Raw genomic sequence first — 72,089 nt, 5'->3', positions numbered from 1 at the left:
ACTGTGGGCCACCGCTGGACTCCCCCTCTGGGTTCCTCCTGATGGGTGGCCGGATCTTCAGGGGTGTGCGGCAGCCCTCTGCACAAGGGGTGTCGCCTCCAGCCTGCGTTGTCTCTGCTGCTGCCTTCTCCAGCGTCTGCCTGCCTCGGCTGCCACCAGCAACACCGGCAAACATTTTTTAATTTGGAAGGAATTGGAGAAGGACAGAGACCAACAATCCGTGAGGGCTTCCTCCCCGGTACCCTCAAATCCCACAAGCTCCACCCCGCCCTTACCATGACTCTCCCGGCTACTCTCAGTAGCAGCACGGTAGCATAGTGGTTAGCACAATTGCTTCACAGCTCCAGAGTTCCAGGTTCGATTCCCAGCTTGGGTCACTATCTGTGCGGAGTCTGCACGTTCTCCCCGTGTGTGTGTGGGTTTCCTCCGGGTGCTCCGGTTTCCTTCCACAGTCCAAAGATGTGCAGGTTAGGTGGATTGGCCACGCTAAATTGCCCTCAATGTCTAAAATTGCACTTAGTGTTGGGTGGGGTTACTGGGTTATGGGATAGGGTGGAGTTGTGGGCTTGGGTAGGGTGCTCTTTCCAAGAGCCGTTGCAGACTCGATGGGCCGAATGGCCTCCTTCTGCACTGAGAATTCTATGATTCTATGATTCTCTCAGAGTGCCATCCAGCGAGCCAGTTGTGCTGGCAAACGTTACTCTGTACACCCCCCCCCAGCCACATCAGGAGACCCTAGACCCCAAACCTCTGCCGGGAACATTAGGGAGCCCTCCAAACATCCACATACTTACTCTTTGGCCGCGAGAAGACCCACAGTGGTGAAGCCCAGCTCTTTAGTGTTTGATTGTTGCCAGCTGCTTCTATTGTGCTGACGCTCCTAGAGTTCAGGCAGGGTGCATGCATCATAGTTTGCCTGAGATGCGATGCACTAATCATCCTCTGAGATATGACACGTGCAGCAAGGAGGCGGCACTTGAGAATTGAGAATATTTTGTTTATTAAACGGTCAACAGTAACAAAGATTTGAAAATCAACTATGTAACAGTCCACATATTATACGAAATGTCACCGTTCCATATTAGTCCCAACACAAAGCTATAGCAGCTCATTTTAACAAAAAAAAAACACACGGTATGATCCCTCGCAGGTTCCTCAACAGGATAAGCCTGAGAATGTGTTATCATGTCCAGAACTTTGCCGTAGAAATGATCTGTCCATCAATGTGTTACTTGTTCCACATGTCAGTGCCGTTCTCCGTCCAGGAGCCGCAGCTGTGCAGGCCCCTCCCACACGGCCCAATCTCACCGGAACCAAAGCCTGGCATCCACATAGTCCACTGGCACTCAAGGTGCAGTTGAATATTTTTCAATTCCAGCATGTTTAACCTGTGGCGATGCGCCAGTTACAGGCAGCGTTAGATCTCGCGAGGCGTTACGACCATTGGGAATCTCCGAAGTCTCTTCCGGGATCAACCGGCCGCATCTCATGCCGATTCCGGTGGCATGTAAATCGCGTCTTAAGTCATTGTTTGGGGGTTTGTTAGCGTGAGACCCCCCAAACACCTAGATATGAGGATGAACCTGCCCCCCCACCCATCCATCCTTGCCGGCATCAGGGCATCACCCCCCCCAACCCCTCATATGTGGGCAGACCCCGCTATGGAGTTGCTGAGGACCTCCACCTTTAGGGCTCCCCCCTTTCAGGACCCGCCTTTGTACCCCTCATTTCCCCCCACCATTCATAACCGCTCCTTCACCCGCCCTTTCATGGGAATGAGCCACCTTAGGCCCCACCCCATTTGCAATACCCAGGCACTGCCAATCTGGCACCCGGGAACAGCCCCCAACATTCTGGCACTGCCAAGTTAGCACTGCCAGGGTGTCCACTGCCCAGCCCTGTCCCCGACCACCCAGTGGGGCTTCAAAGCCTCCAAGACTCCCGGAGTGACCATCACGCCTGGTCTCCGCTTGTGGAGACCGTAACTAATCGGCGCTGATTTAAATATCATTACCTGCCCAGTGAGGGCCTCATCCAGATCACACCAGGCATCGCGGGTTGGGTAACTTGCGTGTGGTTCCATGCCCGGTGCGAACCCCGTTTTGGGCCTCTCACGTAATGCTCCTGGCACAATAGGAGTGGCACCAGGTGCAATGGGATGGATAAATCGCACCCGATGTATTTTATGGTTAAATGCATCAACTCAACATCTAAACCAAACATGAAGAAAGAGTCACATTGGGTTACAATTACCAGTCAGTAAATAGAATAGGAGAATTGTTATTAAATTTAAATTTACTTCAGAAGTGTCCAGGTTTAACAGCATAAGCACTATGGGCAGCACGGTAGCACAAGTGGATAGCACTGTGGCTTCACAGCGCCAGGATCTCAGGTTCGATTCCCCGCTGGGTCACTGTCTGTGCGGAGCCTGCACGTTCTCCCCGTGTCTGCGTGGGTTTCCTCCGGATGCTCCGGTTTCCTGCCACAGTCCAAAGACGTGCAGGTTAGGTGGATTGTCCATGCTAAATTGCCCTCAGTGACCAAAAAAGGTTAGGAGGGGTTATTGGGTTACGGGGATAGGGTGGAAGTGAGGGCTTAGGTGGGTCGGTGCAGACTCGATGGGCTGAATGGTCTCCTTCTGCACTGTATGTTCTAGGTTCGAAATCAGGGCTGGGATTTTCCGATCCCACGACAAAGTTCTGACGCCGGCATCAAAAGTGGCGCGAGCCACTCCGGCGTCAACAGGCCGCCAGGCCCAGGTATTCACCCCTTCCTAGGGGGTTAGTACAGCGCCGGAGTGGTGTCCGCTGCTCCGGCACTCAAAAGACGGCTTGCCACGGCCAGCGTGGGTCCACACATGCGCCCCACGGCTGGCTCGAGTCTGTGCATGCGCGTGGGTCCCGGTCTCCACGTCGGCCCCTGGGCAATATAGCAGAGCCCTACCCCCCCGGCGCGGAGGAACATAGGCCCCCCCATGGAATTAGCCCGCCCGCCGATCGTGGACCACGCCACCGTGGAGGCCCCCCCCCCCCAGAATTGGATCCCCCGCACCCCCGCTGCACCAGGATGGCCCCTGCAGCCAGAACTCCGAGGTCCCACCACGTGGGACCATACGTAACCCACGCTGGCGTGACTCGCCGAACTCGGCGGGCACTCGGCCCGTTGAGGCGCAGAGGATCGCCGAGGGGGCCGCTTTCAACGACCCCCGACTGGCGCTACGGCGACCCCGCGGGCGCCAGAAAATTGCCGCCGGAGAATCGTCGGCCTGACGTCGGAGCTGCGTGGCGCGATTCTCGCACTCCCCCCGGCAATTCTCCGACCCGGCACGGGATCGGATAATCCCGGCCCAGGTCTTTATTTCAGCACACTGCTCCCAGGATCCATTGTGTACTCAGCACTACACCCTGGGTCAGGATTTGAGGCATACCTGAGCATATTGGTATCACCATTACTGTTGTCACTCATTAAAGTTCATTGTTCAGCTGAACACAACTCTCAATGTACATTCCAGCTGTGAGGTGTGATGGGGGTGTGGGGAGGCAATAACAGTTTATTGTTGGTTCAGGATGAATTGGTTTGCTGAGCATTGGATCATTTGCAAGTTGGAATCCGTGGTGTTTGTCCCTTTATTGGGCAATGTGCTGAGAGGGTCACGTGACCCAGATAAGGGTGGGGGAATCACCCTAGCAAGTGCGGGTTTCTGTATGTGTTTGATCCTGGAAGCTGACTTGCATCCACAAGGCTACAAATCTCTGCATTGTATTTAAATGTAAATGAATGATGCAGTTATTATTTACCTATCTGATGAACAAGAAATATTACACCAACCAAGGGGAAGAACTGTGCAACTAGCATTGTCTGTTCCCCAATAGTGTGAATACGTCTAAACACATTGGGCTCAATCAAAGGGCCTCGTCATTGGATTCGTCAAAGGGAGATCATGCCTGACAAATCTGTTAGAATTCTTTGAGGAAGTTCGACATGGAGAACCAGTGGATATGATCTATTTGGATTTCCAGAAGGCCTTTGTCACGGTGCCATACAGAAGGCAGCTAAATAAGATAAGAGCCCATGGTGTTAAGGGGAAGATACTGGCATGGATAGAATGGCTGACTGACAGAAGGCAGACGGAGATAATGGTGTATTTTTCAAGATGGCTGCCAGTGACCAGTGGTGTTCTGCAGGGGTCAGTATTGGGAGCACAATTATTCACAATATGCATTAATGATCTGGAAGAAGGAACACTGTTGCTAAGTTTTCAGATGATACAAAGATATGTAGAATGACAGGTTGTGATGAGGAAGCAGGGAGATTGCAGAAGGACATGGACAGGCTAGGAGAGTGGGCAAAGAAATGGCAGATGGAATACAATGTGGAAAAGTGTGAGGTTATGAATTTTGGTAGGAATAAAAGAGACATAGATCATTTTATAAATGGGAAAAGGCTTCGGAAATCAGAAGCACAAAGGCATTTATTCCTAGTTCAAGATTTTCTTAAGGTTAACATGCAGGTTCAACTGGCAGTTAGGAAGGCAAATGCAATGTTAGCAATCATGTCAAGAGACAAGAATACAATAGCAGGGATGTACTGCTGAGGCTGTATAAGGCTCTGGTCCAATCCCATTTGGAATATTGTGAGCAGCTTTGGGCCCTGTACCTAAGGAAGGATGTGTTGGTCCTTGATAGGGTCCAGAGGAGGTTCACAAGAATGATTCCTGGAATGAAGGACTTGTTATTTTAGGAGCGGTTAAGGACTCTGGGTCTGTACTTGATGGAGTTTAGAAGGATGAGGGGTGGAACTTATTGAAACTTACAGGATACTGAGAGGCCTAGATAGAGTGGACGTGGAGAGGATGTTTCCACCTGGAGGAGAAAGTAGAACCCGAGGTCTCAGCCGCAGACTGAAGGAGCAATCCTTTAAAACAGAGAACAAAGGACAAAGAAAATTACAGCACAGGAACAGGCCTTTCGGCCCTCCCAGCCTGCGCCGATCCAGATCCTTTATCCAAACCGTCTTCTATTTTCCAAGGATCTACTTCCCTCTGTTCCCCGCCGGTTCATATATCTGTCTATATGCATCTTAAATGATGCTATCGTGCCCGCCTCTACCACCTCCGCTGACAAAGCGTTCCAGGCACCCACCATCCTCTGCGTAAAACACTTTCCACGCACATCTCCCTTAAACTTTCCCCCTCTCACCTTGAAATCGTGACTCCTTGTAATTGACACCCCCACTCTTGGAAAAAGCTTGTTGCTATCCACCCTGTCCATACCTCTCATAATTTTGTAGACCTCAATCAGGTCCCCCCTCAACCTCCGTCTTTCCAACAAAAACAATTCTAATCTACTCAACCTTTCTTCATAGCTAGCACCCTCCACACCAGGCAACATCCTGGTGAACCTCCTCTGCACCCTCTCTAAAGCATCCACATCCTTCTGATAATGTGGCGACCAGAACTGCACGCAGTATTCCAAATGTGGCCTAACCAAAGTCCTATACAGCTGTAACATGACCTGCCGACTCTTGTACTCAAAACCACGTCCGATGAAGGCAAGTATGCTGTATGCCTTCTTGACCATTCTATCAACCTGCGTTGCCACCTTCAAGGTACAATGGACCTTGATCTCTCTGTACATCAATTTTCCCCAGGACTCTTCCATTGACCGTATAATCCGCTCTTGAATTAGATCTTCCAAAATGCATCACCTCACATTTGACTGGATTGAACTCCATCTGCCATTTCTCTGCCCAACTCTCCAATCTAACTATATTTTGCTGTATTTTCTGACTGTCATCCTCGCTATCTGCAACTCCACCAATCTTAGTATCATCTGCAACCTTGCTAATCAGACCACCTATACCTTCGTCCAGATCATTTATGTATATCACAAACAACAGTGGTCCGAGCACGGATCCGTGGAACACCATTTTGAGACACTCCCTTCCACCACTACTCTATGTCTCCTGTTGCCCAGCCAGTTCTTTATCCATCTAGCTAGTACACCCTGAACCCCATACGACTTCACTTTTTCCATCAACCTGCCATGGGAAACTTTATCAAACGCCTTACTGAAGTCCATGTATATGACATCTACAGCACGTCCCTCATCAATTAACTTTGTCACTTCCTCAAAGAATTCTATTAGTTTTGTAAGATATGACCTTCCCTGCACAAAACCATGCTGCCTATCACTGATAAGTCTATTTTCTTCCAAATGTGAATAGATCCTGTCCCTCAGTATCTTCTCCAAAAGTTTGCCTACCACTGAAATCAAGCTCACAGGTCTATAATTCCCTGGATTATCCCTGCTACCATTCTTAAACAAAGGGACAACATTAGCAATTCTCCAGTCCTCCAGGACCTCACCCGTGCTCAAGGATGCTGCAAAGATATCTGTTAAGGCCCCAGCTATTTCGTCCCTCGCTTCCCTCAGTAACCTGGGATAGATCCCATCCGGACCTGGGGACTTGTCCACCTTAATGCCTTTTAGAATACCCAAAACTTCCCCCTTCCTTATGCCAACCTGACCTAGAGTATTTAAACATCCATTTCTAGCCTCAACATCCGTCATGTCCCTCTCCTTGGTGAATACTGATGCGAAGTACTCATTAAGAATCTCATCCAGACTTCCGGTTGCGGCGATGACCAGCTAAGCCGCACGTTTCTACGGCTCCAGCTTTGACGGACCTTCGGGCTCTTTTAAGAGCCCCAACGGGAAATCTTTCACGACGAAACCTGGTGTGGGGTGAAGCAACAGGGAGTCCCCCCCAGTGTGAAGAAAAAGATCGGCGACGGTGGCCAGATCACGGAGGATCCTCGAGGGCAGCGGCAGAGGAAAGAAAGGAACAAGATGGCGTCGGAGGGAGCCCAGGCGACATGGGGACCGGAACAGGATGAATTTTTAAGACAGTGTGTGGAGCTGCTAAAAAAAGGGGTGCTGGCCCCGATGCTACAGGCAATCGAGGGGCTTAAAGAGACACAAAAGGCCCAGGAGATAGAGCTCCGTGTGGTGGAGTAGAAGGTAACTGACAACGAGGACGAGATCCTGGGCCTAGCGGTCAAAATGCAGAGGCACGAGGCGCTTCATAAGAAGTGCATCGAAAGAATTGAAGTCCTGGAAAATAGATCAAGGAGAAAGAATCTCCGGATCCTGGGTCTCCCCGAGGGAGTGGAAGGAGCTGACGGCGGGGCTTATGCGAGCACGATGCTACATTCGCTAATGGGAGCTGAGGCCCCCTTGGAAGTGGAAGGGGCCCACCGGGTCCCTGCGAGGAGACCAAAGGCTGGAGAACCACCTAGGGCGATGGTCGTGCGATTTCACCGCTTCAATGATAGAGAGGTGGTTTTGAGATGGGCCAAGAATGTACGAAGTAGCAGATGAGAGAATGCGGTGATACGAGTGTATCAGGATTGGAGTGCGGAGGTGGCGAGAAGGAGGGCAAGTTTCAATCGAGCCAAGGAGGTGCTGCATTAGAAGAAAGTAAAGTTCGGGATGTTGCAGCCGGTGCGATTATGGGTTACGCATCAGGATAGACATTACTACTTTGAAACGTCGGAAGAAGCATGGACCTTCATTCAAAAAGAGAAACTGGACCAGAACTGAGGGACTGATGTTGGAGAGGAAACGACAATGCTGATGTATAGAGGTGTAAATTGGGGAGGGGGGCACACTGAGAAATGTGGGCACCGGTGGGGGGGAAAAAGAGACACAGGCGGGGGATGGGGAATGGGAACGGGGCTGTAGGGGGAGCTGCGCCATGGGGGGGCGGGATGGTTCTAGAAAGCGCGGGGTTTCTTTTTCTTTTCCCGTGCCAGAGAGATGATGGCGGGAAGATAGGCGCAAGGAGGAAGGGAGTTCCTCACACAGGGGGGTCAAGGAGAGAGAGGGAGAAGCCGGGGTCAGTTGAAGTCAGCTGACTTTCGGAAGCAATATGGGGGGAGTAACCATGCTAGATGGGGATCTAGCGGGTGGGGGGGAGGGGGTGGGAGGGAGGGGGGGACAACTGGGTTGCTGCTGCTGAGATCGAAAGGGAGCTGGTAAGAGAAAAGGTGGTCGAGGCGGGAATGCGCCGCCTGGGGGACGGGTGGGTGCGCGGGACCGGGACGTGGGACTGGCCCAGAGAGGGTGATGGCTAGTTGACAGGGGAGGGGGGCGGGCAGCCCCCCAGTCCGGCTGATCACGTGGAACGTGAGGGGCCTAAATGGGCCGATTAAGAGGGCCCGAGTGTTCGCGCACTTAAAAGGACTGAAGGCAGACGTGGCCATGCTTCAAGAGACGCATCTGAAGGTGGCGGACCAGGTTAGGTTAAGGAAAGGATGGGTGAGACAGGTGTTCCACTCAGGTCTGGACGCAAAGAATAGAGGGGTGGCCATATTGGTGGGGAAACGGGTGTCGTTCGAGGCTAGGAACATTGTAGCGGACAGCGGGGGCAGGTATGTGATGGTGAGTGGCAGACTGCAGGGAATGGAGGTCGTGCTGGTCAACGTATATGCCCCGAACTGGGATGATGCGGGATTTATGAAGCGGATGCTGGGACTTATCCCGGACCTGGAGGTAGGAAACCTGGTAATGGGGGGGGGGACTTCAACATCGTGCTAGACCCAGGGTTAGATAGATCTAGATCCAGGACCGGAAGAAGGCCGGCAGCGGCCAAGGTGCTTAGGGGGTTTATGGACCAAATGGGGGGAGTGGATCCGTGGAGATTTGCCAGGCCGCTGGCCAGAGTTCTCCTTTTTCTCCCATGTCCATAAGGTATACTCCCGGCTAGATTTCTTCGTTCTGGGAAGGTCACTGATTTTGAGGGTGGAAGGAACAGAGTACTCGGCCATAGTTGTTTAAGACCATGCCCCACATTGGGTGGATCTGGAACTAGGAGAGGAGAGGGAACAGCGCCCACTATAGCGACTGGATGTGGGATTATTGGCGGATGAGGGAGTCTGCGGAAGGGTGCGGGGATGTATCAAAAGGTACCTGGAGGCCAATGATGATGGGGAGGTCCGAGTGGGGGTAGCATGGGAAGCGCTGAAGGCAGTGGTCAGGGGAGAGTTGATCTCCATCAGGGCTCACAAGGGGAAAACAGAGGCCAAAGAGAGGGAAAGATTACTGGGGGAGATCTTGAGTGTAGATAAAAGATCTGCGGAGGCCCCGGACGAAGGACTATATAGGGAGAGGCGAAGACTCCAGACGGAGTTTGACCTGCTGACCACAGGGAAGACAGAGGCACAGTGGAGGAAGGCACAGGGGATGAGATATGAATCGGAGGAAAAGGCGAGTCGCCTGTTGGCCCACCAGCTCTTTCTCTAAGACAGAGATAGATAGGTTCTTGATTAATAAGGGGATCAGAGGTTATAGAGAGAAGGCAGGAGGATGGGGATGAGTAACATATCAGCCATGATTGAATGGCAGAGCTCGATGGGCCACATGGCCTTATGGTCTTATGGTTGCGCCCGACCAGGTGAAGCGATGAGGCCGTTAAGAGTCGCGATCTAACGAGATCTCATGAGGTGTCGTGATCTGGATCTAACCCTCGCTGGGGGCAGTGCCAAGGACCGGGGCCTGATGGGCTCTGCCCATGAAAAGGAGGATAGGGGGGAGTATCAAGGGTGGAGGGGGGAGGGGGGGGGTCAAGGATGGGTATGAAGGGGGCCTCATAAAGGTTGTGGGGTGAAGGATGGGGGTGTCGGGGGTTTTATGCGGCGCGGCTGCTAGCCTCTCACCGGTTGCAGGTGAGGAGTCAGCGCCAAAAATGTTGTCACAAAACGCCACACATCCTCTGCACTTAGGCTCAAAATCGATGAATCCAGCCCATTCTGTTTTTCTAATCTTAATCCAAAGTGATTCATCTCACACTCCACCATCTCACACTCCAGCACATTATACTCCATTTCCCATCTTGTTGTCCACTCACTTTACCTGTTTGCATATTAAAAGCAAATTGTTGCTGGAAATCTGAAACCAGCAAATGTTGGAAAGTCTCAGCAGGTCTGGCAGTATCTGTGGAGAGAGAAACAGAATTACTGTTTCTGCCCATATGACTTATTCATTACAACTTTATTGTGCTCATTACGTTCATTACAGTACAGATGCAGCTCTCCACTGTACAACACTTTTTGTTTAAGGCTTCAATCCTTGCTCAAACAACAAGCGCATGAACCTGCAATAAGCTGTCAGCTTCCCCCTTTAGACTGAACAGACGTGAGTGTTTCTTATTGTAGGCCCTCGTGTCGTTAATATAAGTAAAACCCTTGACCAGCACGGCAGGTTTTAGAGCATTCACTCTAAATATGAGCAGCGCAATTTGCAGCACTGAGTCACACTAATCCCTGTTAAACTCTTCTTAAACAAGCCATGACAAGCCTCAAACTAATTCCCTTTGAATTTGTGCTCCTAAATTGACTTCAACCTGAAGACATGTTCTTACCTCTCCCCATCCAAAAAGGAAAGATGGACTTCACCCCTTTCTGATCTGTCACTCTCTGATGCCTTTAAAGTTGCATTTGAGTTAAGGCCAAACTTCTTTGTCTCATACTAACTAACTGTTGTAGTTTAAATGCAGAGTCAGGGTACGATTCTTGGTTTGGGAGTTATGTGAGGCTTTAACTCCACTCAGGTTTACTCTGTAATTTGAAGTCAGTATGAAGTAAGTGCATTTTGTACCAAGACGACTGCTGTATAAGTAGAGCCTAGGCTTTCAGCCAAATAGCAGACAAATGTGCCCATTGTTACTTTGGGCTGTTACTTCTGAATTCCAGGGCAGTGTATCTGGGACGCAGGACTGGCAGCTCAATGTCTCAGGGTACAGATGCTATAGGAAAGATAGAATAGGAGGGAGAATATCACGGCAGTCCTGAGAGGGGGTCTATATTCAAGGGTTCGCCCACTGAATCTATATGGGTAGAACTGAAAAATAAAAAGGGAGAGATCACTTTGATAGGATTGTGCTACAGGCCCCCAAATAGTCAGCGGGAAATTGAGGAGCAAATATGTAAGGAGATTACAGATAGCTGCAAGAAAAATAGGGTGCTAATAGTTGGGAACCAGAACTTTCCCAACATTGGCTGGGACAGCCATAGCATTAGGGTCTTGGATGGAGAGAAATTTGTTGAGTGTATTCAGGAGGAATTTCTCAATCATTATGTGGATGGCCCGACTATAGAGGGGGCAAAACATGACCTCCTCTTGGGAAATGAGGAAGGGCAGGTGGCAGAGATGTTAGTGAGGTATCACTTTGGGACCAGTGACCATAATTCCATTAGTTTTAAGATAGCTATGGAGAATGATAGGTCTGGCCCAAAAGTTAAAATTCTAAATTGGGGCAAGGCCAATATTGACGGTATTAGACAGGAACTTTCAAAAGTTCACTGCGGGGGTCTGTTGGCAGGCAAAGGTAAGTGGGAGAGTTTCAAAAGTGTGTAAACCAGAGTTCAGGGTAAGCACATTCCTTTTAGAGTGAAGGGCAAGGCTGGTAGAAGTAGGGAACCCTGGATATCACAACTAGGCTTACATTTATTGTCACAACTAGGGCAGCATGGTAGCACAAGTGGATAGCACTTTGGCATCACAGCACCAGGGTCTCAGGTTCGATTCCTTGCTGGGTCACTGTCTGTGCGGAGTCTGCACGTTCTCCCAGTGTCTGCGTGGGTTTCCTCCGGGTGCTCCGGTTTCCTCCCACAGCCCAAAGATGTGCAGGTTAGGTCGATTGGCCACGCTAAATTGCCCTTAGTGTCCAAAAAGGTTAGGAGGGGTTATTGGGTTACGGTGGAAGTGAGGGCTTAGGTGGGTCGGTGCAGACTCGATGGGCCGAATGGCCTCCTCCTACACTGTATGTTCTATGTTTACGTTTATGTTCTGCATTAACAATGCAATGAAGTTACTGTGAAAATCCACTAGTCGCCACATTCCGGCTCCTGTTCGGGTACACGGAGGGAGAATTCCGAATGTCCAATTCACCTAATGGCACGTCTTTCAGGACTTGAGGGGAAACTGGAGCATCCTGGGAAACCCACGCAGACACGGGGAGAACGTGCAGACTCCTCAGACAGTGACCCAGGCTGGGAATCGAACATGGGACCTGCCACTGTGAAGCAACAGTGCTAACCACTGTGCTACCGTTCCACCCTTATCATCAGTGCAGTGTTATGGAGAGAAGGTGAGGGTTGAATTGTTCCTTCAGAGATCCAGTACAGCTATGATTCTCCAAATTGTCTTCTGTGCTGTAAACATTGGGGGTCTGAAATCTTTCAGGATCTCTGCCTCTGCCTCTCCCCCTCCCCCCCCCCCCCCCCCCCCCCCACACCTTTAGCACATTCCATAAAACCTCTCTCTTTGGCCAAACTTTTGGTCATCTGTCCTTTCACCTCATGTGGCTTGGAGTCAAACTTTGCTTTATAAGCCTTCTGTGAAGATTTGGGAGATTTATGCTAAAGGTGCTACATGAATGCAAGTTGTTGAATATACTCACAAGTTGCACTCCTGTACGGATCCTTGTCTTTCCCTGAAACAATCGTTCTCACGCTAATGTGAACCTGCAGGAACCGGATTGCCTTACAGATGCGAGAGTGCACAGTTCACAAAAGCATCCAATGGACAAGTTAGCATATTGCAACTTAACATAAATTATACTCTCTGTATTGTGCCATTTCAAAATCTCAACAATGACTCTTGGGTTTCAATGAGCTGTCAGTGTCCCACATTAAATTAATTTAGAGTACCCAATTATTTTTTCCAATTAAGGAGCAATTTAGTGTGGCCAATCCATCTAACCTGCACATCTTTAGGGTTGTGGGGGTGAGACCCACGCAGACACAGGAAGAATGTGCAAACTCCACATGGACAGTGACCTGGGGCCGGGATTGAACCCGGGTCCTTGGTGTCGTGAGGCAGCAGGGCCAACCACTGTGCCACTCTGCCGCCGTACATTAGATTTTCAATTTAATTATATACCAATACTGTTTTCTGTATAATTAATGTTTTATCTATGAACATCTCAATAAATGGAAGGATATTGAGAGGGGTTGAGGAAGTGAGACACCTTAGAGTGCATGTCCACAGGTTCTTGAAGGTGGTAGGGCAGATAGACAAGATGGTCAAGAAAGCATATGGAATGCTTTCCCTCATTAGGCGAGGTATTGAATACAAAAGCAGGGATTGCATGATGGAACTGTATAAAACATTAGTTAAGGCCACAGCTGGAGTTTTGTGAACAGTTCTGGTCACCAAATTACAGGAAGGACAAAAGTGCTGTGGAGAGAATACAGAGGAGATTTACAAAAATGTTGCCAAATCATGACAATTGCAGCTATGAGGAGAGATTGGATAGGCTAGGGTTGTTTTCCTTAGGACAGAGGAGGTTACGGTGTGACCTCATTGAGGTGTACAAAATTATGGGGGACAAAATTATGGAAGACATGTTAACTACAAAGGGACATAGATTTAAGGTGATCGGTAGAAGGATTTGAGGGGACATGAGGAAAAACCTTTTCACCCAAAGGTTGGTGGGCACCTGGTTTGCACTGCCCAAGTTGATGGTTGAGGCTGAAATGGTCAACTCATTTTAAAGGTACTTGGATCTGGATCTGAACTGCAAGGCTATGGACCAGATGCTGGAAAGTGGAGTCAAAATCAGCAGCTAGTTTTTTTCTTTTAACGTCCAGTGCAGACAGGGTGGGTTGAATGGCCTCTTTCTACAACATAACATTTCCTTAAAACTTTCAACTTTGTGTCATCTGACAGCTTGGATTACGCATAATGAGGAACAAATGTCTCAATTACCGATCCCTTTGAAATTCTTACCATGCCATGAAATTATTAATTTGCTGAGTTTTGCAGGTTGCGTAACAGCGAGATATTTAATCTTAGCAGCAGATTAGAAGTGGGTCAGAGGGATTTGGTGCAATGAACACCATGATATAATGATTTTAAAACAAGTGATCTTGTGCGAGGAAGAATTGGATGTGGAAATTACAATATCTTGCGTGTTCTTCACCAACCTCAATGCAGCCATAAATTTCTGTTCCATTGGTCTTACTATTTTAGTTGTCCCTGTGCCCTTCTCAGCCACGTGGCTTCTAATGGTGAGGATCTGAAAGCAATCTACTCCTCACCTATCTTCAGATTCTTCTGACCAGAAAATTCAAAAGGGAGTTATTGAGGAGCAACTCTAGTTATGATTCCTGGTAATTTGTAAAAATATATTTACATTTCAATTGACTGACTTGAAAGATCACACAAGATTTCAAGTTGAAGACTTTTACTTACTGTAACAAACAAATTGAATGCAATATTATTTAAACACTATTCATTTGACAATTTATATTCAAAAATACAGAAATGTTTCCCCACTGAACTCGTAAAACAACCAAAGATCCATCGTCATGGTAATACTTTACTGGCCCTTAAGCAGACACACTATTCTCCCAGAATCAGTCCAAAGCTATTCTTTGCTCAGTCTTCTTTCTTTTCCTTTCCTAACTGGGTAACTACCAATCCCCCAACTGACCTTCATGGCTAACCTGGAGATTCCACCCTTTAGTCAAAGCTGGGTGAATCTTTCAGTCTCCGTTAAATCCTTGTGAATGTGGCTTCTTCAATCTCACATAGAACATATTGGTGTGATAAGCAAGTGTCAACATTTTCCCTGCTTCATGTGTTGACTGGTTGCTTCTATCACTCTTTATTAGATTATCTACAATTAACAATTTTCGATCAAACGCTTTACACAATCGCACAAAGTTAATGTCCATCCAATTGTTTCTCGTGCTCATACAGCCCCAAGAAGTTAATGTTTAACAAATACACAATAAAAATGAAACATTAAAAGCTTTTAACTTTTCTTAAAAGGAATTTTATGGAGCATATCGGACTAATGTCTCATCTGATGACTCCAAGGCTCGTTGCAGCTACATTTTAAAAATCAGCAGATGTCCTTTGTCATGAATATATTAGTTAGTTTTATTGTACATTCCTGTCACTGCACAGAGAGAATTGCCAGGGTTTGAAAATAAGTAGGGTAGAAATAACAATAAACTTTACTCATTTTAAATAAATTGTAATGAGATTCCCATATTTGGAATGTTACTAGTGCAGCCATGTATAATACTAAATGATGGCTTGCAGGTTTGAGAGTTGTGGCATCTGGTCATCTTCGCCACTGTCGGTGAGCAAAGTTAATATCTTCAGCTATTTGCATATAAACAATGTACATCAAAAATTAATGGGTGGATTTCAACAGGTACAGAGTACGGTCCAAAGAAGAACTGATTTGTTTTCTTGGCGAAGATGCAGATTCGGATTCAGGAATTTTCTATTAACATGATCTATTAACATTGGGAGACTTCAAGGATATTGACTTTTTAAAAAAGTAAGAGTCTTGCAGATAAATGTTGTGGGTTGCTTCAGCTGCTGTACTGCAATTTGTCACAGCTATAAAAACGCACAGTTTTCAGAGTAGTTTGTTGGATCTCCCGGCTACCCTTTCAATGAGATGGAGGCTCTTAATAAAAAGATTATTTTCCAACTTTGTACTGTAGTTACAGACCACCACCCAGACAGGGAAGAGCCTCAAGAGCTATGCAATTGTAACAATGTTGAGTTGACACACAGCGATAGGTATGCACTTGACCGAGTGCAACTCAGCTATTCTCAATTTACTTACCCAAACATAGCTGGGTTCCCTTGATCTATTGAAGCTTGGCCATTGAAAATTTCAAAACAGATTGTTAGGCAAGGGTAACAAGCATATTGAACAAAGGCAGGTAGATGGGAGTAAAGATATAGATTAGTCATGATCTTATTGAACAGCAGAAAAGGCTGGAGGGGTTCAATTGTGTAGTCCTCTTTTTAAGTCACCAGGAGAAAAGACCATGCCACCTCTATTCAGAGATGACATCTATATGAAACAAAACAACCGTAGCCAGGGGGCAGTCAGAAAAGGTGTTTCTGAGAATACAAAATTCAGCTCTCATCTATATTCCTATTGTGTGCTTTCTTTTTGAATTATTGTAATATATCATTTTTAGTCCCAGAGGATAAGTTGTTTTTAAACAACAGGTTTAAAAAAAGATAAGAGTTGAAATTAATGTTTGTGATAATTGTAGTGAAGCACTCAATTATATTTGACTTCTCGTATGTTAATTTCTGAAATCCATAAATTGTCATTATTTTCTTGTTTCAAATCTAACCCAAGAAGAAAGATTATTTTGGGCTTGAAAGGCAAGCCGCAAAATGTACAACAATAAAGTGTCAAAAATCAAAATCTTCTTAGGGTGGGCGGGATCTATGGAATACCCAAAAAATTAATCACCATTTCAATACTCCAGTTCGACTTTAGTAATTTCTAAATTTACAATTGCTGCAGACTAAAAAAAATATCAGAGCTCAACTGGATATAACAGACACACGGTGTCAAACAAAGATTTTCTACAATGATATGCAGAAATTGGAGCAGTAAAACTGTCACTGCAAACTCAAAAATATGTACAGCGTCTTACGATATCTATATAGCTGGATACATTTATTACACACTGACAGCCGTCCATATTCTAAGGTCTGGTGCACCTTAAAAACATAGGCCCAATCTTCTTTAGTCTTGATATTTAAAATCTTGTGACTGCATAACCTAAGGAGCATTTTGTAGAGTTAAATTCTTCATTTTCTAGGTTTATTTATAGAGAAAATAAAGTTGGCTGGCAGTGATTCAAAAGTTATCAGCTCGGTTAGCTTGTACATGTTCTGAATGCAGCAATTGTTTGCCTCCACTGAACTTTGCAGCTATCTCTTTCTCTAAACAGATACGCTTTTGTTTCCAGCAGTTCTACTCTAATGTCCTCCCCTTTTTGATTAAGCAGCCTTCCCACATTATATGTGACACGCTACGACATTCCCACTCTCTTAAATGAGGCAATGGGAAACCAGAAAAAAATCAATGCATCTAAATAAAATTCAATTTACATTGATCTGATGCACTTTCACACTTTGCTTTCATGTGTTTATTCAGGTGGCGTTAAGAAATGCAAGTGCCTGTTACGACACCAATAAAAATTAGCCAACTTGTTATAAACGATGGAGGTCAATAACAATTGAAAGTGTTTGTTCAGAGAATCAATGAACAAAAGCTTATTTGTATCTATTGCATGGGTGACTTCTATAAACAGTGGGAATTTGCAGCCAAACTCTGTCCTTTCCAGTCACTGAAACTTTTCCATTAACTATGTTTTCTTACAATTCTGCTAATTAGCAACAGATTCACAATCCTCCTCCCAGTGTAAGAGACTTTTCCCTGTCAAACAAAGCAGCCTTGAGCTCGTCAAAATAACCTACGAGCCTCCATCACTGGTTGCCTTCAGATCCTTTGGTCCCTCCTGGTCCCTCAAGATGTCCTTATCTTGGGCCAATGCCTCCAAAGACCTCTGTAGGCCATTCACAGATGAATAAACCCCACTTGTAACAAAGCAGATGGATTGCAATTCGTGCACAATATGCTGTCATTTTTGGAAAAGAAAATGTCATCCTTCATTTATTACACCAATTCTATTTGTACGTTACATTCTATCCATTCACAGTTCACAGGGAATAACACACCTTACCTTTTAATATTCAATGTGCTCCTTCAAAACAAGTAAAGTTGTGTCCATAAAATTAGTCCCTGTAACTCTGACCCTGCCTCTTGCAGAGGGAACACGATCCACGGATTGGGGCTTCCGAGTATTCTGAACACGGCCACACACCAACCCCCAGCTTAGTAAATCTGCCCCTTAGGCAGAATTATCAGTTTCCCAGGTCTATTAGTATTTATTTTTAGAAAATGTGGTCATCCTCCCGCTTCCCCCAAGTCCGTGTGAACAAGCAGTTTTCTCCCTAAGAAATCACACGAATTCAGCAAAGTGACCAGAAGACACCTGGGGAGAATAAGTTATTTTGTTCACTTGACTTAAAATAGAAGAAACAGTTGTCGACAGGCTGCTGGCTCCTGCAATTTGGTTGTAAACACACGGCCTGGGAAAAGCTCTCTGAACATTTTTTTGAACTCAGTATGTGCCTCGAGAACCAACTATGAAGGAAGATTGCTTCTCTCGTGTTATTGTCTGCAGCCCAGAGTTCACCTTCGACCAAAGAATTCTCACCTCAGGATAACTTGATGGTATTTGAAAGCCGGTGAAGCGGTGACAAGTGAGAGTTAAAAAGACAGTGTTCCATCAAAGATCCATCGGAAGGGACTGCCAGGAAACTACTGTGATCAGCACTCTGGTTGACATGACGGATTGACATCAACACCTTTCGCAAAATTTATCCTTTTTAAAGTTGTTCCCATGCGCCAGCCTTCACAATTTGTCTTATTCTGTGTGTGGGTGTGTTGGGGTTTAAACGGGGTAAACCGTTACACTTCCAGATTACAATTTGTACGTTAACCAGTTTTGCAACTTGTTTTCAATTATTCTGAGTTTATTTAAAGAAGCCTGGTTAAAGTCTATTTTTCTAGGTCTAGCAGCAGCCAAGATAAACAATCGGTGAATGAATTAAACACCTACACTTATGGTTTGACCTGTAGTGGGTCTAGAGAGATACCCCGCCCATCACAGTCGTAACACTTGGACCATCTGACCATGCATCGTGGGCTATGACCCAGAACAGTGGCCATGAGAGGCGTTTTATTGTCACTGGACTAGCAAACAGAGACCTGGGGACCCAGGTTCAAATCCCACCACTGCAGCTAGTGAAATTTGAATTCAATAAAAAATCTGGAATTACAAGTCCAAGGATGGTCACGAAACCAGTCAATTGTCGTAAAAAACCATCTGGTTCACTAAAATCCTTTAGGGAAGGAAATGAAATCTGACATCTTTATCTTGTCCAGGTTTCAGATCCCCAGCAACGTGTTTGACTTTTTTTTATATAAATGTTTTTTATTGGGTTTTTGAACAAAGTATATTTGCCGTTATGTACACAGGATATATATATATATATATAATATATATATATATATATATATATATAGATAGATAGAAGAGAAGGGCACACACACACAAATCACAAAGGGGCGAAAAAAGTAACAACACGAGGGAAATACAAAATCAAATAAAGTAACTTGTGGGGTATTACGCACCCGCTCAACAGCAGCAACTCTGTACACTTGGCAAAATTATTAAAGTAGGCATCTGGTTTTTTTTTGAGGGGGGGGGGGGGGGGGGGGGGGGGGCAGAGGGAGGTAGATATACATTTGGGTGCCGGAGAGACAATACCGGAGGGCAATCCTCAAATGGGTCTGGTGCTGGTGTTGTCCCTTGCTTCTCCCAGACGAATTTCGCTGCTGTTGTCGTCTTGTGCTCACTTCCGCTTCGGCAGTCCCTCCTGTCTTCCGCCTGTATTCTCCTTTCTCTGTTCCTGTGGATGCAAAGTTTGTTAATATTTCCCTACCCCCCCCCCCCCCCCCCCTACCCTGGCTCTCCTCTATTGTTCCCTGCCTCTTCCCTCTTCCCCCCCCCCCGGCGCTCCTCTATTGTTCAGTCTCTCTTCCCCCCCCCCCCCACCTCCCAGTCTCTTCCCCCCCCCCACCACCCAGTCTCTTCCCTCTTCCCCCCCCACCTCCCAGTCTCTTCCCCCCCCCCCGTCTCTTCCCTCTTCCCCCCACCTCCCAATCTCTTCTCCCCCCCCCCCCCACACCTCCCAGTCTCTTCCCTTTTCGCCCATCCCCCCCCCCCCATGTTTCACCTTTCCTTCCTTAGCTGTGTCTAGCACCCCCCCCGATCTATCTCTCCCTCTCATGTTTTGGCTACTTTCCCCTGGTTCTTGGCTACCTCGCTATTCTTCTGCTTGTTTGTTGGCCACAAACAGGTCCCGGAACAATTGGGTGAATGGCTCCCACGTTCTGTGGAAGCCGTCGTCTGACCCTTGGACGGGAAATTTGATTTTCTCCATTTGGAGAGATTCCGAGAGGTCGGACAGCCAGTCTGCAGAACATGTTTGACTCTTAACTGCCCTCTCAAGGGCAATCAGGGATGGAAAATAAATGCTGGCCCAGCCTGGGATGCCCACCTCCCATGAACGAATAAATAAAAAGCTCCTTCCATCCTCTCGCCCTTTCTTGGGGCGCACATTATTTTGGGTTTTTGTTTTATATTTCCTGGGACCAGCTGTCACCAGTGTTGGAAAGGTGCTAAAGCATGAAGGGTGTATGAAGGATGTGCAGGCAGAAAGAGGAACACGTTACAAAAATTGAAGATGCAGGAAAAATAGGGATTAATGAAAAAGCATCCACAGGGGAATAAACAGAAGGCAAAAAAGAAAAAGGAAGAGATGTGGAGGAAATAAAAATATGAGGGGGCTAGGAAGAGAGGAGAAAAAAATGAGGGAAGTTAAAAGTGGTACGTGCATGCAGATCACTCTATCTCTGATTTGGCAAGAGAGTAAAAACATTGGAGGATGAAGGGAAAACATTCATTGGCAGCACCAAAGGAGAAAGATTTTCCTCTGGTCCTGCAGACTGTGTGGGTGCGCGTAGTGGGGGGAAAATCACAGAACAGACAGAGAAAGAATAGTGGGGAGGTGGAGATAAGATTTAGCCATGAACATATTAAATAGGGAGAGGGGAGGGTGCAGGAACATAATGACACTGTATTTCAGACACTATTTCTGAGATGCTAAGTAGGCTGTTGTTGGAATTAGTCAGTTTACCTTAAACCACTGAAGATTCGGACGTTCTGGGAGGAACATGGGATCAGCTGATTCAGCGCATGGAAGAAAAAGTTTGCCAGGATTTTCTCTGTACCCCAAGAGAGTTTAAAAAAAAAAAAATTGAGTACTCAATTATTATTTTTTTCAATTAAGGGGCAATTTAGCATGGCCAATTCACTAACCTGCTCATCTTTTGGGTTCGGGGGTGAAACTCACGCAGGCATGGGGCAAATGTGCAAACTCTACACAGACAGTGACCATGGGGCCGGGATTCAAACCCTGGTCCTCAGCGCCTCAGTTCCAATGCTAACCACTACACCACGTTCCGCCTTTACCCCAAGTGGGTTGATGGAAATCCCCAACATATTAGCAAACAGGGCTACTGACAAAGTTACAGTGGCAGAGCAGGGGAAGCCAGGGAAACTACTGGCTTTAGGATTATGTCCAAGTTTAATATTTTTGATTTGGCCTCAGAAAATACAGTCAAAACTTTAGTTCTCGTTTTTCATATTTTGTTTCATTTCAGGGCTCCCTCCCCCGCATTACTATTTCAGGAAAACAGCAGCATCTCAAATAATTGTTCCACAACAAAAATAAGCTACCGTTTAACAGAAACAGATGTTATCGCACTTTCAGTTTCGATTTCCTACACCAAATTGTCCTTTTACAGTAACTATGCACTTTCAATGCAAGCACGTTTGTATCCAATTCCCTTGTCTACAGCTCATCCTGCTCATTGTATAACCGTGTGATTTTAAACTCGACCTAAAAAGTGTGCAAGAACTTTCTTTTGCTCTCTTCAGTCGTCGCAACAGAAATGTATTCGGATCTTTTTCCCAATGCCCAGTGAGGCAGTGACAATGCCAACATGTCTTTGCTCGTGCTTCATATTTCAAATGTGCTGAGCCCAAGAACATCAATTCAAACAGAATTTGTATTTAATGTTGTACTTTACACACTTAAAAAAATCCCATGTTGCTTTACAGAATCATCAATCATAATGGGACAATATCAATAATAGGCCAGAGAAAGCAGTTGAGTGGACGACTAAAGTTTAGTCAGAGGTGGGAGACTTTTGAAGGAGGAGGATGAGAGATAGAGAGGTGGTTGGGGGGGGGGGGGGGGGCGTTAGGAGAGGGGAAGGATTGTTCCAGAGTTTATGGCCCTAACAACTGAAGACACAGTCATCACGTTGAGACAAAAGAGATTTTGAGGTGCATAAATGCCAGAGTTTAAGGAAGGCAAGCTCTTAAAGGGTCACAGAAAAAGCTGGGCTTTTGCCACAAATGGATTTGAACATAAGCAGGAACAAAGCCAACCAAGAGCGAATGTAGGTCACAGAGCACAAGAACAGGGCAGGGCAAATAGAGCATTGAAATAGTGAGCCTGGAAGTGACAAAGCCATTCTGGAGGTGACAAGGGCATGGATGATGGTTGTGGTAGAAGCTGGGCTAAGGCAGAGGCAGATGGGCAATTCTATGGACCTGGACCGTTTGTTAAAACCCTGCAACTCCCACCCTAACCGTGCTGTGGATGCACTTATCCCACATGGACTGCAGCAGTTCAAGAAGGCAGCTCAGCAGCACCTTTCTCAGGGCAACTAGGGTGCGGCAATAAATCTTTGCCTAGCCAGCGATGGCCACATCCTATGAATGAGTTTTAAATATCTTGAAGTTAATGATGTCCACACAGGATGAGTAACATCTCCTGAAGGAGGTTCTGCTTCTGTATCTGTACCACTGGGTATTATTGTTGAGAGAATTTTCATCTTGTCGAAGAACCGCAGAACACTTCTAAAACTAGACATTTCTTCCATTTGTAGACGAGAAATCCTTCAATTTTATATCTTCTACACTGGGGTAATATAAACTTCAATACTAAATAACGATATGGTTCTAATGTGTGGGCCAAATATTTGGAAATTTTGCACATGCGCTCGGAATTAACTAACATTTCCCTTATTTTAGTCAAGCGGCTGGCATACATGCAAATTATTGATGGCCAATGATAGCACAAATAAGGTGCAGACCGACACAACCTTTAAGTTCTATGTCAAAATCTCCTAAATGCTTTTATGAGTTTTCATACTCTAAAGAAAATAATAGGATACCATAATCATTTTGTTATGTATTCAAACTTTGAGGTCCAGAATTTCTCAGGCATCATCTTCAATGATCCAATCTCTAAGTTTGGTCAGCAGCGTGCGGTCAATTCAAAGTAAGACAGGTCCACAACGAGTGGCTAACTGACACATCTACTGCTAAATCAGACAAGGAGGACTGGGGAAGATTTAAGAAGTGAAGTGGTTGGTTTCCCTTACAGCAAGAAAACAAAGACCAGAGCGAGTCAGGAAGTCTTGTGAAGAAGTAAACTCTAACCAGGGAATCATCGCTCCTGACCCAGTTTCAGAGAACTTTATGGTCAGAAGAGTAACTCCAGCTGCTAAAAAGGACATTCAGGCACACAATAATATATTTTACTGTGAAGAGTGCTGCAGAAGTTGAAGGTGAGATTTATTTTAGAAGTTAATTTGTTTACTTACTTGCACAGTATTAATTAGCCCGTCACTCAAATATTGGGATGCATACTTAGCTACGAGATTGTTGCGTTGATCATATAACAAGCAGATTTATTATTTTGGCTCCAGGTCATACTACTGTAGAAGATACTGGACAATAAAAGTAAACATCTGATCACAATGCATGATACATGATACACATGTAGAAAAAGCTAGCTTCAGTTCATTGGAGATAGCACAGTAGCACAGCGGTTAGCAGAGTTGCTTCACAGCCTCCAGGGTCCCAGGTTCGATTCCCGGCTTGGGTCACTGGCTGTGTGGAGCTGGCGCATTCTTCCCGTGTCTGCGTGGGGTTCCTCCGGGTGCTCCGGTTTCCTCCCACAGTCCAAAGATGTGCAGGTTAGGTGGATTGGCCATACTAAATTGCGGCTTAAGTGTCCAAAAAGGTTGGGTGGGGTTACTGGGTTGCGTGGATAGGCTGGAGATGTGGGCTTCGGTGTGGTGCTCTTTCCAAGGGCCGGGGCAGACTCGATGAGTCTAATGGCCTCTTTCTGCACTGTAAACTCTATGTTTCTATGACATGGTCGGCTTATGGCTTCTGCCCTGAGCCGAAGAGCCAAGTCTCAAGTGTTGGGAAACTTAAAATGGTAGCTTTTATACATTCCTTTAGCTGCTTCACTTTCGTGCCATCACTTCGCTACCTTATTTACAATATAGCAGTTTCACAGAGGGCTGCCAACTGTGATTAAATGCATTCCTGGAGGTTCCATCACATGACTTGCCTCAAGGCTCCAAGCTATTAGTCGAACAACACATCCATGCTTGTGATACACTGCCTTCCTACACCAAATGGAAGGCAAAAAGACTCATTAGCCAATTGAATGATGCTCATCTGTCAGCCAAGCAGCTACCCCATCTCATCCCTTTGTTTTCTTGCTGTTGTTTATCCATGTATCAGAGATCCTGAGCCCAAAAAGTCTTTTGACTTTCCCAAGCACAGAGGGAAGCAATTACAATGCGGTGAGGTGGGGGAAAAGCTGGCCTTTTCCTACCCACTAATTCTGAATGGTCATGAATAGTTTGAGAGAAAGAAAGCACTTGTGCTGTCAGGAGAAGGTTAATATTTGGGAATTCAGTTAGGAAATTGGGACAGGATTGAAATTCCAACAGCTGGAAGCTAGCTGGATCTTTCAGATGGGAGAGTAAAGCTCTCTGACCTGTTGATGACTCATCGATTGTTCCACTTACAGGGGACAGATATACTTCCTTTCTGGTGTAGCCAGAAGGAGCAGAGAGATAACAGTGCAGGACCTCCCTCCACAGATTAAACTGCACAGCTAAAATGTGGCCCAAGAGCTGCCACCTTCTATTAACCCGAGTCACCCCAGTTCAAATTGGAAACCAAACATTTTCACTTCACGAACTCTAAGCCATTCATTGCATTTCATTTAAAGGTGGTCGCATTCATGAAGTTCTCAAACTTTAAAAAACTCTTGCAGTTCCAGAAATTGCCGATACAGGAAGATGATTTTGAGCAAAAAAATGTATAATTCAGATATCATTTCCAATGGCAAACTACGTTTGACACAATTTAAAACTAGAAATGGAAGAAACAGAATTCTCTCACAAATGAAGTACAGACGTTTCTTCAAAAAATAATTAAGGATAGTAAAACTCAGGTGGCCTTAAGTTATAAAAATGTTCATGGTACAAGTTTGCCTGTGTGCGACCCACCATTTTACTTCAGCATCATTTATTTTCATATTTTTTTTAAAAAGGGCAATCATCAACAGAAAATGTTTTATTTATTTTAACAGAGGCCTTTAAAAACAGAACAGACCATCTCACAAGGCCAAAACATTTACCAAGTTTGGCAAAATACTTGACGCAGCTTTGAGGTCTTTCAGCAGCACGCACCCAACGAAATACATGGACTGTTCTGAGAATTCCATTTTCAAAATACAAGCCAGTGTCTGAAGGAAAAGGCACTTAGGTTCAGTGAAAATCTGGAATTATTACAATGATCTTTTGACAACGGATATGAGGCAAATAATTTTTTTTGCCCTCCTCCTTTTCCCCCTGCCCCCTCCATAAGCATCTAGCCAATTGGAGGATTAACTGCAACAAAAGCATAATTCCAAAATCAAAAAAAGGAGAGGCAGTTTATGTATGTGTACATATACATGTGTAAAAAAAAAAAAGCTCAAATACATTTGGTAATTTACCACATAATGCGACAGGCCTTAACCATTAAATAACAGCACCAGTCAAAAACCAATACATTTTAAGACAGCGAGACAAAGCAAGCAAAGATTTGGAAACAAATATTTTCAAGCTTATATCAAACAACCTTCATTTTACAAAATACGTAATTTCTAATGAAAGTGGGTCACAATGACAATTTAGGATTTTTTTTTTTTTTTTTTTTTTTTTTAAACTTCTCTGAACTGAAAAAACAATCAGAGAAGCCTAGATTGGAACTACACAAAACTTGAGAAAGTGCTATTTATCAAGTATTGTACCAAAGAAACTAATGATTTCACACCCCCGTGAAAAAGTGCCGATTTGGCCAAAAGAAACAATTTCTTGCTAACATTCTTTCCATAATTTCTGTACAAGAAAACAGACAAAGCAAAGAAAAAATTGATACGTGTTTTCGGCAATCCAACAAAAATTCTACTCATTGCAATGGCTTGAATGGTGTAGTACAGCACAGCCCTTTAAAGATTGACATCCTTCATGTACCCAGCTATTTGTATCCAGTACACCATAGATCATGTACAAGGCTAATCTTACAAAAGACAACTTTAAAAATCAAAAACGTACACCCTATTCATTCAAAAGAAATTCAAGAGCAATCACCTATTTTTTATAGTCCAGAATAGCTTGTTAATATATGCAAATCATGCATTTTATGCTTCCCACCAAGATGAGAGCGATAGGAAGAGTAAATTTAACAGGTAGTCAGTTACTGATCATTATGGGTTTTAGGCATACACTATAAATACTCTGTAATAAACACCACCTGAGACAGAAATGGCTGGCATGTTAGACAGATCTTGAAAGGGCTTCACTGTGTTACATATATGTGGTACAACAGATTACGAACACTATTGCTGACAGTGTCTGCACATTATTTCACTGTAAACCCCAACTTAAAAGGGACTACACGCATTCATCTTATTTCCTCCATCTCCACCTACCAAAAAGGCATATGGCACAAAAGCACAAATAGTAAATACAACGGACACATTTTCCCAACAAGCTAATGCAGTGTTATGAGTAATTATGAAACCTACTGTATGCCTTAGTGAGTTTGCAAACACATGCCTCAACAATTTTTCAGCTGCACCCACTATGGATTTTGAGGTGGTTGTGGGTCTGCCACATTCCCTGGGTCCTGTTTAGGAGGTTCTGGTGGAGCATGCCAGCTGGTTTCCTTGTACACGAACCACGCATTGCCGCACCAAAGGATCATGTTGAGGAAACCAAACACCTGCAAAGGAAGAGTGAAACGCATCAAAATTCATCAAGTGAAGTGATGCAAAATGAGCCAATACTCAGCGCTTTAAAAAATAAATTTAGAGTACCCATTTCATTTTTTTTCCAATTAAGGGACAATTTAGTGTGGCCAATCCAGCTACTCTGCACATTTTTGGGTTATGCGAGTGAGACCCACAGACACAGGGCGAATGTGCAAACTCCACACGGGCAGTAACCCGGGCTCGGGATCGAACTTGGGTCCTCAGTGCTAACCACTATGTTGCCGTGCCACCCACAAAGAAATATCAGATATATTTATGAGGAACGCTGAATATCCCTTTTTGTTGTAACAACAAATGTGAATAGCAGAGAATGGTTTTAATCGACCTCTGGGTTATGGGCCCAGCATGCTTCCGCTGCGCCACTCTGCTCTCTGCTATAACTCAGCTCTAAGGAGGCTTAAAGATTGTTTTTTGTGCAAACCATCACGAATTCCTGCTGATCAAGATCACGGGGGAAAATAAGTGACTATGTGGCCTTCAGGGATAAAACAGAATTCAAAAGACAAAAAGAATGGAGACTCCATTTGTCTCCAAACGCATGGACACCAAAGAAGAGGGTCCAAAGTCCCGCCAACAATGATGAATCCACATGACCCTGCATGTTAGGAATTTCATCTTCCACAAAGGAGGCTTCAAGTATTCTCTCTGTCAAAGAGTCCTGGGAGCCCCTTTACCCGGGACACAGTTGAAGAAGATGAGGTATTCTCATCCGCCCCTCCACCCCGCAAAGACTGGTACCCAAGGTCCCATACCTTTCCCAGGTAGTGGGAGGAATAAAGGAGGAATAGAGCAAATAATCCTATCGACCGTATCCTAGGTTATTCTGGATGACATGGATTGGCAGTGTCTCTTCCTTGTGCCAACCAATGTTGACGAACTTGAAGTCACAAAAGGGGAGGGGTACAACTTGCTTTCAGGTGGCAATGAACCTCCTGTTCCAGTGGCAACAAAATTTTTGTTTGATTTCCATACATTGATGGAATGTGGGCATCAGTCTCAAGGCAACCATTTGTTGCAAATCCCTAATTGCCCTTAAGGTGGTGGCACTGAGCCATCTTCTTGAGTCTCTGCAGTCCATGTTGTATACCTACACTCTCAGTGCTGTTTAAAAGAGAGTTCAAGGATTTTGACCCAGTAAAAAGGAATGGCAGTATAGTTCCAAGTCAGGGTGGTGAGATACCATGAGGGGGACTAGCAGGTTGTGGTGATACAATGGGCTACTGCTCTTGCCCTTCTAATTGGTAGGTGGTAGAGGTCACAAATTTGGTAGCCAATGGAAACTGAGCGAGTTTCTGCAGTGCATCTTGTAGATAGCATGCACTGCCGCCACGGTGTTGATGGTGGAGGGAGTGAATGTTTATGATGATGGATAATGTGCCAATCAAGCTTGCAGTTTTGTCTTGGATAGTGTTGAGCTGCCTTGTAGGTGGTGGATAGGCTTTGGAGAGTTGGGAGGTAGGTTACTTGCCACAGAATTCCCAGCCACCGAGTATCCACGGTATTTATGTGGCTGGCCCAGTTCAGTTTCTGGTCAGTAGCTATATAAATACTGTGGCTACAAGAGCAGGTCAGAGTCTAGGAATCCTGTGGCGAGTAACTCATCTCCTGACTCCCCAAAGCCTGTCCACCATCTACAAGGCACAAGTCAGGAATGTGATGGAATACTTTCCATTTGCATGGATGAGTGCAGCTCCAACAACACTCAAGAACTGCCCAGAAAAACAGCCCACTTAGATCTGCACCCCACTCACTCCCTCCACCACAGACACACTGTAGCAGCAGTGTGTGTCATCTATCAGATAGACTGCAGGAACGCACCAAGGCTCCTCAGGCAGCACCTTCCAGATCCGCTACAATCTAGGACAGCTTCAGCGGATACATGGGAACACCACCACCTAGAGATTCCCCTCAAAGTTGGAAATCTATTGGGAAATCTATTCCCAACCTGAGTTGGAAATCTATTGCATTCTTTCACTGTTGCTGGGTCAAAATCCTGGAGGCCCCTCCCCCAATCAGCACTGTGGATGTACCTATGCTAAATGGAGTACAGCAGCTCACCACCACCTTTTCAAGGGCAATAAACACTGGCCAAACAAGCGATGCACATGTCCCGTAAATGGTTTTTGAAAAATTGTCTGAAAGCTATGATTCAATGAGTACTATTACGTCAGGCTATTTCTGTCCCAATTTTGGCATGAGTTTCTGGATGCTGATCGAGGATGACATGGCAGCATCGTTTGGGCGGGGTGTGCCTTTGTGTTATGCATCTAGGTTAATGCCAGCTGGGCCATCTGATTTTATTTTCATTTGACATTTTCATAGCAGTTTGATAGACCTAGCTGGCTCAATACCGTGGGCAGCACAGTAGCATTGTGGATAGCACAATTGCTTCACAGCTCCAGGGTCCCAGTTTCGATTCCGGCTTGGGTCACTGTCTGTGCGGAGTCTGCACGTCCTCCCAGTGTGTGCGTGGGTTTCCTCCGGCTGCTCCGGTTTCCTCCCACAGTCCAAAGATGTGCAGGTTAGGTGGATTGGCCATGATAAATTGCCCTTAGTGTCCAAAATTGCCCTGAGTGTTGGGTGGGGTTGCTGGGTTATGGGGATAGGGTGGAGGTGTTGACCTTGGGTCGTGCTCTTTCCAAGAGCCGGTGCAGACTCGATGGGCCGAATGGCTTCCTTCTGCACTGTTAATTCTATGATAATACGTCATTATGGAGGACAGTTAAAAGTGAGCCACATTGCTGAGAGTCACATGTTGGCCAGGCCAGAGCGGGACAGGTTCCCTTTCCTAAAAGGACAGGAGCAAACAGATGGATTTTTGCAACAAACCAGTTATCTGATGGTCACCACTACGGAGACCAGCTTTTTATTTGGGTTCATTGAATTAACTGAATTTAAATTCCATAGTTTCGATGTTAGATCTTGAACCCACATCTCTGGGTCATTATTTTGATTACTAGTCCAGTAACATAACCACCAGGCTACTGTTCCTGCAAAGTATCTGTGTAGCTACCAACTGGCAGTAATGCCTCTTATGTGAATGTGAAGGTCTGGAGCCCTTTTAGGGACAGGATTCACTCTTGTAATGGATCTAGTTATTCCGCAGTGCTTCCAGACCCTGAAAATATCATGGGTGTAGATCGAAACACTAATTTGACACACGGCCAGATCATATGATATGCTGGAGGCATCTGCTGTGAGCAATCGTTACCGCAGAACCCCACAGGCGTCTGGGAGCATTCAGAGCCAGACTTATCTAACAGGGCTTGAAAATAGTATTTTTGAAGTTTTCAGACTGAAAGACACACAAGAACATAAGAACCAGGAACAGGAGTAGGCCATCTGGCCCCTTGAGCCTGCTCCGCTATTGAATGAGATCATGGCTGATCTTTGTGGACTCAGCTCCACTCTCCGGCCCGTACACCATATCCCCGAATCCCTTTATTCTTTAGAAAGGTATCCATCTTTTTCTTAAAAACGTTTAAAGAAGGAGCCTCAACTGCTTCACTGGGCAAGGAATTCCAGAGATTCATAACCCTTTGGGTGAAGAAGTTCCTCCTAAACTCAGTCCTAAATCTACTTCCCCTTATTTTGAGGCTATGCCCCCTAGTTCTGCTTTCCCCGACCAGTGGAAACAACCTGCCCGCATCTATCCTATCTATTCCCTTCATAATTTTATATGTTTCAATAAGATCCCCCCACATCCTTCTAAACTCCAATGAGTACAGTCCCAGTCTACTCAACCTCTCGTCATAATCTAATCCCCTCAACTCTGGGATCAACCTAGTGAATCTCCTCTGCACTCCCTCCAGTGCCAATATGTCCTTTCTCAGGTAAGGAGACCAAAACTGAACACAATACTCCAGATGTGGCCTCACCAACACCTTATACAATTGCAGAATAACCTCCCTAGTCTTGAACTCCATCCCTCTAGCAATGAAAGACAAAACTCGATTAGCCTTCTTAATCAACCTGTTGCACCTGCACACCAACTTTTTGCAACTCGTGCACCAGCACACCCAGGTCCCTCTGCACAGCAGCATGTTTTAACATCTTACCTTTTAAATAATAATCCATTCTGCTGTTATTCCTCCCAAAATGGATAGCCTCCCACTTGGCAACATTGAATTCCATCTGCCAGACCCTAGCCCATTCACCTAACCTATCCAAATCCTTCTGCAGACCTCCGGTATCCTCTGCACTTTTTGCTTTACCACTCATCTTAGTGTCGTCTGCAAACTTTGCCACATTGCACTTGGTCCACAACTCCAAATCATCTATGTAAATTGTGAACAACTGCGGGCCCAACACTGATCCTTGAGGGACCCCACTAGTTACAGGTTGCCAACCAGAGAAACACCCATTTATCCCCACTCTCTGTTTTCTGTTAGTTAACCAATCCTCTACCCATGCTACCACTTTACCCTCAATGCCATGCATCTTTAGTTTATGCAGCAACCTTTTGTGTGGCACCTTGTCAAAAGCTTTCTGGAAATCTAGATATACCACATCCATTGGCTCCCCGTTATCTACTGCACTGGTAACGTCCTCAAAAAATTCTACCAAATTAGTCAGACACGACCTACCCTTTATGAACCCATGCTGTGTCTGCCCAATGGGACAATTTCCCTCCAGGTGCCCCGCTATTTCCTCCTTAATGATAGATTCCAGCATTTTCCCTACAACCGAAGTTAAGCTTACTGGCCTATAATTACCCGCTTTCTGCCGACCTTTTTTTAAAACAGTGGTGTCACGTTTGCTACTTTCCAATCCTCTGGGACCACCCCAGAGTCTAGTGAATTTTGATAAATTATCACGAGTGCGTTTACAATTTCCCTAGCCATCTCTTTTAACACTCTGGGATGCATCCCATCAGGGCCAGGAGACTTGTCTACCTTTAGCCCCATTAGCTTGCCCAATACTGCCTCCTTAGTGATTACAATCATTTCAAGGTCCTCACCTATCATATATCTTTATTTCCATCGGTTACTGGCATGTTATTTGTGTCTTCCACTGTGAAGACTGACCCAAAAAACCTGTTCAGCTCCTCAGCCATTTCCCCGTCTCCTATTATTAAATCTCCCTTCTCATCTTCCAAAGGACCAATATTTACCTTAGCCACTCTTTTTTTGTCTTATATATTTGTAGAAGCTTTTACTATCTGCTTTTATGTTCTGAGCAAGTTTACTTTCATAGTCTACCTTACTCTTCTTTATAGCTTTTTTAGTAGCTTTCTGTTGTCTCCTAAAGACTTCCCAGTCCTCTAGTCTCCCACTAATTTTTGCCACTTTGTATGTTTTTTCCTTCAATTTGATACTCTCCCTCACCTCCTTAGATATTCATGGTCGATTTTTCCCCTTTCTACTGTCTTTCTGTTTTGGCGGTATGAACCTTTCCTGAACACTGTGAAAGATCGCTTGGAAGGTTCTTCACTGTTCCTCAACTGCTTCACCATGAAGTCTTTGCTCCCAGTCTACCTTAGCTAGTTCTTCTCTCATCGCATTGTAATCGCCTTTGTTTAAGCACAAAACACGAGTGTTTGATTTTACCTTGTCATCCTCCAACTGTATTTTAAATTCCACCATATTGTGGTCGCTCCTTCCAAGAGGATCCCGAACTATGAGATCATTAATCAATCCTGCCTCATTACACAGGACCAGATCTAGGACTGCTTGTTCCCTTGTAGGTTCCATTACATACTGTTCCAGGAAATTATCCCGGACACATTCTATAAACTCCTCCTCAAGGCTGCCTTTACCAACCTGGTTAAACCAATCGACATGCAGATTAAAATCTCCCATGATAACCGCTGTACCATTTCTACATGCATCCGTCATTTCTTTGCTTATTACCTGCCCTACCATCCTGTTACTATTTGGTGGCCTATAGACTACTCCTATCAGTGACCTTTTCGCCTTACTATTCCTGATTTCCACCCAAATTGATTCAACCTTGTCCTCCATAGCACCAATATCATCCCTTACTATTGCCCGGATGCCATCCTTAAACAACAAAGCTACACTACTGCCCTTACCGTCCATTCTATCCTTTCGTATAGTCTGATACCCTTGGATATTTAACTCCCAGTCGTGACCATTTTTTAACCATGTTTCAGTAATGGCCACTAAATCATAGTCATTCACGATGATTTACGCCATCAACTCATTCACCTTATTCCGTATACTACGAGCATTCAGGTAAAGTACACTTATGCTGTTTTTTATGTCTTTGTTATGAATCCTAACACCTTGATCAGTAACTTTTCACAAATTATTTTTCCTCTTACCCTTTCTCCTAATTTTCCTCGTCTTTGAACTCATATCTCTACATAATAACCGGTCACGTAACCTGCTGCCTTGCTCTCCATTAACCATTATACTGTCCATAGCTTTACCCTTCCCTTCCCCCCAACTTGCTAGTTTAAAGTCCTTGTGACCAATCTATTTATCGTATTCACTAGAACACTGGTCCCAGAATGGTTCAGGTGAAGACCATCCCAACGGTACAGGTCCCTCCTGCCCCAGTACTGATGCCAATGCCCCATGAAATGGAATCCCTCTTTCTCGCACCACTCCTTTAGCCATGTGTTAACTTCCCTAATTTTCTCAACCCTATGCCAATTGGCACGTGGCTCGGGTAGTAATCCAGAGATTATAACCCTGGAGGACCTGTTCTTTAATTTAGTCCCTAGTGTTTGATAATCTCCAAACAGGTCCTCTTTCATAGTCTTACCTATGTTGTTAGTCCCAACGTGGACCACAACAACTGGATCCTCCCCCTCCCTCTCCAAAATCCTTTCAAGCTGATCAGAGATGTCCCTCATCCTGGCACCGGGCAGGCAACATACCATGCGGGACTCACGATCTGGCTTACAAAGGATGCCATCAATCCCCCTAAGTATAGAATCCCCAACAACTACCACTTGTCTTTTTGCTCCCCCCTCTTGAATGGCTTCCTGTACCATGGTGCAGTGGTCAGTCAACGCATCCTCCCTACAGCCCTCTTCCTCATCCACACAGGGAGCAAGTACCTCATACCTGTTGGACAAGGTCAAGGGCTGAGGCTCCTCAACTCCTAAACTCAGGATCCCCCTACCTGCCTCCCTTGCAGTCACACCACTGTGTCCCTGACCACTGACCGAATTAACAGTACTTATTCTACCGGGTGTGACTGCCTCCTGAAACAAAGCGTCCAGGTAATTTTCCCCCTCCCTGATGTGCCGCAGTGTGTGCAGCTCTGTCTCCAGCTCGTCAATTCTGAGCCGAAGTTCCTCGAGCAGCCAACACTTGCTGCAGATGTGGTCACTGACGGTCTCAATGGGATCCACCAGTTCCATCATCACACAGCAACAGCACATCACCTGTCCAGCCATATTCAACTAGCTAATTAATTTAAATAATATATATATATATATATATAAAATATATATATATATAATATATATATATATATATATATATTTTTATAATAGAACCTCAAGGATAAACCCGAACACCAACAAAAACACAGCCCTCTCTCGTCACTCACCTAAACTCAGATGCACTCTGCTCCAATCAGCACTCTGCGACTAAAGGCACTCCTGCCACACCTTTTGTACCCTGCCTGATTTCCAATGAGCCAATAGGCCCGCTCCAGGAAGTGAAGTCTCCAACTGCCACTCGACCTGTAAACTAAGCACTTTTAAATATGCACTCACCTCTCCCAGCAGCCTGTGGCCTGCTCCAGGAACTGAAGTCTCTTTTAAATATGCACTCACCTCTCCCAGCAACCCTGCAGCCGGTGGCTTGCTCCAGGAACTGAAGTCTCTTTTAAATATGCACTCACCTCTCCCAGCAACCCTGCAGCCTGTGGCCTGCTCCAGGAACTAAAGTCTCTTTTAAATATGCACTCACCTCTCTCAGCAACCCTGCAGCCTGTGGCCTGCTCCTGGAACTGAAGTCTCTTTTAAATATGCACTCACCTCTCCCAGCAACCCTGCAGCCTGTGGCTTGCTCCAGGAACTGAAGTCTCTTTTAAATATGCACTCACCTCTCCCAGCAACCCTGCAGCCTGCTCCAGGAACTGAAGTCTCTTTTAAATATGCACTCACCTCTCCCAGCAACCCTGCAGGCCTGTGGCCTGCTCCAGGAACTGAAGTCTCTTTTAAATATGCACTCACCTCTCCCAGCAACCCTGCAGCCTATGGCCTGCTCCAGGAACACGCTCAAAGATTTTCAAGTGCACAATAGTAGCAACACAACAAACTGAATAGTATTAGAAATAGGCAAAGGAACATCACACATGAAGTGGTCAAGCACTCCACCCCCCAAAAAAAGTAATGCTCTCCCAAATTTCTTTCTGCATCTCCTTCCAACCCCATGTGCGTGCTGTTCATTTTCTAAGTCGAGAGCATCATTTAAGCCTTAACGCAATGTCAATCAACTATTGCAGGAAAATGATTTAACCACAAGATAGGTGGAGATGGAGAATTAGATTAAACTAAGTACACATACCACAGAAACATTCAAGCTTCCCATGCCGGACACGCCTGCTGAAGAACATTCAGCGAATCCTTTGCAAACGTTAGCATTTTTTATGATGGTCTCTGGATTTGTAGAGTATTTGAGATCAGTGAGGCCTTTCCCCCAGGCCGAAGAGGAGACCAACCACAAGAAGGCAAAAATAGCTGTCACAACAAAGTCCTAGAAAACAACGAGAAAATAAAAAGTTCAATTCAGAACACTGAAAATAAATTGATCTCAAACTTCCCACACAATGTGGTTTATTCAAAGAGAACATGTAATGAAACAAAATGTCAGTGTTCTCATCTTAAATAAATGTAACTTTCCCAAAGGAAATGAACCCACTGAATGTACCATGAATATAATGTGGGGCTGAATTCCCACTCAAAAGGATGACACCAGAACTGACAGATTATACTGATTAAGAAAGATTGAAGAGCGGGTGGGGGGGTATGCATACAGCCAGTGTATGGCAGGGGTCAGGTTTCAGATGGTTGTTGTTGCTCGGGGGGCGGGGGGGGAAAGAGCTATTCTGCTGACATGGGACGGATCTAAATTAGGTAAGAGAGAGGTCGGGGGCAGGAACTGCCAGGAGGTGAACTGGGAGGGGTGCGGCACATGGGCTGGGGGCAGGCCCAAGAAGGGTTATGGGTGCCCTCCAACCAGGCTGATCACCTGGAATGTCAGAGGACTAAATGGGCCAGTCAAGAGGGCGCGTGTGTTCGTGCATTTGCAGGCTCCAAAGGCGGACGTAATCCTGCTGCAGGAGACACATCTGAAAGTGACTGTCCAGACTAGAAGGGCTGGATTAGCCAGGTCTTCCACTCGGGCTTAGAATCTTAAGTCCAGGTGGGTGGCAATCATGATCAATAAACGGGTTCAATTCAAGGCGGAGGGCACAATTGCAGACGGAGGTGGTAGATTTCTTATGGTCCATGGTATGCTTGAGGGGGTGAGGGTAGTCCTACTGAATGTATATGCTCCAAATTAGGACCTGCTGACTTCATTAAAAGGGTGCTGGGGAAAATCCCAGACTTAGACTCACGCAAGCTGATCATGGGTGGGGATTTCAACACGGTCCTCAACCCCGGACTAGACCAGTCATGCTCCAGAACGGGAAGGCTCCCAATGATGGCAAGGGAACTGAGGGGGTTCATGGAGCAGATAAGGGGGGGGGGGGGGGGGGTAGACCCATGGAGAGCCAGACGGCCAACGGGAAGGAAATATTTGTTCTACTCACATGTTCACAAAGTATATTCTAGAATCGATTTCATCATAATGAGCAGGAACTGTGTAGGTGGGGTAAAAAATAAGAGTACTCGGCGATCATCATCTCGGATCATGCCTCACACTGGGCTGACCTGCAGGTCTGCAAAGGGAGTTACCAACGCCCGCAATGGAGGTTAGACGTAGATTGCTAGCAGATGAGGGGGTGTGCGAGAGATTGCAGAAGTGCATGCAGAACGACCTGCAGGTTAATTCCACAGAGGAAGTCTGAGCAGCGACCCTGTGGGAGGCCCTGAAGGCGGTGGTAAGGGGGGAGCTGATTTCAATCCGGGCCCACAGAGATAGAAAGGACAGAGTGGAAATGGACAGACTGGTCAAGGAGATTCACTGGACAGACGGAATACACATAGGTCCCGAGGGAGGACCTACTTAGAGATAGACAGAGACTGCAGGCTGAGCTAGGAGTGTTGTCCACGAGCAAAACCGTTGAACAACTTAGGAAGGCAAAGGGTGTGGTATATGAACATGGGGAGAAAGCTATTAGAATGCTTGTGCAGCAACTCAGGAGGAAGGAGGCGGCCAGAGAAATAGGCAGGGTAGTGGACGGTATGGGGGACAGAGCGGATGACCCGTCAGGACTGAACAAGGCGTTTCGGGAGTTTTATAGCAAGCTCTATACCTCGGAACCCCCTGAGGAGCCGGAGGAGATGAAGCGCATCTTAGACGGACTGACCTTCCCAAAAGTGGGCAGGGGACTAGTAGACGGACTGGGGGCCCCGATTAGAGCTGAGGAAGTACTGGGGCTTGAAGGCCATGCAGTCGGGTAAATCACCGGGGCCGGATGGATACCCAGTGGAGTTCTACGAAAGGTTCTCGGAGATAGTGGGGCCAGTGCTGACTAGGGTATTTAACGAGGCGATGGACAGAGGGATTCTACCCCCGACGATGTCACAGGCTACCATCTCGCCGATATTAAAACGGGATAAAGACCCGGAAGAGTGTGGGTCATACAGACCAATCTCCCTGATCAACGTCGACGCCAAGCTCCTGGCTAAGGTCTTGACGCTTAGAATTGAGGACTCTGTCCCAGAGGTGATCGGGCAAGACCAAACAGGCAGTTTGTTCTGTTAAAGGCAGACAGTTGGCAGCCAACTTAAGAAGACTACTCAACATGATTATAATGCCCCCGTAGGGCAGAGACAGTGGTGGCAATGGATGCCGAGAAGGCTTTTGACCGGGTGGAGTGGGACTATTTGTGGGAGGTACTCGGACGGTTTGGGTTTGGAGAGGGCTTTGTCGACTGGGTCAGACTATTGTACCAGGCCCCAAAAGCTAGCGTAAGGACGAATAGGACAATATCAGACTATTTTAGACAACACCGGGGGACCAGACAGGGATGTCCACTCTCCCCGTTGCTGTTCGCACTGGCGATTGCCCTGAGAGCTGCGAGGGGTTGGAAGGGAATGATTAGGGGAGGGGTGGAACACATGGTCTCGCTTTACGCAGATGACCTGCTCCTGTACTTATCGGACCCACTGGCCAGGATGGACAGCATTCTGGACTTAGTGTTATGTAATGAGCCAGACTTGATTAAAGATCTTAAAGTAAGGGAACACTTAGGAGGCAGTGATCATAATATGGTAGAATTCAATCTCCAATTTGAAAGAAAGAAGGTAGAATCAGATGTAAAGGTGTTGCAGTTAAATAAAGGTAACTACAGGGGCATGAGGGAGGAACTGACGAAAATCGACTGGGAGCAGAGCCTAGTGGGAAAGACAGTAGAACAGCAATGGCAGGAGTTTCTGGGAGTAATTGAGGACACAGTACAGAAAAGATCCCAAAGAAAAGAAAGATTATCAGAGGGGGGATTAGGCAGCCATGGCTGACAAAGGAAGTTAGGGAATGCATCAAACCAAAAGAGAAAGCCTATAATGTGGCAAAGAGTAGTGGGAAGTCAGAAGATTGGGAAGGCTACAAAAACAAACAGAGGATAACAAAGAGAGAAATAAGGAAAGAGAGGATCAATTATGAAGGTAGGCTAGCCAGTAACATTAGGAATGATAGTAAAAGTTTCTTTAAATACATTAAAAACAAACGGGAGGCAAAAGTGGACATTGGGCCGCTCCAAAATTACGCTGGTAATCTAGTGATGGGAGACAAGGAAATAGCTGAGGAACTAAATAAGTACTTTGCGTCAGTCTTCACAGTAGAAGACACGAGTAATATTCCAACAATTCAGGAGAGTCAGGGGGCAGAGTTGAATATGGTTGCCATCACAAAGGAGAAAGTGCTAGAGAAACTAAGAGGTCTAAAAATTGATAAATCTCCGGGCCCAGATGGGCTACATCCTCGAGTTCTAAAGGAGATAGCTGAAGAAATAGTGGAGGCGTTAGTTATGATCTTTCAAAAGTCACTGGAGTCAGGGAAAGTCCCAGAGGATTGGAAAATCGCTGTTGTAACCCCCCTGTTCAAGAAGGGAACAAGAAAAAAAGATGGAAAATTATAGGCCAATTAGTCTAACCTCTGTTGTTGGCAAGATTCTAAAATCCATTGTTAAGGATGAGATTTCTAAATTCTTGGAAGTGCAGGGATGGATTAGGACAAGTCAGCATGGATTTAGTAAGGGGAGGTCGTGCCTGACAAACCTGTTAGAGTTCTTTGAAGAGATAACAAATAGGTTAGACCAAGGAGAGCCAATGGATGTTATCTATCTTGACTTCCAAAAGGCCTTTGATAAGGTGCCTCACGGGAGACTGCTGAGTAAAATAAGGGCCCTTGGTATTCGAGGCAAGGTACTAACATGGATTGATGATTGGCTGTCAGGCAGAAGGCAGAGAGTTGGGATAAAAGGTTCTTTTTCGGAATGGCAACCGGTGACGAGTGGTGTCCCGCAGGGTTCAGTGTTGGGGCCACAGCTGTTCTCTTTATATATTAACAATCTCGATGACGGGACTGGGGGCATTCTGGCTAAGTTTGCCGATGATACAAAGATAGGTGGAGGGGCAGGTAGTATGGAGGAAGTGGGGAGGCTGCAGAAAGATTTAGACAGTTTAGGAGAGTGGTCCAAGAAATGGCTGATGAAATTCAATGTGGGCAAGTGCGAGGTCTTGCACTTTGGAAAAAAGAATAGAGGCATGGACTATTTTCTAAACGGTGACAAAATTCATAAGCTGAAGTGCAAAGGGGCTTGGGAGTCCTAGTCCAGGATTCTCTAAATGTAAACTTGCAGGTTGAGTCCGTAATTAAGAAAGCAAATGCAATGTTGTCATTTATCTCAAGACGCTTGGAATATAAAAGCAGGGATGTACTTCTGAAGCTTTATAAAGCATTAGTTAGGCCCCATTTAGAATACTGTGAGCAATTTTGGGCCCCCCACCTCAGGAAGGACATACTAGCACTGGAACGGGTCCAGCGGAGATTCACACGGATGATCCCAGGAATGGTAGGCCTAACATACGATGACTGTCTGAGGATCTTTGGATTATATTCAGGTTGAGGGGAGATCTAATAGAAACTTACAAGATAATGAATGGCTTAGATAGGGTGGACGTAGAGAAGTTGTTTCCATTAGCAGGGGAGACTAGGACCCGGGGGCACAGCCTTAGAATAAAAGGGAGTCACTTTAGAACAGAGATGAGGAGAAATTTCTTCAGCCAGAGAGTGGTGGGTCTGTGGATTTCTTTGCCACAGAGGGCGGTGGAGGCCGGGACGTTGAGCGTCTTTAAGACAGAAGTTGATAAATTCTTGATTTCTCGAGGAATTAATTGAAATCAGCCATGATTGAATGGTGGAGTAGACTCAATGGGCCGAATGGCCTTACTTCCGCTCCTATGTCTTATGGTAATATTGAGAGAATTTGGCCGGTTCTCAGGGTACAGACTGAACATGACTAAGCGTGAGATGTTTGTAGTGCAGGCGAGGGGTCAGGAGAATAGATCGAAGGGGCTGCCATTTAGGATGGTCGGAGAAAGTTTCCGATACTTGGGGATACAGGTGGCGCGAGACTGGGGCAGGCTGAACAAGCTAAATTTGACAAGAGTGGTGGAACAAATGAAGAGCGAGTTTCGGAGATGGGGTGCACTCCCGCTATCACTTGCGGGAAGAGTGCAGACGGTAAAGATGACAATCCTCCCAAGATTCCTGTTTATTTTTCATTGCCTCACGATTTTCATCCTGCGGTTAGTCTTCAAAAGGGTCAACAAGATTATTATGGGCTTTGTCTGGGCGGGAAAGTCCCCGCGGGTGAAAAAAGCGATGCTGGAGAGGAACCGTAGCGAAGGGGGGCTGGCGCTGCCGAACCTTAGCAACTACTACTGGGCGGCCAACATAGCCATGGTAAGGAGTTGGTTGGTGGGTATGGGGTCTATTTGGGGGCGAGTGGAGGCAGCTTCGTGCAGGGGCAGCAGTTTGGCAGCCCTGGTCACGGCTCCCCTACCGCTCCCGCCGGCCAGGTACTCCACCAGCCCGGTAGTGGTGGCAGCCCTGCGGATCTGGGGCCAGTGGAGGAAACATGTAGGGAAGGTGGGAGCATCAGTCTGGTCTCCATTATGCGACAACCACCGAATCGCCCCCAGGAGCATGGACGGTGGATTCCGAGCATGACGGCGGGTGGGGACAATGGGCGATATGTTCTTTGGGGGGGGCGGGGGGCAGGGAGCTTCGCGAGCATGAGGGCCTTGGAGGAGAAATTCAGACTAATAAGGGGGAATGACTTTAGGTACTTGCAAGTGCGTGACTTCATACGCAGACAGGTCCCATCCTTCCCACTCCTCCCACCAAATGGGATCCGGGATAGAGTAGTTTCCAGGGGAGAGGTAGGAGAGGGGAAAGTCTCGGATATTTACCAAGAACTCATGAAAGGGGAGGAGTCCCAGACAGAGGAACTGAAGCTCAAGTGAGAGGAGGAACTCGGCAAGGAGATGGAGGACGGGTTAAGGGCTCAGCCTGATTCAGTTCAAGGTCGTCCACCGGGCCCACATGACGGTGGCCCGGATGAGCACATTTTTTAGGGTGGAAGACAAGTGTGCTAGATGCGCGGGGGGGACCAGCGAATCACGTCCACATGTTTTGGGCATGTCCAAAACTTAGGAGATACTGGGAGGGATTTTCAGACGTCATGTCCCAGGTGCTGAAAACTAGGGTGGTGATGAGTCCAGTCGTGGCAATCTTTAGGGTCTCGGAAGACCCGAGGGTCCAGGAGGAGAATGAGGCAGACGTCTTGGCCTTTGCTTCCCTGGTAGCCCGGCGACGCATACTGCTGGCTTGGAGGGACTCAAAGCCCCCGAAGACCGAATTATGGCTCTCGGACATGTCGAGCTTTCTTGGTCTGGAAAAAAATTAGGTTCGCCTTCAGAGGATCTTTATTAGGGTTCGCCCGAAGGTGGCAATCATATCATCGACGTCTTCGCGGGGAATTAAACGTCAGCTTGGGGGGGGGGGGGGGGGGGGGGGGGTAAATTAGAGTAGAATAGGGTGGATAAATAGGCAGGTACTGTTTATGAGGAGGATTGGTTATTTGCACTATGTTTTTGTTGATATTTGCACATTACTGTACACTAACTGTTTACAATGCCAAAAATACCTCAATAAAATGGTTTATTTAAAAAAAAAGAAAGATTGAAGAGGCCTAGGCTCTTTACTCTGGATTGAGAGGTAGCCTGATAGAGGTCTTTAAAATTGGGAGATTAGATAGGAGAATATGTAGAGCTGCTGTTCTAATTATGGGAGACACTAAATCTAGGGGCCATAAATAGAACTGTGACTAATAAATCCAATAGGGATCTGAGGATCAAACCTCTTTACTCAGAGAAAGGTGAGAAAGTGGAACCTCTTACCACAGAGCATGGTTGAGGCCAATGTAGGGAAGTTGAGGAATCACTGGAGGAAGCACGAAAGGTTCAAAAGCGCAGAATATGCTCCGGGTGGAGGACTTCAATGTGCATCACCAAGAGTGGCTCGGTAATACCATCACAGACCGAGCTGGCTGGGTCATAAAGGACATAGCTGCAACAGGTGGTGAGGGAACCAACAAGAGGGAAAAACATACTTGACCTTATCCTCACCAATCTGCCTGCTGCAAATGTCCAAGACAGTATCAGTAGGAGTGACCATCGCACAGTTCTTGTGGAGACAAAGTCCCGTCTTCACATCGAGGATACCCTCAAACGTGTTGTGTGGCACTACCACCGTGCTAAATGGAATAGACTTCGAACAGATCTAGCAACTCAAGACTGGGCATCCATGAGGCATTGTGGGCAATCTGGAAAAGCAGAATTGTATTCAACCACAATCTGCAACCTTATGGTACGGTATATCTCCCATTCTACCATTACCACCAAGCCAGGGGATCAACCCTGGTTCAATGAAGAGTGCAGGAGAGCATGCCTGGCGCAACACCAGGCAAACCGAAAAATGAGGTGTCAACCTGAAGCTGCAGCACAGGACTACTTGTGTGCCAAACAGCATAAGCATCAAATAATAGACAGAGCTAAGCGATTCCACAACCAACGCATCAGATCGAAGCTCTGCAGTCCTGCCACACCCAGCCGCGAATGGTGGTGGACTACTAAACAACTCACTGGAGGAGGAGGTTGCACAAATATCCCCATCCTCAATGATGGAGGAGCCCAACACATATGTGCAAAAGACAAGGCGGAGGCATTCGCAACAATCTTCAGCCAGAAGTGCCGAGTGGATGATCCATCTCAGTCTTCTCCAGAAGTCCCCAGCATCACAGACAGTCTTTAGCCAATACGATTCACTCTACATGATATCAAGAAATGGTTGGAGGCACTGAATACTGCAATTTCCAGAACTTTCTGCATCCCTAGCCAAGCTGTTCCAGTATAGCTGTAACACTGGCATCTACCTGATAATGTGGAAAATTGCCGAGCTGTGTCCTGTACCTAAGAAACAGCACAAATCCAACCCAGCCAATTACCGCCCTATCAGTGTACTCTCCATCATCAGCAAAGTGATGGAAGTGCTATCAAGCGGCACTTACTTGGCAATAACCTGCTCACGGATGCTCAGTTTGGGTTCCGCCTGGGTCACTCAGCTCCTTCGTTTAAACATGGACAAAAGCGCTGAATGCCAGAGATGAGGTGAGAGTGACTGCCCTTGAAATCAAGGCAGCATTTGACCGAGTATAGCATCAAGGAGCCCTAGCTAAATGTGGAATCATGAGGAAAACTCGCCGCTGGTTGGAGTCACACCCGGCACAAAGGAAGATGGTTGTGGTGGTTGGAGGTCAATCATCACAGCTCCAGGACATCACTGCAGGAGTTCCACAGGGTAGTGCCCAACCATCTTCAGCTGCTTCATCAATGACCTGCCTTCAAGCATAAGGTCAGAAATGGGGATGTTTATGGATGACTGAACAACATTAAGCACCATTCGCGACTCCTCAGATAATAAAACAGTCCATGTCCAAATGCAGCAAGACTTGGGCAATATCCAGGCTTGGGCTGACAAGTGGCAAGTTACATTCGCACCACACAAGTGCCAGGCAATGACCATCTCCTACAAGAGAGGATATAACCATCGCCTCTTGCCATTCAATGTCATTGCCATCACAGAGTCACCCATCTCTCAACATCCTGGGGGTTATCATTGATCAGAAACTGAACTGGACTAGCCACAATACTGTGGTTACCAGAGCAGGTCAAAGGTTATGAATCCTACAACGAGTAACTCATCTCCTGACACCCCCCCCTCCAAAAAAAAAAAAAAAAGCCCGTCAACCATCTACAAGGCACAAGTCAGGAATGTAATGGAATACTCTCCACTTGTCTGGATGAGTGCAGCTCCAACAACACTCAAGAAGCTCAACACCATCCAAGACAAAAAAGCCTGCTTGATTGCTCCTCCTTCCACAAACATTCAGACCCTCCACCGCCGAACAGTGGCAGCCGTGCATTGCAGTAACTCACCAAGGATCCTTCAACAGAACCTTCCAAATCTATGACCACAACCACCTAGAAGGACAAGAGCAGCAGATACCTGGGAACCTCACCACCTGGAGGTTCCCCTCCAAGTCACTCATAACACCAACTTGGAAAACTATCGCCGCTCCTTCGCTGTCGCTGGGACAAAATCCTGGAACTCCCTCCCTAACAGCACAGTGGTTGCATCTACACCCGAAGGACTGCAGCGGTTCAAGAAGGCAACTCACCACCACCTTCTGAAGGGCCACTAGGGATGGGCAATAAATGCTGGCCTAACCAGCAACGCCCACATCCCGTAAATGAATTTTTTTTTTAAGTTGAATGAGAGAGAAAGAAAGAAATATTAAATGTTTTGCTGAGAAAGTGAAATGAAGATGGTAGGAAGTACATAGGATTTTCAGCCCAGAAACAGGCAGTGCAATAATGAACAGATAAAGATTTTTAGTACATTTGATAAATTTAATCTAGGTTGTCTAGTAACTAACTGGCTGGCAGCTATAGACTGAAACTAAAGACTGGATAGCTATACCATACGATGATAAACACAGGAAATTGCAGATCACGTGGATTTGTGAAACAGAAAAACACATTTAAATCAAACAGATGAGACCTTTCTCAGTCGAGCTTTAATTGGTGGTCCAGAGGGAAGCAGGAAGGGAAGTACTGGTGAACACAATAACCTTTCCTCATTAACAGTCAAGCAGCCAAACGACAGGTTAGAAACCAGAACCAGTTTGCAGGCCAATGATTAAGTCTTACCGCCTCAGAGACCTCAAAAACCTTTTTGTGTGCATCATTTAAACTTGTTGGACAGGGCCAGTCACAATCAATTACATATGAAAGAATGAACACTTTTTAAAAGTCACTATCTGGGGAAAGGATAAAGTTTAAACGGGTTGAGAAAGGATAACTGGAAAATCTTTTGAACATGGTACTGAATGTTTGATGGCGGATCAGCAGCAAATCAGCCACTTTGCTGCTTGCTTTACACAGTTCAAACTCGGGACAGGCAAGTGCCGGAAGAAAAAACAAGCCCCCCCACCCCCATGGTTTTAAAACTTTGCTTCCTCTCCTTCAATTCACAGTCTTCTCCCCCTTTGCAAAACACAGCCATATTCAGGTGTTCAAAAAGCCACATTGAACATGTTCTCTGTCGAAAGGATTTCATATGCTAAATGGGAGTCATGGTAGACAAGACAATCATCGAACCCACCAACTTTTATTTACATAGCACCTTCAATGTAATAAAATGATGGCATTAAGGACAAGTGGCCATAAGTTTGGTCAAAGAGGAAGATTTTAAGGAGAGCTTTAAAGTAAGAAAGAGGTAGGGCTTTACAGAGGAATTTCCAGAGCTTAGTATCTAGGTAGTTGAAGAATGGCTGCAATGATGGAGCCAAGCAGTGATGGCGATTAGGCACATTACAGCCCTCAGGAGTCAACATTTGAGTTCAACAACTTTAGACCTTTCTCCTCCATCTTAATCCCTTTAAAAAAAAGATTTGCTTTGTTGATGTTGAGGAGAAGTACAGGAGCGCCCCTAGCAAGCAGTTGTGGAAGAAGGGAATCCTTCGGACAATTGCTCAGGGTTTATAAAAGGAGTAGATTTTCCAGCAATAACGACAGAAGATTGTGGAATGTGATCGAAGCTTTCCAGAAGTGGGTGCTGGACGGATTGGTAATTTTCTTATTTGTGGAGAAAGTCTCTTGAGAATGGAATTATCTGGTGTATATGTTGGGAGATTTGGGTTGGATGAGGAATATATTTAGCGGGTTCAGAAGCTATACCAAAAGACCCTCGACACCAGTACTTATGAATGGTTTTAGGTTTGAGAACTTTGGTCTGCAGAGAGGGACTAGATAGGGCTGTCCCATATTCCCCTTGTGTTTCGTATTGGCCATAGAGCCACTGATGGAAACTATTAGGCGGGACCTCCTGATATCGGGGCTGGGTTGTGGGAAGCAGCAGCATAAGATTACTCCTTATGCGGACGATGCGCTGTTGTTTGTGTCGAAGTCGGATATCTCGGTTCCCGCTATTATTGGCATGGTGGATAGATTTAGTGCCTTCTCTGGTTACAGGATTAATTTCACAAAATGGGAGGCTATACCGGTGGGAGAGCGGAGGGGCAGGCCTCCTCCTTCCTTGCCAACTTTCCTCTCAGTGATCTCCATTGGGGTTCAAGTACCTGGGCGTTACAAGTACTCCCTGTTTCAGGCAGTTATATGGGGGTAATTTCCCCTCAGTTGATTGCTTCCATTAGGTGGGACCTGGCTTGCTGGTCATCCTTGCCAGCCTCATGGCTGGACAGGATTGTTTTGATTAAAATGAATGTGTTGCCGACTTCCGGTGACGGCGGGCGGGAGGCGGCCACACAATGGAGAGCCCCCGCTCGGGAACGGCATTTTCGGGGCTTTAAGCCCGGTCCCAGGGTCCACAGAGGCGGCAGAAGCAGGGAGGGAAAAAAACCCAAAGAAAAACGTCGAGGGTGAGCAAAAAAACGGCCGAAAAAAACGCAGCTGGAGGTCCGTCGGGGAGTGGAAAGGTCACCGCGGGGTCACCAGGAAAAATGGAGGCTGGAGCAGCAGGGAAGGCCGCACTGCTTACGGCTGAAGAAATAACCAAGGTGATGGCTGCGGAATTTGAAAAGCAGTTGGCGCAGATTGCGAAATGCATGGAGACGGTGAGGAAGGAGATGAGGGAGGTTGAGAGTGTGCTGGTGGAGGAGGCGGTTTCCCCGGTGAGGACGGAGGTGGCGAGCGCAGTGGCGGAGGTGCGAGAGCAAGGGGAGGCGCTGAAGGAAGTGAAGGAGACGTTATTGCAGCACGGTGATCAACTTGCCTCAATGGGGAAGGAGATGCGGAAGGTGATGGAAACTAACAAGGATCTGCGAGGAAAAATGGAAGACCTGGAAAATAGATCCAGGCGACAGAACTGGAGGATTGTGGGGCTACCCGAAGGAGTTGAAGGACCGAAGCCGACTGAGTATTTTGCCGCAATGCTGGCAAAACTATTGGGGGAGGGGGAGGACCCCTCCCGATATGAACTGGATTGGGCTCATCGGTCGTGGAGGCCTGTACCAAAGGCGAGTGAGCCGCCAAGGGCAGTGACTCTGTGCTTCCGTAGGTACAGGGTGAAGGAGAAGGTCCTGAGCTGGGCCAAGCAGAAGCGGGTGGTGCAGTGGGCTGGAGCTGGTATACGTGTATACCAGGACTTTACGGTGGAGCTGGCAAGGAGGCAGGCTGCCTTCAACCGGGTGAAGAGGGCACTGTACATTAGCAAGGTGCGGTGCTGCATTGTATATCCAGCGAAGCTGAGGGTGACTTACAAGCTCAGGGACGTTTATTTTGGAACGGCGGAAGGAGCGGAAGAGTTTGCGAAAGCAGAAGGCAGAACTGACAAATTGAGGAATGGCCATGTGCCGATGTAACCGCATGACTGTATTTTCTTCTTTTTTGTATCACTGTGTGCGGGTGTAGAGATTAAAGGAGCCAAGGTGGTATATATTTGGACAAGGGAAGGGACGGGACTTTCACTCGAAATGAGAGTTCTTTGGGGTGTAGGTGGATATGCGGGGTTTGTGCGCTAAAAGGGGATCTTTGGGCTTTCCTGGGGCCGGGCAAGTGGGAAAGGGACCCGGGCGGGGGCCTCCACGCTCGCCGGTTTGTGCCGGCCAGTGAACGGGAGTGAGGTGGGGGGAGGGGCTGCGGCCATCGGAGCCTGGCAGGACAGGGTCCGAGTGGTCTAGCCGGGGTGGAAAGTTGGGGGGGGGGGGGGGGGGGGGGAAAGAACCGAGGGTGGGGGAGGAGTTTTACAAGAGGCAGTGGACGGGAGGAGCTGGAGACCTGGGGTGGGAGGTGGGAGCTGTGTAAGATTAAGGGTGACTACGGGTAATCCCTGATTCCTTTTTGTCATTTGTTTATGTAAACATGCGGGCTGATGTTTGGGGGTTGGTGGGTAGATGGGATCGTTGTTATTATGGGGACTGACATATCTTGCTGATTATTGTTTATTGTTGATGGATGTAAATGTGGGAGAAAATGCGAAAATGGAGGAGAATAAAATTTTTTTTTTTTAAATTAAAAAATGAATGTGTTGCCGAGATGTTGTCAGCTGGGGTTTCAAAGGAGATTAATGGAATGATCAGTTTGTTTATTTGGAATAAGAAGCCTGACTGCATAGTTGATTGCTGGGAAGTATGTTTCCTGGGATGTTTATGTGTTGTAACCTGTTTTGATACATGTTTTTAATAAAATACATTTTCAAAAAACCAATAAGAAGCCTCATCTATTGTTTGCTAAGCCAAGGTTTTTTAAAGCCAGGGTCGCAACCCGTTGATGGGTGGGTGTCAGGAGGATCGCAGAACAATCCGTGGTCCCGATCACGGAGGAAGCACCCAACAGCCACTTCCGGATTTTACATTGCGAATTGCGGCCACTGCCATTTTTTAAATGGAGATATATTAGACTGTGTGGAGTCTTCCAGCCAGGGGCAGCAGCAGAGTGCAGATCACGCTCCCTGTACATAGAATTGATGTGCAGCGCTGACCAGATTTGTGCTTGTAGCTCCAAAGCAGAAAGCAGAGCAGTTTTGGTTGTGCAGCTACTGGCAGGCAAGGCAAGTGAATTATGAAGATCAATGTGCTTTTCTTAAAAGTAAAAGATGGCCAGAGACTCAAATAGGCAGTTTATCTATTGAACAGATCTGAACAGAATCTGCTGGAGGAGCTCAGAAGAGTCCAGCGCAGGACAGAGCAGTGATGGTGTTACAGCCCCAGGGCCTCTGGTTGATGGCCCTGAAAAAAATGAAGAGCATGGAGAATCGTCCATCAACTAGAAGGAAGATCTAAATCGACTTCCACTCTTCATCCTATCCAGGGCTGCCCGAACCTCCCACCAGGTCTTATGGACCATGGATTTGATACTTTGGAGAGAGACAGAGGCATCTGTAGGCTGAGAGACATGTTCAGTGTTGCATCCTTGTCATCCTTTAAGCAGCTATGCCAACAATTTTACATCCCAAAACACTTTTTGTGAAGTGTTTGCAACTCGGGGACTTTACCCCGAATAAGACAATTCTGCGTCTTAACTCTTTGATTTCCCCAGTGGTAAAAAAAAATCCCGATTTCCGTGGAGTCTAAACAGTTAATTAGCAAGTTTTACAATGGCTTGTGTTCTAGATCCTACGTTATTACTTTCGGTACCTTTCAGTCGAGAAAAAGACCTGGCAACTAATATTGACAAGGCGACATGGGGTAGTATATGGGATTATGTCAGGAAAATCTTGGTTTGCAATAGAATGAAGGAGACTCAGTTTAAGATACTGAAGATATCACACCTTGTCAGACACAGGCTTGATCCGGTTACACCCGATGTGTTTAAAGTACCTGGTAGTCGAGGGTGATTATATACACTGTACATGGACATGTGTTAAGATTCAATCCTGTTGGTCTAGTGTAGTCAGGGAGCTGGAGAGGATATTTGACAGAGCCTTAGAGCTCAATCATTTGTTCCTGATTCTGGGTCTTCAGATGGGAGAATTGCTGACGTTAATGAAAAAAGGCTGTACAATGTCCTAACTTTTGCAGCTCATGAAAATATATTTTGTTCCTGGATCGGCGACAAATATCATTCAATTTAAAACTGGCAGAAAATAGTCGTGGAATATATCCCGATGGAATCCCTGACATCTGTGATCCGTACTAAGTCTGATGCATTCTGTAAAGTGTGGGAACCCTATCTCAAATTCATAGGCTCCACCTTATCTGACTTCCTCCAAGCCATATTATAAGTCATCATCTCGTAAGGCAAAGGTGTGCAGCCTGAGATGTTATCCTATCGTACTTATATGGGCTTCTCTTTCTCCCCCAATCTGTTTTTTGTGGATCCGGTATTAAAACGGGAGATACTGGTTCCTTAAACCTGTTGTTTTAAATTCATCCAGTCTCATTTGTTGCATATTTGCAAGAATGTTAGTTCTGGACTGTACTGCTTTGCATTGAATTATTTTTGTTGCGCTATTTGTAAAAAATTGAAAAATCTAATAAAAATATTTTTAAAAAGAGCAAATTGATACTGGTTCGTTTTCGAAACAAAGTTATTGCTTCTCTCCTCACACTTGTAAATGATACCCTGTCACTGCCCCCCCCACTTCCCGTTACAAACTTTTCTGAAAAAGGGACACATGAGGCCTTGACGATTATGTAGACTAGTTAAAAGTCAATTAAAGCACACAGTTTCACAGCTGTGAGCCTCAAATCATACTGACATGGCATTGCATCAATTGTGTCAGCCTACAGGATGGCTTTCCTTCTACAATGCTATTTTCACGGGCTTCCAGAGAGTCTCACATATGTACAAGCAACTGAGCCTGGAAAAATACCAGATGGAAACAGAACAACCAATAATACCTCAGCTACATGGAAGATTTTAAACAGAACAGATTCAGTAATTACATTATAGATCCCATGAGATGAATTGAGCATATCCTGAAATGCCACAACTTACCACACTTCAAATTCATCCTTTTATTTGTGCAGCAGGAAACAAAATGACAAACCGTTTTAAAACTCAATGCCCCGTCTACCCATTTTGACTCCATCATGAATGGGAATGGCAGCTTACAGGCATTAAAGCAAGCAGATATTTAATATATAACAGATGATGTTCATCACTAACATACTTGGAACATAAAATAGTCCGATGGTAAATATTTGAAAGGAATAAATGTGTCAGGACACTGGGAAATTTCTGGTCCTGTACTAAATAGATCAGCAGGGCTGACGTTTCCCAGCAATAGGGATTTAGAAGTAAACTTTAACCTTTGAATTTTGTTCATTAAATATAAAAGAGTGCACTATGAATATTAAATTATGTAATCCACCGTAATCAAACTATTTGAATTTTGGAATGACATTTGCCACTTAAAGATCTGGTCTCATCAGTCAGGTGACCTTTAGAAATGGGTTTTCTTTTCTGAAATTGAACATACTTGAATTGAGTGGAACATACAGCAAGCCTGCAATACAGGGCTAATTGGTGACTGACAGCACGCAATTGAACTTTACTATTAATAGCAACAGAGAACGGCAGAGTCTCCGACTAGCTATTGAATTTCATGTCAATATGACAAGTGGGTAAAGAGAATACAGCTCCAAGCTTCTATTAATAGAAGATTCACCCCTTCCAGCACCAATCATAATATTTCAGTCCCTCCTGGAGTTAGCACTGACATTTGTGCTGTAGTTTTCAGGGATACAGCTGTCAATTGTCAAAGTCTGAAATCACTGGAATCCTCAATTCAACATCAGCAATTAACCTTCCTAATGCTGCGAAAATTTAGATCCCTGCTTAGTCACAAGAAGCGTACAGGTGCAAGAATCCCCGGTCTCCATTTATATGGAGGGTGTCAAGATTGTTAGTAGATTATTGTGCACAATGGTTCAATTTAGGGAAATGCCTAAGAATATGAGTCACACAAAAAAAAACCACAATCATCTGCAAGTGGGTATCAGTAGCCAAACGGGGATACAAATAGGCAGCACTCAGCTGACATGTAACAAATCATTTATTTCCGCATGAAAGCCTATTATGGTATATTGATTTAAGATAGGGCTGAGATCTGACACTAAACAAGCTATAGATGCCCTATAAGGTAGGCAAGTGCATGCAGAGATTCCTCAACATCACAACATGCTTTGAAGTATTTTCCCCTCCCTCTTTATCGATTTCACCCAATGGTTCATAGGTGGTAAGGACTAAAAACACTCCAATCAGTGTCAAAAGCTACAACTTTGATCAGTTTCTAACTATTACAATGATGTGTACAGTAAGTTTTGTGAAAGCATTCCATTACGTTACTTACAATCATAGGTCCACGGTTGCCATCACGGTAGATATGGAGATAGCCGACATACAGAACAAGGGCGGCCATACAATAGAGAAAGGCTAACACTGCGATTGCAACAAAAAACTCAGCAGAGGACGAAAAATCTCCCACTAGGTGGGTTTCTACTGTTTGATTGCAAGTCTCCTTGGTGACAATCAAAATTTGGTTCAACCTAGAAGATATACAAATTCAAGAATTACTTTACAAATACTGCTGAGAAAAGGCATTTTGTCAAAGCTTTTTGTCTTGAGCTCATCAGGACAATCGTAAGAATACCAATGTCAGGGGGAAAAAACCCATTATATTGTACGGGGTGATTGGTAGGTAAGTGGTCTTTTATTGGCAGAGGCGTTGTCACGGAAAATACGCACCAATTAATGGGAACTGACTGTTAACTGCCGAGCATTGTTTAAGAATTTAAACTGGGAAGCTGGACTCTGGTTCATTTTTCAAGGCAATGCTGTGACCAGCAAATGGCTATCATTTATTTTGTTTAGCTGAAACAGGCGCAATGTGCGTACATGTTCTTTCAGTCTGTTCAGCAATACACAATTACTTTTACACTAAAGTTATGCTCACTTGCTCCCTCATCAAACTTTATTCTCAAAAACATGGAACTGTGTAGTCATCCTTGACAGGCTAGGGCAGCAAATGTGATATCTATAATTTAAATTTAGCTGCTCTGCACCATTTAACAACAACATGCTGTTAGTAATGGTACAAAACTAGTAATGGTACAAGACTACCTCAGTTATCCACCGACTTTATCATTTCCTGTGCTAGGCTGTTCCAGTTGACATGCAGAAGGTGGGTGGAGGGGAGGGGGGGGGAGACCAAGACTGTGGATTTTTGTTAAACATAAAAATGAAATGAAAATGAAATGAAAATCGCTTATTGTCACAAGTAGGCTTCAATGAAGTTACTGTGAAAAGTCCCTAGTCGCCACATTCCGACGCCTGTTCGGGGAGTCTGGTACGGGAATTGAACCGTGCTGATGTCCTGCCTTGGTCTGCTTCAAAAGCCAGCTCTTTAGCCCTGTGCTAAACCAGTCCCTCAAGATTGCAAAGAGCAACAGAGTCAAACTTTTGTCTTCAAATTTTTGGAAGCTTCCATTTAATTGAAGCATTGAGATACAAAACGACAGCTAAAAAAAAAACATGGAAAGTTGACAAATTGAACTTTATTAAACAGCAAAATTATTAAGCTAATTTATTGAAGTACAATGTCACGTTCGTTACTAACGAAAAAGTTACAATACGAAACAAATGGTCTCAATGGTGTCAAGTTAAATTCTATTCTGAATAATAAAGACCAAAATACTAACCTGAATGGATACTGAAAGGTCGCATTAAGTAGAAGAGTGTCATTAGTGTTCTTGCATTTCACACTCAAGGCAGTTTTGCCACTGAATCCACCACATGTTGCAAATCCAAAAATTGCAAATATCTGGGTAAAAGAACGATCCATTAAGTGATGACAAGTTTTAATCTTTCAGCAGCATTTGAAAAAAATAAAAAGTACTTAACTGCTGTTGTTCAAATTGTAATCCTCTGGCTTGCTTTTAAAACGAGAGAGATCGGGTCAATTATAATTCAGAGTGTCGCAGATAGCCCATGAACCATTCACCAATTTGGAAAAAGCGCCAGAAAATGAGTTACGAAGGGCATGTTCTTAGCTTAGAAATGTCTTTTTGCAGAACAGCCATACAAGATTTCCAATCATCGGCATCTTCAAATGTGTGTAATTGGCACACATTTGGGCCATCCCACAAACAGAATTCAATCCCCCCTGAAATAATGCAAATCAGTCAGTCAAAACATTTGTGGTTTTAAAAAGATGTATTTGTTCATGGGACGTGGGCGTCGCTGGTTATGCCAGCATTTATTGCCCATCATTAATTGCCCTTGAGCAGGCAGTCAAAAGTCAATCACACTGCTGTGGGTCTGGAGTCACATGTAGGCCAGACCAGGTAAGGGTGGCAGATTTCCTTCCATAAAGCACATTAGTGAACGTTTTTACGACAATCGACAATGGTTTCATGGCTGTCATTCGACTTTTAATTCCAGAATTTTATTGAATTCAAATTTCACCATCTGAAGTGGCGGATTTGAACCCAGATCATTACTCTGGGTCTCTGGTTTACGGGTGCAGTGACAATACCACTATACCACCGCCTACCCCGGGATGTCCAGTGACATTCTCACTAGCTACAGTGAAAATAAGCTTGTTTTATACAAGCTGGAGCCAGATACTTAAACGGTTGCAGATTTTGCCACGTGCTGTCTCTCGAGACCATTGTTACTGTGTACACAGTGCATTAACTCTGAGCAGTCAGAATGTAGCACACGGTGAAGGACATCTGCACACAACAACAACAAAAAAAGTATATTTGTGCACAAGACTGGTTCAGAGAACTAAAAATCGGGGGAAATGGTATCTTTTTGTTGGAATATTCCTCAGAGTCATATTGGACTCAAAAGGTTAACTCTCGTTTCTCTCCCCACAGAAGCTGCCAGGCCTGCTGAGGTTTTTCCAGCACTTTGTTTTCATTTCTGATTCCTAGCATCTGCAGTATTTTGCTTTCATCTCAAAGTCCAGAAACATTGACTTCAGCTCAGCACCAATAATTAAAAACATGTGCTGGGAACATCACATCACCGAACTTGACCATATCCTCTTCTAGTCCAAGAACTCCCATTCGAACTGAGACAGAAGGATAGCAGCTTACACCTTAGAACATGTTAAAAGGTACTTTTTAATAATTTTTTTTGTAACATTGCAACACATTGACTTGGCGATTAAAGAAAGTGCAATAGAGCTCAGCCTGTCTCCATACAGCTTGTTCCATTGAACTGCCCTCAATACAATCGCAATACTCTTGCAATTCTTCCATGTCAAGGTATGCAGCCCGAGGGCAAAACATTTCAAATTACAGAATGTGCAATAGAATTCTACTTCTCTCCATACAGCATACAGGCACATAGCCCAAAGTGCCATACTGAACTCAAAGTGTTAACTATGTTTCTCTCACCACAGATCCTGCCAGATTTGATGAGTTTATCCAGCACTAAATTTTTATTTCAGATTTCCAGCACCTGAAGTATTTTGCTGTTATATTGCCAGAGGGGCAGGAACATGGAAACAGGAAGAGGGTACTGTAGTTTCCAGCCACTTGGTGCGTTAGGACTGAAAGACCCGAGACAGCGACCCTTCCCCATTGAGCTTCCGCCACTGCTGCCCCAAACTTTAGCCCCCCCCCCTCCTCAGCACATAGTCCTGGACCTTGGTATGCGCCAGTCTGCAACACACTGTTGAGGGCAACTCTTTGTACTGGAAGACTAACAGGTTTCAGGCAGACCAAACAGCGTCTTTCACCAAGTTGATGGTTCTCCAGTTTATCTGTACTTGTGTCTCTGGGAACAGCCCACAGACAGAGAGCTGCAGGCATGGAGCTGCTTGGGATGAACCGCGACAAAAGCTTTCTCCAGACATCCTTTGCAGAGGCACATTCCACAAGGAAGTGGACAACAGTCTCTTCCCCACCACAGCCACCTTGAGAGCTATATGCAGGTGAAATAATAGGCACTCAAGCAATTCTTCTACAGAAACCAAAATCCAATTTGCCGGAAGAACCCATTTAGTTAGCTTTCACAATGAATCCTGGAACGTGAAAAACCATCGACAACAGATCAGTTCTTCAATTCTGAAGCAAAGATCTTCACACCAATGCCAGGGTTTACTCGCCACTTTGCCAATTATATATCTCTCTGTCACTATCTGCTTCTTTTCAATTTGCATAAAATGTCAGCGCTGCTCCAGCCTCATCACTAACTCTGGTCCCGTTACCTGGAAAACACTACTCCTAAGGTGGGGTAAAAAGGGTATTTTCCAATGCAAGTGGGCGTAGGTGATTGTTGGACGTATGTAATTAAGAGATGCCATATTGTCCACTATGTAGAAATGTCTAAAGGTTCTCATTTTAACCTCACGGAGGCAGAGGCAGAGCAAAGTGCAGCCACGACAGACTGTTTAAAAAAGGAGGTAGGCAGAAAGCGGGTAATTATAGGCCAGTGATCCTAACTTCGTTAGTAGGGAAGATGCTGGAATCTATCATCAAGGAAGAAATAGCGAGGCATCTGGATGGAAATTGTCCCATTGGGCAGACGCAGGACGGGTTCATAAAGGGCAGGTCGTGCCGAATTAATTTAGTGGAATTTTTTGAGGATATTACCAGTGCGGTAGATAACGGGGAGACCAATGGATGTGGTATATCTGGATTTCCAGAAAGCCTTTGACAAGGTGCCACACAAAAGGTTGCTGCATAAGATAAAGATGCATGGCATTAAGGGGAAAGTAGTAGCATGGTTAGAGGATTGGTTAATTAATAGAAAGCAAAGAGTGGGGATTAATGGGTGTTTCTCTGGTTGGCAATCAGTAGCTAGTGGTGCCCCTCAGGGATCAGTGTTGGGCCCACAATTGTTCACAATTTACATAGATGATTTGGAGTTGGGGACCAAGGGCAATGTGTCCAAGTTTGCAGACGACACTAAGATGAGTGGCAAAGCAAAAAGTGCAGAGGATACTGGACGTCTGCAGAGGGATTTGGATAGGTTAAGTGAATGGGTTAGGGTCTGGCAGATGGAATACAATGTTGACAAATGTGAGGTTTTCCATTTTGGTAGGAATAACAGCAAAAGGGATTATTATTTAAATGATAAAATATTAAAACATGCTGCTGTGTAGAGAGACCTGGGTGTGCTAGTGCATGAGTCGCAAAAAGTTGGTTTACAGGTGCAACAGGTGATTAAGAAGGCAAATGGAATGTTGTCCTTCACTGCTAGAGGGATGGAGTTTAAGACTAGGGAGGTTATGCTGCAATTGTATAAGGTGTTAGTGAGGCCACACCTGGAGTATGGTGTTCAGTTTTGGTCTCCTTACTTGAGAAAGGATGTACTGGCACTGGAGGGTGTGCAGAGGAGATTCACTAGGTTAATCCCAGAGCTGAAGGGGTTGGATTACGAGGAGAGGTTGAGTAGACTGGGACTGTACTCATTGGAATTTAGAAGGTTGAGGGGAGATCTTATAGAAACATATAAGATTATGAAGGGAATAGATAGGATAGATGCGGGCAGGTTGTTTCCACTGGCGGGTGAAAGCAGAACTAGGGGGTATAGCCTCAAAATAAGGGGAAGTAGATTTAGGACTGAGTTTAGGAGGAACGTCTTCACCCAAAGGGTTGTGAATCTATGGAATTCCTTGCCCAGTGAAGCAGTAGAGACTCCTTCATTAAATGTTTTAAAGATAAAGATAGATAGTTTTTTTAAAGAATAAAGGGATTAAGGGTTATGATGTTCGGGCCGGAAAGTGGAGCTGAGTCCACAAAAGATCAGCCATGATCTCATTGAATGGTGGAGCAGGCTCGAGGGGCCAGATTGCCTACTCCTGCTCCTAGGTCTTATGTTCTTACCAAGCATTTGGAGTACATTACTGGTGGTGGTTACTCCCTGCATGCCTTTAAGGAGCTGGACTGTGTCCTGACTGGAGCAGAGATTGCACCTAACAGAAGATAAATGGCTTTATACTGTAGATAATACTTGGTCAATGTGATCCCGAGGAAGTCGGCAAAGGAATTTTTCTACATGACTGCGATGGCCTAGAATGTCTTTCCCTATCCGTTAAGTTTGTACATGACCCATACCAAGTTGTCTCATCGGAAAGAAAAGCAGATCGATACATGGCATAGTCGAATGACCAAAATGTTTTCTCTCACGATTTCCGAATGCCTTCATATTTGGGTGTAGGGCTACACATGCAGCAAGCAAGAGAAAGAACTCATTAGGAATTGCTTCACAGTCGCACATCGTTGGAGGATATACAGTTTGCAGTGACGAAGTTTTCTACCACCAGGAAGCAAGGATTATAGCAATTGCTCACGAAAGATAAATAGAATGCAAATAACTAAAGGATTTTTGGGCATGTGTAAATATCTGAATGATATGCGGTGTTATTCTGCAGAAAACATTTTCAAATTCTGCCTCATAGGAGTCTTTGGTCGCATTATGTTCCATCTTCTGCATGTCGACCTATTTGCAGTATCCACCACAATTTTCCCAACCTAGGCACCTCTCTATTGACATCCAGATCAATGGTCCTAATCTTCATTCAGTAATGAACAGTAAAGTGATGCTCCAGTGAGATGGGAGAACCCGACACCCCTCCCCTCCAAAGAAAAACCCTCTTCCCCCTCTAAACTTATTTTCCTCTCCAAAATACATTCCAGGAGATAGAGCTTTTTATTTTAGGAACTACTGACCCCACTCACCCACTAAAAAAAGTCTCACAGGATGCTACAGACAAAGCTGTGAAAACCTGGTGCCATTTTACTTACAAACAAACAAACGAATGAAGAACGGTAGGTCACTCAGCACCTCGAGCCTGCTCCACCATTCAATAAGATCAGAGTATTTATATTGCAGGGGCAAAATGAGGTGAATCCTCCACCTCCCCAGCCACATGATTCCCGCTTGCAGCGAGATTCTCCGTTACCAGAGCTGATCAATGGAATTTCCCCTTGTAGCCACCTCACTCTGCCAGGAAACCCGAGGGTGGGGGTGCGCTGCTAGCAGAATGGAGAACCCCGCCAAAATGGAGAATTCGCCCCAAATCTTTTTTTGAGTTTTGTCATCCGACACAGCTAATGGCTTTTAATCACCAAGGCTGGAGGAAGCTCTTCCACAGCCCAGTGAAGCGTGTGACAATATCTAGTTCATTGTTCATGTTAATATATATATATTTTTTAAAGTGCCCAATTATTTTTTTCCAATTAAGGGGCAATTTAGCATGGCCAAGCCACTTACCCTGCACATCTTTGGGTTGTGCGATTGAGACCCATGCCGACACGGGGAGAATGTGCAAACTCCACACGGGCAGCGAACCGGGTGTCACTTGTGTTTTTTTATTCTCCTGGTAGGTAACTCAGATTCCAAGCCAAATCTACTTTTAAACAAAGTTACCAGTCCCTAAACAGATCGCAACAAGTGGCAACTCAAAAATAAAACTTACCTGACACATACGTTAATACAGTCACAATTTAATAATATTTCTGCACCATGTAAATAATTACAGCCATGTGAGAATTCCATTACAAAAATATTAAATTATCATGATTTGAATGGAAGAGGTCGACAATCATAACGTACTGGTAGTGAAGTTAAATAATTGTCTGCATTACAATTTCTGGAATATTCAGCTTAACTGCCAATTAGCAAAACTGAAAATTACCAAATTTTGTTGCGAGCTTCATGTGTTCATTCGCTCATGGACAAGATCTCCAATCTCCGGTGTTCTATAGGATTCACTATCCAGTGAAGAACAGGAGCGGGCACCAGCGAACTTCCAGTGATACCGAGCACCCTTGCGCATTCCTTCCCGATTGCGACGACTGCATCAACCAAGAAGCCGTGGTGAAATTCAAAGCTTTGATTTCTCCGGGAGGGGTGCGCGAAGAGTTAAGAAGCAACAATCACTTAAATAGTGATTGGAACTTTTACTGGTTCGTGGAAACTTCAGCCCGTTAGCGACTGTGTGTTAACGATCTGATGCACTATATCAATGGCGGATTGAGCTCGCCTCCTAGTACAGCAACCACAGACCAAACTGCCTTACCAAAGCCATGAATTAATCTGAGGTTCACCCATCCGACTGATGCAGGAAGTGTGGAGATGAGCAGTTAGAAATTACACAGAAATAGTGTGCCATCTGTTCTGAGGCCTCAAACATCATCCAGCAACATTCAGAATATACTTTATATATTGGCATATTACTGAACTTTTAAGTTTGCACTCCCGCCACCCTCCCAAATTTCAACGTTAAGTGTTTTTTTTTTGTTTCCCCCCTCTATTTATAAAGTACTGCACAAAAGTACCAGCCCTTTAAATAAGCAAAATACACACTCAAAACATTGCCTCTGCAATCATCCTTGCAACCTAGAGGACTGTGTGAAAAGAACTTCACCTTTGCTGAATGAGGCTGCGAAGGAGGGCAAGAGGAGCTGGGTGCAGGGTTTCAAAATGGCTTTCAACACTGCAGGTTAAAGAAACAAAGTGGCATTTTGTCAAAAAAGCAGTTGAAGAAATGGCCAGTGATTCAAGGTGCTCGTCACTGGCTTATAGAATCATAGAATTTACAGGGCAGAAGGAGGCCATTCGGACCAGAGAGTCTGCACCGGCTCTTGGAAAGAGCACCCCACCCAAGCCCACACCTCCACCCTATCCCCGTAACCCAGTAACCACATGCAAGAGGAGCTGGGTGCAGGGTTTTAAAATGTTTCAAACCCGGCCCTGGTCACTGTCCATGTGGAGTTTGCGCATTCTCCCGATGTCTGCGTGGGTCTCACTCCCACAACCCAGATATGCAGAGTAGGTGGACTGGCCACGCTAAAGTGCCCCTTAATTGGAAAATTCTGCACGACGTGGAGAACAGTCCCAGAAGATAGAATGTTCATATTATATGAGGATCGAAGGTCGCACCCCTACTCAGTATTTCTCGGACCTGTTCTACAGGATGGTGGGAGAGGGTGTACTTCCATCCCCCATCAGAATTAGACAGGCCCACTGTTCGCTTCAACCGAAGCCTCGCTCTGGAGATCCGCCTCTTGCGATCTCGCAAGATTTCAGTTTTAAAGAGGAGTTGGTACTTCGAGAGGACAAGACAGCACCGGAATTTTACGTGGGAAGGCCATTCTATTAGGCTGTATCAGGCCATTAGTGCTGACCTAATAAAAGAGCTGCTTCTATTAAAGTGAAATCCACCCTCTGTACAAATGCGGAGTCAGGTTCGGGATGATTTATCCATCTCGCATTACAGTAACATTCCGAGAAAAAGGCTACTTTTTTTATGCACCAGGAGAGGCTGACTCTTATCCAGAAGCATAATTTGCACTCTGTCTAATCTGTTACATCACTTGGAGTACAAACACTTTGCATTTAGTTTCCTTGCATGTTTGTCGTTTGGGTGTGCTCTTAATGTCCTTAGTTGTACACAGAATCCCGACAGTGCAGGAGGCCATTCGGCTCATCCAGTTTGCACCGACCCTTCAAAAGAGCACTCCACCCATGTCCACTCCTCCATAACCCCATAACCTAGCCTGCACATCCCACAACACCAAGGGGCAATTTAGCCAATCCACCTAGCCGGCAGCACATGTTTAGACTGCTAACAAAGTGTTAGTTAAGGAGTGGTATTAAATGGTCTTCTGCAGCTCAAAGCAGTTTTCAAAATGAGCCCCGAGTTTGTGTTTAGTTATGTATTGTTATTTGTAGATTTTAAGGTTAAGGTATTATTTGCCACCGTCCCATTTGCTTTTGGGTGTGGTTATGCTCGACTGCAATGGCGCCGGTGGGTTTGGGGGGGGGGGGGGGGGTAGCATTAGTTTGTGTTGGCATATCATCTGACTTAGCCCGAGGGCCACCTTGGGTGGATCATCTTGCTTTGTTGTATCTGTTAACCTGGTTTAACATCTGTGTACCTGAACAGGCACTGGAATGTGGCGGCTAGGGGATTTTCACAGTAACTTCATTGCAGTGTTAATGTAAGCCGACTTGTGACAATAATAAAGATTACTATTACTATTATCAACTAGGATGATAGAAATTTCATTTAACTCTGTTGGTTTCCCTCCCCAACCTTGACTTACATCATATTTTTGGAGGCGGTCGGGGCGGCACAATGGTGCAGTAGTTAGCACAGCTGCCTCACGGTGCGGAGGGTTCAATCGAGGCCCTGGGTTACTGTCCATGTGGAGTTTGTGTATTCTCCACGTGCCTGCGTGGGTCTCACCCTCACAAACCCAAAAGATGCGCAGGGTAGGTTGATTGGCCACACTAAATTTCCCCTTAATTGGAAAAACAAAATTTGGGTACTCTAAATTTATATTTTAAAAAATAAAACATTTTTGGAGGCGATCTGAACTGCGTTCGGGACCCGAAATTGAATCGTTCTAGACCCAAATCTTTGCTCCCGTGTGGAGGGCGAAATAGACCCCTAGCGATTCTTTGCACCCGAATGACATGGTATTCTGCTTTTTTTCTCATGTTCACCATGCGTACTCCCGCGTCTACCGTTTCATTTTAGATAGGGCTCTCCTCCCATCGGGAGTGGTGGCTGATTGTAATCTCTGACCACGTCCTGCAACTTTGTTGGGACTGTTGTTGGAGTCCGGCCCCACCCAACACCCATCCTGGAGGTCAGATACTCATTCACTGGCCCAAGGATTTTGCGAGCGCCTATCCATCTCTAATTATGACTACATCACATGAATAGGTCTGACTCACTCATCCTTTCACGTTGTGGGACTCTTAAGGCCTCCTTAGGGGGAAATTATTTCTTAAAGCGCACATGTGCAAAGATGAAGAATTTGGAGCAGGTGGGCTTCATTTTAGAGGCAGATCACCAGTATTCGCTCGATCCTACTCCAGAGCTATATGTCAGCAGAAAAAGCTTGCAGACCCAGTTGGAGCGACTGACCACCAATAAGGCTGTATGTCAAATACAGTGCTCCAGGGGTACTTTTTACAAAATGGGGAGAAGGCCAGTCGTCTTCTGGTTCACCAACGTAAACCCTGCGAGATCCCCCAGATAGGCTGCCGCGACCCCATTCCAGGTCAATGCGGCTTTTAAATCTTATTCCTGTGACCTGTTCAAATCTAAGCCTCCCACGGGCAAGTTGATCACGTCTGATTTTCTGGATAACCTGCATATCCCAGCTGTCGAAGCAGTTAAGAGTTTGTGAGCTGGTCCCCCTGTTGGGCCCAGGCGAGATTTTAAAATAGATCGTCTGATGCAGGCTGGTAAGGCCTCTGGCCCGGATGGCTTTCCGATTGAATTTTGAAAGAAATTTTCAGGACAGCTCATGCCTGTTGCTAGAGATGCTTAATGACTCCCTATCCCACAGTTCATTGCCTCCAGGCCTTACTCAAGTCTCTATTTCCTTGCTCCTTAAGAGGGACAGGGACTCCACCGAATGCGGTTCATTCTGACCTATTTCGCTTTTAAGCGCGGATGTTAAGCTGCTTGCTAAGGTTCTGCCGCACCTGTTGGAACATTGCCTTCCAAGTATAATTTCTGAGGACCAAACAGACTTTGTAAAGGACCGTCAATTATCAGCCAATATATGTCACCTTTCAAATGTTATACTTTCCCCCTCCCCTGTACCCGAGCCAGAGGTGATACTGTCTCTCGACGCAGAAAAAGCATTTGACGGGGCAGAATGGGACTTTTTGTTTGAGATTCTCAGGAAAATTTGGATTCAGTCATACATTGTTGCTTGGATCTGCTCGTTATACGATGCCCCTACGGCCAGTGCTTGCGCTAAGACTTTAAATTCCGCTTGAATCGGGGCACCAGGCAGGGCGGCAATATCTCTCCACTACACCCTGGCAGTAGAGCTGCTCTCTATAGCCTTGAGGGCTTCCAATCAATAGAAGGGTATTAACTTGGATGGTGTGGAACATCTGTTATGTTATGTAAATGACCTACTTTTATACATTATGGATCCAACTCCCTCAATCGATGGCATAAAGATGACACTTACCTGGCTATAAATTAAATCGAGGAAAGAGGTTTTCCAGTTAACGCCCCAGGAAGGCGAGCCCAGTTAGGCATGTTCCCCTTCCGCCTCTCAGGTACTTAGGGGGTCGGGGTGGCCCACAATTGGGACACACGTCACAAGTTCAACTACTCAAGCCTGATCAACCATGTCAAAATGGATCTACAGATGTGCAACAACCTTCCTCTAGCTTTGGCGGGTAGGATTAAAACAATAACAATGAACATACTCCCGAGATTTTTCTTTCAATACGTCCCTGTTTTCCTGCCAAAATCCTTTTTTTTTTAATGAAGATTTATTTGAGCATGGAAGAATCCCAGAATCCATAGCGTTCTACTCCAGAGGGACAGAGGTGAGTTTGGGGGGGGGGGGCTTGGTCCCTGAAATTTATTCTTTTATTACTGGGCCGCTAATATCCAAAAAATCTTATTGTGCATCAGCGATCCCAGTTCAAACTGGGGCTAAATGGAGGCTTGCTCTTGCACTACATTCACAGTTACTGCACCATTGCCCTTTTCTCCCGCCTAATTCTCCTCGAATCCGGTGATGGTCTCCGCTCTTAGAATCTGGAAACAGTTCCGACAATGTTTTAAACTTCTTTCCTTGTCCTCACTGGACCATATCTGTAACAATTACCTTTTCTCGTTTTCTGGCTTGGACTCAACATTTAACTTGTGGAAATCGAAAGGATTTGAACACTTCGGTGACCTGTTTGTGGAGGGGAGCTTCTTGCCAGCTTTAGAGAGTTAGCGGACAAATTTCAGCTACTAACTCCAATCCTTTTCATTACTTTCAAGGTTGCGATTCTCTTGCACCGCTTTCCTTTCATTTCCCTGGCTCCTTCTTCCAGAAAGGAATTCTAACATCAGCGTAGCCTGGCAGGGTGTCTATCTCAGACCTTTATGGCCACATTCTGTTGTCTGATCCCTCCTCACTAAACTGGGTGAGGTTGAAATCGGAGGGTGAATTGGGCCCTAGACTCACTAGTGAGGCTTGGAGAGAGGCTCTTTACAGGATCAACTCCATGTTCTCGTGCCCGGTGGAGCGTAATTTAGTTCAAGGTGCTCCTCAAAGCAAGGATGAGTGGGTTTTTGCCGAATGTTGAGAACACATGTGATCGTGGTTTACTTGCCCCTGCTGATCATGCACACATGTTCTTGTCGCGACCCAGCTTCTGGGCTTCCTATTTTAGCACCATGTCTGAGGTTCACCGTTTATAATTACGCCCATGTCCACTGGTGGCCATATTTGGGGTTTCGGGCTCACTGCAGTCCACTGTAGCTGCGAGGCGGACATTATTGCCTTGGCACATTGACAGCTCGGAGGCGGATACGAGTTGGAAGCTTTTAATAATGCCGGCTGCAAGCGGCCTTCAAAATGGCCAGGAACAGATTTAAAAAATTTGGCCGCACTGCGCATGCGTGCACAATCATCGGTGCGCATGCGCAGTGTGGCCGCATTTTCTTTATATGGTCGCAGCCTATTTTTTTTCCCCCCAAGTTCGGGGGGCCAAAGGGACCATTGGGGCCCAAAGCCAATTCCTCCATTTGTGTCAGCAACAAACAAGGTAAGAGAAAATGGTGGGAAAAAGGTCGGCCGGCGTGGGTCGCGAAGGTCGGCTGGTTGGTAAAAATGGGTCCCCGGAAAAAAAGTTTGAAAAACACTGCTCTAGCTGATGGCTCTGGTGCTTTTAGCTAATGTCCTTTTTGCACTTAGAAAAAATTAAATTCACCATCAGGGATTCAAGAGGGATTGTACCCGAGATGGTAATCGTTTATTTTCTTTTTGAAAGGTCTAGATACCGTCAGCTGTAGGGGTTTCAGGTACAGCGTTTAAAGTTTGTTTTTTCTTGTTTGATTTATACTATTTACATTCTTGTGTTTATGTTGATTACTTGTTAATATGTAAAACCTTAATAAATATATATTTTTTAAATCATGAGGGGCGGCACAATGGTTAATACTGCTGCATCACGGCGCCAAGGACCTGGGTTCGATCCCGGCCCCAGGTCACTGTCCGTGTGGAGTTTGCACATTCTCCCCGCGTCGCCATGGGTCTCACCCCCACAACCCAAAGATGTGCAGGGTAGGTGGACTGACCATGCAAAATTGCCCATTAATTGGGTAATCTAAATTTATTTAAAAAAACAAGGGGAGGTAATGGCATTGCCACTGGATCAGTAATCCAGAGATTATGCTAATATTGATGTTCTGGGGCTCCGCATTCGAATCCCACCACAAAATTTGAATTCAATAAAAATCGGGAATAAAGGTCGATTGTCGCAAAAGCTTAAGGAAGTCTGCCATCCTTACCTGTCCTACATGTGACTCAAGATCACCAGCAAAGTGGTTCTTTCTTAAAAGCTCTCCAAAATGGCCCAGCAAGAAGCTCAGTTCAAGGGCAATTTGGGATGGGCAATAAATGACGCCTTGCCAGAGACACCTATGTCCCATGAATGAATAAAGTGAACCCAAGTCTCTGAGAATCTAAGCTGTATAGCCAAAAAAGCACTTTTAAGATTTAAGATATCTGGGAACAGGCAGGGAGGTGGATTTGAGACCAGGAAGAGATCAGCATGATGGTAGAGCAGGCTCAATGGGCTGATTTGACTATTTCTGCGCCTAATTCCTACGTTTGTAATATTAGATTGCCTCGACTGTCAGGTCACTTTTGACAATCCTCCAGTACATTATGTTGCTAAAACGAAGGAACTCCTCATACTGCCAGCTCCCAGTTTCAACCCAGCCACAGGTGCCAACAGAACGAGGAAAACTAAATTGAGCTTTTCACCTGTGAAGCAGATGGAGCTGTGGAAAAAGAGAGGGGAAAACACACATATGCCAGCTGTCAAAATTCCATGCACAGATAGGCTGCGATTCTCAGACGTGGATCAACACCCTAGTGCCGGTGTGAGGGGGGGGGGGACCTGCACTCAGTGACACCCAGAGGACTATTATGTGTAACCAGAAAAGTCAAGCAACCATTGCATCGCTTGGGGCATTTTACACATGAAGGAAAAGAAAGAACTTGTATTTATACTGCACTTTTCACAGCCTCGGGACAATACAAAGCTTTACACCAATGAAGTTATACTGATGTCAATGCCATAATGGACAAAACATGGCAGTCAATTTGCACACTGCAAGCTCTCACAAACAGTAATATGAAGGCGCTATATAAATGCATCCTGTTGTTTAATACTTGCTCTAGCGACACGTGCAGGTCTGACTGAATAAACTGGTGTTCCTAACTCAAAATAAAGCATTACAAAGATTCAGGATGGGAATGTGGAGCCACTGTTCAAGACACCCCATGATTAACCTCAAGTCAAACACCAGCATATATATATATTATACACAATCAAAAAAGTTTTTTAAAAACCCAAATAGCTAAACATATGGAACAATAGCCCTCTAAAGTGGGAGGTATTTAAAACTCAATCTGAGGCAGCACAGTGGTTAGCACTGCTACCTCATGGCACCGAAGACCCGGGTTCGATCCTGGCCCCCAGTCACTTTCCATGTGGAGTTTGCACATTCTACCCGTGTCTGCGTGGGTCTCACCCCCACAAACCAAAGATGTGCAAAGTAGGATTGGCCATGGCAAATTGCCCCTTAATTGGAAAAAAAAAACCTCAACCTGGAATGGATTTGGGTAGCAGTATAACGATCATTAATGCAGCCCAAGGCAAATTATTGACATCCAATATTTTCCGCCCCTTCAGGCTTCAGAAATCAGGGGTAAAGCTTCCAATCACTTGTACCCAAACCGAGAATCATGCACATCAAATTTCCACAGCGGAGAAAGATACTGAAGATATGTCTGAACATGCACAGTAGGGGAAAATGCGAAGACATATGAACTTAAAAAGCTGAAAAAGACAATTGAGGGTTCACTTCATTGGGGGCCTTAGAACAGATACAAAAATGATGCTTCCTCGGGGGCAGGAGGGGTCGAGAGAAAGACTGGAGGGAGAGCATAACTAGGGACGATCAATACATACCAAGAATCCAACAGGGAATTCAGAAGAAACTTCTTTACCCGAGAGAATGTGGAACTTGCTAACATAGGGAGTGGTTGAAGCCAATAGTATCAATGTGTTTGAGAAAAAGCTAATCAAGCATACGAGGGACAAGGTAATGGAGGGTTACAGTGATGGGTTTAAATAAGTAAAGCTGAAAGGAGGTTTGAGTGAAACATACCCATTTTGTGGACTGGTTAGGCCAAATCGCCTGTTTCTGTTGCCACATATCCTTGTAAAGACAAATATTCAAAATATAGGTGGCACAGTAGCACGGTGGTTAGCACTGTTGCTTCACAGCGCCAGGGTCCCAGGTTTGATTACCGGCTTGGGTCACTGTCTGTGCGGAATTTGCACGTTCTTCCTGGTCTGTATGGGTTTCCTCCGGGTGCTCCGGTTTCCTCCCACAAGTCCTGACAGATGTGCGGTTAGGTGATTTGGACACTCTGAATTCTCCCTCTGTGTACTTGAACAGGCGCCGGAGTGTGGCGATGCGAAGCTTTTCACAGTAACTTCATTGCAGTGTTAATGTAAGCCTACTTGTGACAATAAAAGGTTATTAAAAAAATTCTGATGGTTTTTGATAGAGTGAGGGTCCATGGCAGGGAACACCGATTTCAGATAATTGCTAACAATGCCAGCAGAGAGGCGAGTTGAAATATTTTTATTCAACGAGCTGCGTAACATTCTGGAATTCAAAGCAGATCCAATGGTAACTTTTGACCGGGAATTGAATATATATTTTAAAAGAAAAATAATTTCAGGACTATAGAGAGAACAGGAGAGTGGAATTGACTCCTGGCTGTTTCAGAAATCCAGCACAAGTACGCGGACACACACAATAGGTTGAATGGCCTCCTTTGATGCCATCTCATTCGATTAAATCCAAACTCCATGTTCAAACCGTACCAGATTTGAGCATTTGCTTTGGTCCTGACGTATTTTCTGAAAATACTTAATCCATTATCAAATAGCTTAGATAGTAAATTTTGGTTTCAGCATGAATTATTCAAACGTATTTACACAAGGAAAATCAGCTTGCTAAGGAGCAGTAGATTGGTTTTCTCTTTTTTGCAACGGAGAGGATGTATGAGCATGTTTTTTGAAAGTCAAACAGCAGTAAATTTTAACGAGAAGTACAAGCTGTGCAGTTAGATGGCGCAATTATAATTTCTTGCAGTTTGAAGTTGAACAACTCAGTGATCGTTCTGAGGTAAAGAATAGAGTTTACAAAGTAGTGTTAAACGGTTAACTTTTTCAGCAAATTAGGCGGTACAGTGGCGCAGTGGTCAGTACGGCCTGCTGCCTCACGGCATCGAGGGCCCGGGTTTGATCCTGGACACGGGTTACTGTCCATGTGGAGTTTGAACATTCTCCCCGTGTCTGTGTGGGTCTCACCCTCGCAACCCAAAGATGTGCAGGGTAGGTGGATTGGCCACACTAAATTGCCCCTTAACTGGAAAAAAAAATGGAGTACTCTAAAATTATAAACAAAAACTTTTTCAGCAAATTTATTAACAAGAGTATTTAGACCCACAAGAGATGAAGCCCTTTCATGCAGTTCAGACTATGCCCAATATTGATCTATAAAGGAGCACCGAGGAGGGAATTAAACACCATAAATGCACAAGTTTATTTTTTAAATGATGCCACATTAAACTTTCGACTTGAGCAGTTGTAGGCTTGTGGTTTCAAAAGAGCAAATCTTAAAAGAAGTCGTCAAAGCCACAAGTTGGAGGTTACAAAATCAGAAGTTGTGTAAGCTGCCCGTTTCAATTTTCATCCCAAATGCAACACAAGCAGGACAGGCCTTTTGCCTGCACTGGTTAGCAGTGATATCCACCAAGTCAACCACAAAGTCACCAAATGCGCTTCAGTCTACAGTTAAATGTGCTTGAACACTCTAACATTGCACACTATGCGTCAGATAATTTACACCAAATAGTCCAGTCTCTACTTCTGCTATCACAGCTTTCGTCTGCAGGTGGAGAACGCCTCCTCACATTTGCACTGCTGAAACCACCTACTAGTCAATCCATCAGTAGAATGAGACACCCCCATTTTTATTTTAACTGGGCAGAATCCAATCAGTGTCAGATAACTAGACCATGACACCTAAACCTTCTGAGATAAAACACCACCGAGGCTCAGCTCCCACAGGAATAACATCCCCACAGGAGATGACTGTTGCCATGAAAGCCGACAAGAGCATCTTCAGCAGTGGCAGCTTGTGTTTAAAAAAAAAACCTCCCCTGACAGGTACTTCCCTCACTTTCATAAATAAAAGGTTAATTTAACTAGTTATCAATCGCTCGCCAAATAAATGGTTAATTTCACAAGAAAATATTAACTTCATTAATAATAAAATGCTGATTTCCCCAGTAAATGGTAATTTCAGTAATCTAATATTTGATGGTGAAATTAATCTTTATTGCATCAGTTACAAAATAAAGGTTAAATTCACTAGCAAGCATTCATCGCACGAGTAATCTAACATTAATTTCACTATAAAATGTTAATGTAATTAGTAATTCAACATTTTGCTGGTAATCCAATACTAACTACACTAGCTAGCATTAATTTCACTAGTAATCCAATATTAACTTCATTAGTAAGCATTCATTTCACTAGTAATCCAAGATTAACTCCACTAGTAAGCATTAATTTCACTAGTAATCCAATATTAACTCCATTAGTAAACATTAATTTCACAAGTAATCCAATATTAAACTTTATTAGTAAACATTAATTTCACTTGTAATCCAATATTCACTTCACTCGGCATTAATAAGCCGGAATTTTCCATTGATAAACTAGCTTTAGTTTCGTATACATTTGATTTGAGATGAAGCAGAAACTCTGCTCCCAATTCCCCTCCTTCCCTGCAAGGAGCTGGCATCGAGCCCCGGGGCTGATCACATGGCAGAGCCGAGCAAGGCGCAGCCGAGCCCCGGCTCGGGATCCGGGCCCAAGCCCCCAATCCCCGGGCCCAAGCCCCCAATCCCCGGGCCCGGGGCCCAGTCCCGGCTCCGGACCACTCAGCCCCGAGCTGGAGTTTGAAGCAATCTTTTCCCCGAGCTGAAAGCGCCCCGCTCGGGCCCTCCTTCGCCCAAATAATTAACTAATGAAAAGACAAGAAGCTGCAGCTCACCCACTCCAAGATTTTGATGAAGCCGATGGGCTCCTTCAGGGGCCCCAAGTCCAACTGCATCCCGGCCATTCCTGCAAAGGCAATGGGAGAGAGACTCGGAGTCAGTGAGTGAAGGGGAAGTGGCCCCGGGTGAAAGTGCTGCTCCCGCTCCTACCTGTCTACCGCCTCCACTTCCTGTGCTGGCAACTGGGCGTCGCGTTCCTCCCCGAGCAGCAGTGAAGCGTCAGCCTCCTCCCTTGCAGCGTCCCAATCAGTGTGCACACTCCAGCTTTCTGCTCACAGCTCCCCACACCGGGCAGAGCACGCACTCAGCAACAGGTGAACTGGGAAAGTGCACCAGCAGCCAGCTTCCAGTCCAAACCACACCCACAAAAACTGGCAACAAACCCCATTAAAACATCTCAAACAAAGGCACTTTGCGCTACTCTTGATGTGCATTAAGAACGTGCACAGACGTTGGGCGGTTTCAGAATTTGCACAAAACTTGGGAAGTATTTTGAACTTTGTGGTGGCGATAATGGGTGAAGCTAGTTCCTGATAGCGTGGGCAGCAGGCACGTGGCAGGTGGAATTTGATGCCAGGGAGTTGTGAAGTGCGGCATTTTGGAGGGCAGGATGAGGAGACAATATTAAATAAAGAGTATAACTCGAAAGGAGGTACAGGAGCAATTTGTGTGTAAATAGCTGAAAGTGCCAGGTTGAAAAATTGGTTTAAAAGGGCATACCAGATCCTGGGTTTTGTAATGAGGACATGGTGAACAAAAAGGAAGTGAAAGCAAACGTTCTTCTCCTTCTCCAGTTCAGCTTCAACCGGATAGTTTGGATATCACACTTTGGGATCGATGTTGAAGATTTTATAAAAGGTGCAGAAAAGATTTACAAGAATTATTCCCAGCATGAGGAGCTTCTGTTACGTGGATAGATTGGAGAAGCTGGGATCGATTCTTCTCCTCAAGAGAAGATTGAGAGGAGGTGTGAAAGAAATGTTCACAATCACAATGGGTTTGGACAGAGTAGGC

At 45.3% G+C, this 72,089-nt stretch overlaps 1 protein-coding gene across 2 annotated transcripts; it reads right to left on the bottom strand.

Annotated features, from left to right (window-relative positions):
- Positions 1-23,269: 23,269 nt before the first annotated feature.
- Positions 23,270-71,384, bottom strand: sypl1 (synaptophysin-like 1). Of its 2 annotated transcripts, XM_072484424.1 has the most exons (6): positions 71,226-71,384; positions 71,072-71,142; positions 53,619-53,740; positions 52,271-52,466; positions 35,225-35,413; positions 23,270-26,683 (listed from the first exon to the last, which is right to left on the bottom strand). In XM_072484424.1, the coding sequence occupies exons 2-6, from the start codon at positions 71,138-71,140 to the stop codon at positions 26,543-26,545; spliced, it is 717 nt and encodes a 238-aa protein (XP_072340525.1). In that variant the 5' UTR covers positions 71,141-71,142; positions 71,226-71,384; the 3' UTR covers positions 23,270-26,542. The 2 variants fall into 2 exon arrangements, with proteins under 2 accessions (XP_072340525.1, XP_072340524.1); XM_072484423.1 differs by having other exon boundaries at positions 71,072-71,231.
- Positions 71,385-72,089: the final 705 nt, after the last annotated feature.

The sequence above is a fragment of the Scyliorhinus torazame genome, chromosome 19, assembly GCF_047496885.1.
Source record: "Scyliorhinus torazame isolate Kashiwa2021f chromosome 19, sScyTor2.1, whole genome shotgun sequence".
NCBI lineage: Eukaryota > Metazoa > Chordata > Chondrichthyes > Carcharhiniformes > Scyliorhinidae > Scyliorhinus > Scyliorhinus torazame.
This window is presented reverse-complemented; position numbering and strand designations above follow the sequence as displayed.

Coding starts and splice junctions, on each gene's coding strand:
- sypl1 (XM_072484424.1), bottom strand. CDS start 71,140: ATGGCCGGGATGCAGTTGGACTTGGGGCCCCTGAAGGAGCCCATCGGC. Junction 52,467..53,618: donor ACCTTTCAGTATCCATTCAG/GTTAGTATTTTG, acceptor TATATCTTCTAG/GTTGAACCAAATTTTGATTG. Junction 35,414..52,270: donor GCAACCGTGGACCTATGATT/GTAAGTAACGTA, acceptor GTTGTTTTCTAG/GACTTTGTTGTGACAGCTAT.